Here is a 72,089-nt window from a genome sequence, read left to right as displayed (position 1 = left end):
TTCCGGCAGGCCTTCTTCGTCCACTCCCTATCCCCGATGCTCCTTGGGAAAGTGTGGCCATGGATTTTATCACAGACCTACCCCTCAGTGCAGGGTTTACCACTATCTGGGTGGTTATTGATCGATTTTCGAAGATGGCACATTTTATTCCTCTAACTGGACTGCCCACGGCCAGTCGTCTGGCAGATATCTTTATCAAGGAGATATTCAGACTACATGGTTGCCCGAAGGAGATCATTTCGGACCGCGGAGTCCAATTCACATCCCAGTTTTGGAGAACCTTTTGTAAGAGATTGAACATAGAATTGAAATTCTCTTCGGGATACCATCCGCAAACCAACGGACAGACGGAGCGAATCAATCAGGATCTCGAGACATTCCTCCGCTGTTTTACCTCCGACAACCAGAATAAATGGTCTCAATTCCTTCCTTGGGCGGAGTTCTCCCATAATCAACACATTCATGAGTCTACCGGATTCTCCCCTTTCTTTATTGTATACGGAAGTCATCCTGTGTTTCCGGATCCTTTTCCAGTGTCCTCTTCACCGGTTCCAGCCGTAGATACTCTTTATCGGGAGTTTTCTCTCATTTGGGCTAAGACTAAGACGGCTTTACTCAAGGCTACTCAGCATCACAAAATCTTTGCAGATCGTCATCGGAGGGCCACTCCTCTCTTAAAGGTGGGAGACCAAGTATGGCTATCCACCCGGGACCTAAGACTAAAGGTTCCTTCTATGAAGATGGCTCCTCGATTTATTGGCCCGTACACCATCATGCAAGTCATTAATCCTGTATGCTTTAAATTGAAACTTCCTCCTTCTCTGAGACGTCATAATACTTTTCATGTCTCATTACTACGACCAGTGGTACTCAATAAATTCTATCGACCTCCCGGTCGTCCCCCACCAATACAAACCTCTTCTGGAACTGAATTCGAAGTCAGTCGGATCTTGGCCTCTCGCATTCTTCGTGGCAAACAGCAATTTCTTGTCCATTGGAAAGGATTTGGCCCAGAGGAGAGATCATGGGTGGACAAGCAGGACCTTCACGCTCCTAGAATTCTCAAAAAGTTCCTTCAAACAGGAGGAAGAAGAGGAGGGTATACTGTCAGGCGCCGTCCGCACGGCCGCCTGACTGCCTGACCGCGCGTCTGGTTGCTATGCAACCAGACGCATCACTTCCGGATCCCCCCTGCCATCCATCTCCTAGCAGTATGACGCGCCCCGTTGCTGGGCAACGGGACGCTATGTGATTCCCGGCGGCAGGCATGACAGCGCTGCAGCGCTGATGCTGATTGGATCCCCACACTATTTAAACCTCTTCCTGTCCTCTAATCAGTGCAGGAGTATCAGGTCTTCCTGTCTCCAGCGTTTGTGTGTACCAGTTGCTGTATTGTTCCTGACATTCCTCGTGCTGCTTGTGACCCTTTGACCCGGACCGTTTGACCACCCCTATCTGGATTCTGCCTTTGTACTGCGCTCCCTGAAAGTTACCGACTCGGCTTGCCTCACCATTCTTCTGGATTTCCCTTTGTACCTCCTCTACCTGAACGTTGCTGAACCGGCCTGTCTGACACCCCCTTGTATCTCGCTGTGGACTCGAGGAAGGACCGCGACCTGCGTGTCCCTGCAGCGGAGTCCATACTTCCTTGCGGGGGTTCCTGGTGAATACCAGGGGCACGTTAGACTCCGCGCCTTCCTCTGAGTTGCGCCAACAACAGCAGGTACCCACTATCAGTCATACACCCACTATCAGTCGTGACAGATTGGTTGCTATAGGCAACATCCCCACTTTTTCAAACCCGCAGCTTAGTAAATCTTGATATTGGTGTTATTGTGTTATATGTAAATCTGTGTTCCAGGAGGTTTATATATGATGCTGACGGATCCTACATACACATTGACCAGCAGGACTCCCGATATCACTCCTAAAAACAGCATTTGACAAAGAGTCAAGGTTACAAAATTATAAATCTTACTCCCCGTTGATGCTTTCATTTAAAGTATTATATAACTCATTTGGATTTTGTTATGTGATAGGGGAGTGGTTTATATGTGCAAAACAGCCCCCCCCCCCAACAATCTATTCTTCAAATATAACATCTATCCTCTATAACATTGGTTAGATACATTTTCTAATGGAGTGTATCTAATAATTACCTTTGCTGAAGAGTCCTGATCACCTGGGGGCCAGGAGTTCTATCGGCGATGTCAACAGTTTGAACGGACTTGTGTGAAAAGCTGTTCATCTCAAACCGGATGATGGTGGGTACGTGAGTTAGTGACCATATGGGGCACCATACATCCATCGTTATCCACACAGTGCGGATTCAGTGATCATTCAGGACTGAATTTTATAGAAGGCTTTTGCCAATATTCTGGCTTCACAAACTATCAGATTATGTGGAGAGTCTACTAATTCATTGTTGCACATCTGGACGCTCTACTAGTATTAGAGGTGTCAACAGGATTACAATAGATATGAAGGAGTTTGTTTTATCAAATTTAATGCTGAATGTCACAATATAAACATTCTTTAATTTCATCCTGGCAACATCTTGGTGTATATCTGTATCAGAAGGAGTCTGATAACTAAAAACCAACGTGTTGGAAAACATTTGTCTGCAAAATAACAAAAAATATTCCAAATGTGCTTTGAAAAACAAAAAAACAAAACATTTTTCTTCAGTCACAATGACCGTAAAATATTGCAGCCGGATCCAACTTGGCAAAACAAGAAACCCTTAACCATCCACTGCAGAATGAAATATAAACACGCAAGGTCTATTTATACTGTAGGGGTTTTCCCATGTCGTCATGTGAAATTATCTGTGATTTACAATTTTATTAGTTATATTTTAACTACATTGTGGCAACAGAGTTTTGGGAGCTTCATCCACACCTACTCCCAGGTCTAAGAAGACCCGTATTACCTCTCAGTGTAATGAAATAATATAAAAAGTTACATATTTGTTTCTGCTCTAACCCCATCTGCTATTTCATCTCCAGGCAGGGCCGGACTGGGACTAAAAATCAGCCCTGGCATTTAAAGCACACAGGCCCACCTCTGTTGATTAGCAGGAAAAAAAATGTGTGCCGCAGTGCAGTGGCAGTGCCGCCAAAGGCGTAGCTACATTATGCTGGGGGCGTGGTCAAAATGGTGCGTTGATAGATTAAAATAAAACATTACATTTATCAGACCCTCCCCATCCACATTACGCCCACCCCCCAGATACATTATGACACCCCCAGCCCACTGTACTTATCTATGCTTCTGATGCTGCTGACATTCCTGTAGAGTGAGCAGGGAAGCTCTTAGTCTCATGAGATTAATAAATCTCGTGAGACTTAGAGCTCCTCGGCTTGCTCTGCAGTCTGTGCCCTGTCCGGGACGGAGCACAGATCCTCCTGCTGACCAACTGGATTAAGGCTCGGGGGGCTCGGGCACTTAAGTCAGGGGGGCTCCTATGATGTAATTTGGCTATTAGACAAATTTTTTACAAATACAAAGGCAATACTGTGTGCACTACTGTTAGGTGCATGCAGTTCTGCCTTAACAAGCAGTACAGTGTGAAGCAGGACATATCTCCCAACTGTCCTTGTAGTCAGACCAAATCCTGACTAAGTGGGACAGTCACCCACCAAATTCAGAACAGTTGGCAGACTGTCCTGGTCTCTCCTACCTGTCTTGTCATGGTCACCACTTGTGGCTGCTGGTGTCTTTAGATCAGTTGCTGCTTGTCTGGATCCTGGAATGTTGGATGCCCTATTTGGAGAAAAAAATGAGTAGATGAAATTTAGCCCTGGTGTTAAATCAATATAGCATCCATGTTTTAAAATTAGGCCTCACTGCAGCCACAACATTAAAATGCTAGTATTCACATTTGATAAATACATCTATTTCCCTCCAACTAGCCCTGACATTAAATAGTATTCCCATTTAATAAATAAAACTATTTCCCTCTCTCCAAAGCACCCCAGCATTAAATTAAAAATGCAATCACCCCATCTGAAATTGATAGGCCCCACTATTAAATTGCCCCCACCATCACCCCACAAATTGAATAGCACCCAATAATTAGCCCCCACCTGCAATTCCCTATTAGATTAACAGCCTACCTCCCATATTATATTAAGAGCTACCCATAGACACATCATTGTCATACACCGGCCCTCACACACACACACATTATGGTCATACGCCGGCCCACACACACATACTATAGTTATACTGTTACACACATACACACTATAATAAAGGTCATTCTTTGGATATTTTTTTTGGGGGTTATTTTTTTGGTTATTTGTATTCATTGTCATTCAGAGCTTGATTTATATATTTTTTAACTTTGTCGATCCCATTTTTATTGGCGCCTGTCAGTAAATTCTGTGTTATTTTTTGTTACACTATAATCATTCCCTGTCACACAAATAGCTCCCCTGTCACACAAATAGCTCCACTGTCACACAAATAGCTCCCCTGTCACACATATAGATCCCCTGTCACACATATAGATCCCCTGTCACTCATATAGATCCCCTGTCACTTATATAGATCCCCTGTCACACATATAGATCCCCTGTCACTCATATAGATCCCCTGTCACACAAATAGCTCCCCTGTCACACATATAGTTCCCCTGTCACACATATAGATCTCCTGTCACACATATAGATCCCCTGTCACTCATATAGATCCCCTGTCACACAAATAGCTCCCCTGTCACACATATATATATATTTCCTGTCACACATATAGATCCCCTGTCACTCATATAGATCCCCTGTCACACATATAGATCCCCTGTCACTCATATAGATCCCGTCACACATATAGATCCCCTGTCACACAAATAGCTCCACTGTCACACAAATAGCTCCCCTGTCACACAAATAGCTCCACTGTCACTCATATAGCTCCCCTGTCACACATATAGATCCCCTGTCACACATATAGATCCCCTGTCACTCATATAGATCCCCTGTCACTTATATAGATCCCCTGTCACACAAATAGCTCCCCTGTCACACAAATAGCTCCCCTGTCGCACAAATAGCTCCCCTGTCACACATATAGATCCCCTGTCACACATATAGATCCCCTGTCAGTGACAGGCCATCTTCTGGCAAATGCCAGAAGGGCCGATGGCCAGATGGGCCGGTTACTAGCTGGCCGGCCCCATCGCTCAGCACACAGACTGTCATGCCAGAATTCGGCATGACAGTCTGTGTGCTGGGCGGTGGGGTCGGCACTACACTTACTTCCTGGTGTGGCCGCGCCTCCCCTCCTCCCCTCTCTTCTATGAATGGCTCTGGAGATGTCACATGGGACGAGCACCATGTGTTAGGAGAGACTACATAGCGCGCCGCGGAGGGCACAAGGTAAGAGGGGGGGGTTAGTTTGTGTGACAGGCAGGGGCGGATTGGGAACTTAAAGTGGCCCTGGAAAAAAATCTTGAAGTGGCCTCATGTGGCCGGGTCCAAATTAACTGTGGGTGGGACCAACACAAAAGTAGGCGGGATTTAGAACTACTGGAATTCAGTTGTAGTAACATTTACGAAAACCTAGATGTGATGACTTAAGACACAGTGGGTCATTTCTAAAGCAAAGCAGGGAAAAAGCTGCCAATCTTGTGTTATAAAAATACATGAATCCTTTTACATTATCTGGTTTATGCCTCTGTTCTCAAACTTCTTTAGTTACCTACTAACACATTCTTCCAAAATTCCCTTCATAGAAACATATCTGACTTTGTTTAATAAGTTTAACTATTAGGAAACATGTTGGCAGAATCCTATTTGATCAGTCTGCCAGAGCAGCATATGTGCACCTCACCGCACTGATGCATCTTTCCCTGACATCATGAGCTGTAACTACCAGTCAAATCTCTCTCTTTAATATTTAAAAATGTGTACTGTGTGTATCACAAAATGCATTAATAATAATCCTTCTAATAAATGGCTATCCAGTGTGATCACCAGAAAGGTAAAATGCTTCAAGCATCTGCAAGAAAACACTTCTTTCATCATCATTTATTTATATAGCGCCACTGATTCCGCAGCGCTGTGCAGAGAACTCATTCACATCAGTCCCTGCTCCATTAGAGCTTACAGTCTAAATTCCCTAATGTACGTACACACACACAGACACACAGACTAGGGTCCATTTTTGATAGCAGACGATTAACCTACTAGTATCTTTTTGGAGTGTGGGAGGAAACCGGAGCACCCTGAGGAAACCCACGCAAACACAGGGAGAACCTACAAATGCCACACAGATAAGGCCATGGTTGGGAATTGAACTCATGACCCCAGTGCTGTGAGGCAGAAGTGCTAACCACTTCGCCACCACGCTGTCCTACTTCTTTGGTAACAATTGTGTATGAGCCCTAAATGTGCCCAGTGATTGGTGGTGGTTTGATTTAATAACAGTGCAGGGAGGGTTGGCAGACAATGGCATAAGCTATTCCAAGGGTTTGCTGGTGATATAGTAAGTTTAAAGGAGGCAGGTTTAATTATATTGTCAGTACAATAGGGGCTGGCCATATGTTCAACAAAGTGATCTGAGAATGGGACCAATGCAAGGTAGAAGGAGGCAATGGAATCAAGGCGAGAACCACTAAAGTATCGCTAGAGCTGGAATAAGGCTCCGGGGGGCCCGGGGCACGGGGCACTTAAGTCAGGGGGTGTTATCATATATGACAAATAAATAGGCAAAACTGTGTGCACTACTGTTAGGTACACGCAGCTCTGCTTTCACAAGTAGTACAGTGTAAAGTGGGACATACCTCACAACTGTCCTTTCAGTAGGACCAAATCCTAAGCGAGACAGTCACCGAAATTCTGGTCTGTCCCACCAGATTCAGGACAGTTGGCAGACTGTCCTCCTTTCTCCTACCTGTTCTTGTCACTGTCACTACCTGAGGCTGTTGGATCAGTTGCTGCTTGTCTGGATCCTGGAATGTTGGAGGCCCTATATGAAAAAAAAAAATAGGTAAATGAAAGTTAGAAAACTCCAACCATCCCTGGCATTTAATCAATAGCACCACATTTAATAATTAGGCCTATTTCCCTCCCTCCAAACAGCCCCAGCAATAAACTAATAGCATTTACATTTAATATAACCATTTTCCAAAAACATCACGGCATTAAATAATTAATATTCACATTTAATAAATAGCTCTCCTTCCCAAACTCAGCCCCACATTCCTTTAATAGCCCCAAACCATCCCAGCATTAAAGGTCCCTTCACTCCATATTAATGTAATAGGCCCCAGTATTAAATGAAATTGTCCCACCAATAAATTAAATTGCCCCACCATGACCCCACAAATATTAGTACACATTAAATAATTAGCCCCAACATAAATTCCACCATTAAATTAATACCCTACCTCCTACCCATGAACTATTAAGACAGCCCCCCTCCCTTCCCTCATACCACACAATATATTAAGACCCTCCCATTCCAACCTTTAGCAGCTCCTCTCCTATCCTACACACCCTTTAGTAGTCCCCCTCCTATCCTACACACCCTTTAGTAGCCCCCCTCCTATACTACACACCCTTTAGTAGTCCCCCTCCTATCCTACACACCCTTTAGTAGTGTTCCTCCTATCCTACACACTCTTTAGTAGCACCCCTCACACACACACTTTAGCAGAGACAGACACACACACACTTTAGCAGAGTGACAGACACACACACACACACACACACACACACACACACACACTTTAGCAGAGACACATACACACTTTAGCAGAGTGACACACACACACACACACACACTTTATAGCAAAGAGACACACACTTTAGCAGTGACACATCATCATCATCATTTATTTATATAGCGCCACTAATTCCGCAGCGCTGTACAGAGAACCCATTCACATCAGTCCCTGCCCCATTGGAGCTTACAGTCTAAATTCCCTAATATAGACACACACACACACACACACACACACTCTTTAGCAGAGAGAGTCACACACACACTATTTAGCAGAGGGAGTCACATACACACACACACTTTATAGCAAAGAGACACACACACACTTTAGCAGACATACACTTGCCTTGTTCCTTTTGCAGACTTCCCTCACTGCACACATGGGACAGCAGCTGTCATGTGACCTGTGTAGGAGACTGCAGCCACAGAGGGGGGAGAGACGATTATCCGTGGCCACATTAAGGTAGGTGGCTGGTCCCGGAGGAGGGGCCAGCCACCTAGTACCACACTGCCTTTCCCCCTCCCCTGCTACACATAATTTTTTTTTTAACCCCTAAAAAGACACTAGTCGGCCTACCGTGATTTTTCCCTGTAGGTTACATTGCCAATCCGCCCCTGCACTCGACTGTGGTCAGCGTTCTGTTTGGGTAAAGCTGAGTACATCACATAACCTGTAAGCCGTAGATTTCCAGGTTTCCTGGCAATGTTGCATTTAACTTCAAGGAGCCTGTCCCCTACAAATCCACTCTCCCTCCCCCCTCTTAGGCCATTCCTAGTAATAAATGGCAGCATGCACGTAATAATGTGCATATGAACTGTGGGCCATGACGCTTTTGGAAAGTTCAAACATTAACATTGTCAGCCATGAAAAAAGGAACTTGCCATAATAAAGTTGAAGTAGAGTGGTAGATACATGTTAAATATTTGACATTGTGGTTGAGCGTGTAGGACAAAGTTAAGACATAAAAGAATAGTTTGGGGCAAGTTCCTGAGGTATTTCTTAGATTAATGTCCACAATCTGTGCACAGATGCTATGGGCATTTGAACTCATGACGGCAGTTTTGTGAGTCCAAAGTGCTAACCACTAAGCTACCTGTGAGGTTCCTATTTTGTATGTATTTTGTATTAATAATGAATACTAATAACTAGCACTTTCCTCTGTAGCACACATGCTGTATTGTTGCTCTTCTCCCTGTTTTTTCAAATTGCAGTTTGTGTTAGTGGTTAGCTACTCCGCCTTCCAAAAAAGGCAATCATGAGTTTGAATCCAGACTCACACCCTTTATCTGTGTGGAGATTGTATGCACTCTACTATGTGTGTGTATTGCTTATGGAAGAAGAGTACGTTATGCCTTTTAATAACGATCCAGATGGAATTATAAAACTACATACATTTTTAGCGAATCTTTAGACATTTGTTTTTAATCGAGCGATGTACATACATTTTCCATACTATACGGCCACTTTAACTCCAAACTACACAAAGCCCTTATGCAATCTGTCTTTTAGGGAAAGTGTTGATTACCCTAATTAAAAGCAATCCAAAATCATTGTTTAAAGTGTACCAAGTATGTTAAACTTGATACGGAATAATTAGGTTACAGCTGTATTGTAAAAATACTCACAGGATTGTGTTTTGATATATGTAAACAAACTCGTCGGACCTCCCACATTGGCCGTGACGTATACATTGCTTAGCTTAACGTAGCTGAAGTGAACGTAGAGGAGCCAGTGAACTGAGTAAATTGCTTGGGATCCGTTGCTTATTGTTCTACGCTGCCTAAAGGACCGCAGGTGCGTGTGTTTTTCAACTTTAAGCTGCTTATTTGTATAGCGTATCTGTCTGCTTCACTACGCAACTTACAATTCGGAAAGATAAGGATCCGTAGCTAGATGAATCAGGCCCCTGGTCTTTTCCTGTTCTGAATCTGGATAAGGAGGAATTAACCTATTGTGTATGTAGTCATGGAGGAGGAAAAGGAGACTCCAATTATCCTGCATGAGGAATCAGGTTGGCAAAAACAACGTAAAATATAAATTTTATTATTTATTTATTTATTTTTTACAGTCATGCAGTCAATGGAGCTTTTGAAAAATTATTTCTACAGTAAAAAACAAACAAAAACCACAGCTTTTTTAAAGTAGAAGAGACCAGTGAATGATAACTCTACAAATGTATTGTCAGAATAGATCTTAATCCAGATTTCCTTATAAATGTAAAGTTGCTTTACTCAGAGTGCCTTTAACCAGTGAAGTCCCCTTGTGTTGTGTCCACACCATTGTCAGTAAGTAGCTGTCCCTTTGCTGAAAGAGCAGCGGGGAACAAACAAGTTGAAGATAGAGGAACAAATTTGACTGGAACAAAATTAGTAAGCAAAGCAAAAAATAAGGTTAAAGGACCTTAAACTTCAAATTTCCATTTGCAGATGAGCCCAAAGAAAAAGATAAAATACATTATTTGGCGTTAAATGGACTCTGCAGCTGCTAAGTACATTACTACAAATGAAGCCCCTCACACATCATGAGGGGGTGTCCCAATGAGACTTCCACAATACCATCTACAATGATGTCACCCTGCTCCCTCCATGTGTATTGCTACAGAGCAGGTCATTGCCTGTTCAGTTGAAAGGGCATGGTGGGCGTATTTAGCCCCATACAAACCCTTCAGTTATTTCTGTATTATTCAGTCAGTAATACACAGCCTTTAATATCAGTGGATGTGAAATGCTAGTTTTATTTCCCCTATACAGATTGTGGATACATAAAACAAAATCAATATTTTGAGAAAACAAGAGAAGAATTTCAAAAGCATGTGCTACAAGGTTTAATAAGTATTATAAAAGTAGGCAAGGTCCACAAGAAGATTTATTTTCTTTTCCTCAGGATCATTGCAGCTTGTAGGAGAAAGTGATAGTTAGGACATACTTGAAAACTCTCCCGGAATGTCCCGGGGAGAGCTGGCAATTCTCCCGCATCTGCCCACTTCAATAAAATTAGAGCCGGAATGTACGGGTGGAGGGGGCGGGGCTTCGCGATTCACGTCATTTTGGTCACGCCCCAGTGATGTAATGCTTGTTTGGGGTCTTTTACACTGTAAAAAGACCCAAAACAGGCATTAAATGGATTGGTGACCACGGCGAGGAGATCGTCCACAAAAGTGCTAATTTATATACCACCTTCCCTACTCGCACTCCTGAAATATAAGGGTTGGCTCTAATGGACCTGGCCAGGGCTTCCATACAGAGCACAAAAATAAGCTGGGAGACTGGACATTCCTGTCTGTGCCATTACCAATCAAAACTGCCTCCGAGAGTGTCGCATTAATTTTTATACGAGCTATAGGGTGCGGTAGAGAGCCAAATTGTGATGGAGACCCAACGGACCTAGGACTATATGGGATAGCATACAACGCAGAAATGACCAGTCAATACGGTCAAAGGCTTTTTCGGTATCGGTGGATAACAGCAAGGATGGGGTATTAGAACACAGCGTTGGGTATTAGAACACAGTGTTGAGTGGACCAGATCGATAACCCTAGTTGTATTATCCCTTGCCTCACGGCCTGAGATAAATCCCACTTGGTTGGACTGTATTACTCCCGGAAGCATGAATTTCAGTCAATTGGCAATGAGTTTTGCAGACAAATGTAATGTCCGCATTAAGCAAGAATATCGGCCGGTAAATCGGCACTGAGATAGGTCCTTGCTTTCTTTAGGTGTCACTGTGGTATGCTCTTCTATGGATTGCTTGGAGAAGGGGGTGTCCTCTGAAACAACGTTGGAGGCTGGCACCAGCAGGGGTATGAGCTTATGTTTAAATGCTTTATAATAAGAAATTGAAACACTGTCAATGCCAGGGCTTTTACCAGAAGGGGTAGATTTGATCGCATCCGCTAATTCACCATGGGTGAAGGGTTGTTTCAACAGGGTTATGTCTACATCTGAGACAGTGGAAAATCCGAACTCCTGCAAGTAGGTGAATATCAGGGGGCTCCTATCAGTTAAGTCTGCCCAGGGGGCCTTACCCGAGATATTGTAGAGTTGGGAATAATAGGAGTGGAATGCTGCCGCTATGTCAGAGGTGAGCTGGCATTCTTTGCCTTTGTCATTTGGTAACAATAGCTGTGAATGTTTTGGCTCATTGCGACCTTAAGGCCTTCGCGAACATGGAACCGGGTTTGTTACCCCACTGAAAGTACCGGTTGCAACATTTTCGAAAATCCAATTTTATTCTGTTGTATAGAAGTTTATTCAAAGCCATCTTAGATTCAGTCAACTCCACAAGTGCCTCGGGGGACAGAGAGGCTTTGTGTTTGGATTGTAGGTTAATTATTTTTTGGATAAGCTGATTTTTAAGGGCTTCCCTTTGTTTTTTCATGCAAGAGCCCAGTTGGATTAGTTTGCCACGGAGGACACAATTATGGGCCTCCCAATCTTGCAAAATAGTCCTGCCACTCCGTGAGCTGGACATTTTGAATGGCCCTCTAGGTTCACGGAATCACACATGTAAGGAGGCAAGAAAGAGATAATGATCCTTTCATTCACACAAGTGTTCACACAGAGTAAATGCAAAAACAGTGCTCCACAAAGGAGAAATACTCCTCCCACCAAATATACAAGAATGTTAGCTAATAACCAGTGGCAATAAATTACACAAACAGCACATAGGAGAGCAAGTCAGGCCATAAATGAGTCCCAAAGTTATTCCACAGGATGGCCAGTGGGCCGGTCTCAAGTAGTTGTCCTCCAATCTTGCTGATCTCGGCCACTCGGCCAACTCTCCACTAGCTTAATGGGACCCAGAGTACCAGTCTCCCTACACCAAGTAGGCTGACCAGTTTCCTCTGAATCACAGGTAACTCCCGATGGAGTATGGGTCCAACAAACTTTCTCACTGGGATAGAAATGTCCAACCAGTATTTGTCCCCTGGTAGAGGTCGATAACCTTCTCCCTGTCAGAGTTCCTTCATCTTGAAAAATCCTGGCTCACATACACCTCCCTTCTCCCGGGTCCCGTGTTTTTACTCCTCTGTCCCTTTGGCCCACCCCCCTCTTCAACAGTCCACAGTCATTGGTAATAACAGCATAGGGGTGGTGAGCGGGGTGTGGTATGGAGTGTGTTTTTAACAAAGGCCCCCCTGTGGTTTCCCTGACAGCAAGTCTGAGGGGTTAGGTGCCTCATGTCACATCCACAAACATCTTAAAATCCGCCCCTTGTATTTAGATGAGGGTCAGATCTTCCCTGTTTAACCTCCTGCACTACTTTGTGATGTCACAGTGGCTTTAGCTGATCCAAGCTTCCTGTGACAACCTCCTCCTCCTCCCTCCTGGGACACATGTACTACCAGATCTGTCCACTTGGTGAAATTTAATAACAGTACCACTGAACCGATATCCTCGGTCGGGCTCACTCATGACAGACCGGGTTGATCCGATTTTACCCCAATGGGACTCGGCCTCTTCCTACCTCCTTTTGCGTGTAATAATGGAGGCAACAGATAATGTCTCTCGGGCGATCGGACTGAGCTCCCAGTGGTTTTATGAACTTTGTCAAAGTGGATTAACTCAGATGGGCCATGGGCCAAAATTTCATTAAAGAGTTTGGAAAAAATGGGACCAGTTCATGGAGCGAGATGTCTTTGGGACTGCCGCAACCTCTATTACCTATGTCATCTACCCTGGTGTGGAACATTTGGAATTCCTGCGCCTGTCACTCCAGTTCTTCCTGGCAGTCCTCCGATTCCTCCCTGTGGGCTTCTAGTATGGACAATCTGGAGGCCAGATGAGTCTGATGGAGTCTAGTCTCCAGTACTTGAAAGTAATTTTTTGTTGGGAGCTCCTCCTTTGTTTGAGTTCATAAGCTGCAGAATAGCACCAAGGTTCTGGCCATTTTGAGATCAAAAGTCGCCATGTCGGCAGAGGAGGATATATCAGATGCTGGGGGGATAATATTCACATTGTATTTTTTAATTGCTGTTATCTTGATGTTATTACACTATATTACTTATTTTATGTTTATATGATCTGTTTTGGATGTTCACTATCAACATAGAAACTTAGAAGTATACATTAAATTTAAGTATAAAGTTTATTCAATTTATGTGTGTCAATCACATTCTTATGTGGGGAATATTTGGAGCGCGTGAATCACCTCATTATTTGTTTTTCATAGTCACAAAGGTAGTTAAGGGTTTTTATTTTTATAGAAGCTGCTGATTATTAAGCAGAGGATTTTTGTGTTGTGGAAATATGATTCATGTTTTATAGATTGCATGTGGTATCTGCCTTCATGTCTCTTGTGCAAAGTGTGCCTCGAGATGCACAAAGGGTGGAAGGAGACAGGAGACTCGCTGAAGGTAAATTAGGTCGACATACAGATATGCATCTCTCTGTAGAACATTGGAGTAAAATTTTTTGCCACAAGACTCGACACAAGTGAAACCCTTTAGAAAATGTAACATTTTCATGTTTTATTTTTTTATATAGTCAGAAAAACATGTACTGGATATTGTTATAATTGGCAAAGTGTTATAGAAGTGTTATAGAATATGACCCCTTTGCCCTCCTCACTTAGTCAAGTAGCTGAACTTGTGGGATTGAAAATGGCATGTGAATTGGGTAACTCGATTGATATACAATGGTTTTCAGTATTTTCCCAGGATAGGGGGCGACGTTGAGGTGACTGATGAACTTTTATGACAATGGCAATACATAAGTAGAACACTCACATTACATGAAGGACTTGTGACAGTGACACAGTTACCAACTGAAGTAGCTGTTATTTAAGTTAACACTTACACACATGAATGTACATGACTTTAACAAAAGGGCGGACATAGCTGTCAAATGGGCAGCAGGGTTTTACATGACAACCGACAAATCAATGTTTTGTTTTGTTTTTCTTTGTATTGTATTAAATTGTACACACACATAAATTAGTTAATATATGAGATTTGTATTACCCTTCTACAATTTCTGAGTCATATCAATGATAATCAATACGGTCTTCAATTTACTGCCAATCACAGCCAATCATCTGTAGAATTTCTTGATTTAGAAATTTTCATACAAAACAATTGCTTGGCAACCAAAACTTATAGGAAACAAGTAGATGTCAATAGTTACATTCTTTCGACCAGTCACCACCATCCGCAGTGGCTCAAGAGCATACCATTCAGCCAATTTACAAGGATTAGACGTAATTGCACTAACATACAGGATTACATCACTCAGGGGACTGAATTGAAATCTTATTTTCAGGAGAAACAATACGATCATCACACTATCAATACAGCATTTAACAAACTTCTTAGTACCGATCGGGATTAACTATTGAGGTACAAAACATCAATACCACCGACTCCTCCAGATAACACTAACACTGGTAATGACCAGGTATATTTTGTTTCAGATTACTCCAAAGAAGCCAATTCTTTAAAGCACATTATTTATAAACATTGGCACATCATACAAAAGGATGAAACTTTAGGTCCTCTAATTCATGCTAAACCTAAAATTGTCTTCAGGAAAGCTCCAGACTTGAAGAAAGTTCTGGTTAAAAATCATATTAAAGATAGTACCACACACACCAACTGGTTGACCCAGATTCAACAGAAATCAGGTTTTTATCACTGTGGCAAATGTGTCAATTGCCGTACCACCCAACAAATTAACACACATGGGATTACTGAGGTCTTTTCATCCCATGATAATAGGAAGTTTCTGATTAAGGACTTTATCACGTGTAGCACTAAGAACGTCATCTACCTCATTAATTGCCCGTGTGGAAAACAATACATCGGCCGCACAATAAGACCCCTGAAGGTCAGAATTAGTGAACACGTCAGGAATATACGTAATGGTTTTGAGAAGCATCACCTTTCTAGCCACTTTAAAACTACCCACAATTGTGACCCAAAAGGGTTGACTTTTTTCGGCATTAAGTGTGTACACAACAACTGGAGAGGGGGAGACCCAATCAAAAATATTAACAGGGAAGAAACCAGACTGATCTTTTATTTTAACACATTAACACCACGAGGACTTAATATGGAATATGATGTCTCATTATAATATGATGTCATATCATTAGGATATTGTGAATTATTGGTTATTAGTTGATGACTATCCAGTGCCTATGTCACCTTTGTCCCTTTGGGTATTGTGTCTCCATGTAGACTACGGTCATACCACCCTGGAAATGCCCAATCCCCACCGAACTTGGAAGCCAAGCAGAGTGGAGCTGGTCTAGTACCGGGTTGGGCGACCTCCCGGGAACATCCGGTACAGTAGAGTACATGTAGTAGAAACATCCCAATACGGTGATATTGAGTGTAAAGGCACGTCATCTCCTATGTACCAATACACAATATATATCTATATCTGTATCATTACGGTTTTATTATTGAAATGATGATTGATGAGAACAATTGCAAATTATAACTTTATTGCTGTATTTCAATTGCTGACATTCCATCATATATGCATTCCAACAGAGGTATATGTCAGTTACATAATAGTTTTTTTGTTGTATAGTTTAATATTGGTTCAATTAGGCATACTGTCCATCCTATTATCTGTATATACCCACAGTATTTATTGACATACCCAGAAGTAATATCATTTCCTCACCTGTAAAATGTATATTTTTATTAAGATTATTAGCGCTGTCATCCTTGTTTGTATTTTGCAAGCTTTATATATATATATGTTCACCTGTAATATTACATTATGTTCATTATATTGCAGCATGCTTGTTTAATCATACAAGCATTTGCTGGCAATGTTAACATTATGGTCGATTAACAGCTGACCAATTCAAGGGTATCCATTTACTCAATTATTGGCTACACTATATAAACGACTATACAATCTCAACCCATTACCTACATTCCCTGAAGAAATCTGCAGAGCAGATGAAACGCGTTGGACACACCCACATCCGCTAGACACAACAGGATATCCGGATTTTGCGTTCCACGCTGGAACGCACTCCGTTTTTCCCCGCTGTTCTGTTTCATTACCCACATGGTTTGCGAGCTTCACTGTCACAATTGCCGCTTGGATATCATCTGGACCGCGGTCCCCGGATCCTGATGTCTTTGGTCAGGTACCCTGCCACATATATTTTGTGATCTGGAAGTGTGAGTACCGGCTCTCTGATCCCCAAAAGTTTGTTTCCATCTATCGGATTTATCTCATTGTGACGTTTTGGATAGGAAGCTTATTTTCAATTTCATTGGGATTCCCTGTGAAAGGGTTCACGCTGGAACTTTGCTGGATTTTATGATTGACTTTTTTATTGGTATAATTTTACATATTTCTTATTATTTTTAATCTGTTTGGCACATGATGTTACAGAGCTATGTTATTTAGTTCACTATGTGTATGACCAATCACTGATTAAACCCTTGGTTTTTACTTTTCATATTGTTCATCATTTTCACTGTTTATTTGATTTTATTTTCAATGGTATTGTCTCATATTCATATAGCCTCCTTATACCATTCTCCCAATTTGAGTCATACACTTGACCACTTCAATCTCATTATATTCTGATGTATATTCACCAATAGTACAAGTTATATGCACCTACATCTATCATTCAATAACATCTGATCAGTGTATATCCACATATTTGGCAATTGAGCGCAGTACATTGTGTGTAAAAGAAGGTATGTGCAAGCTGGTACGAGCATACTGGTGTGCACTGTAACAATTATGTAGCAATGTAAGTAACGAATATGGAGTACTTGCCTTACTCTAGATTAGCGCTGGCCAGCCGGTGGTGCGGAGTCTAACGAACCCCCTGGTGTTCACCAAGAACCGCCGCAAGGCGGGATGGGCTTTGCTGCGGAGGATCGCAGGTCGCGGCCCACTGGTCTGCCTCTAGAGGTAAGGATGTAGGAGGTAGCCCACGATAACACTGGAACTGGAAGGTAGTATCAGGATAGCCGACGTCTGGTACACTTGGATTGGAGAGGAATACATAGTCAGCAAGCCGGGGTCTGGTACACTTGGAGTGGAGACAATACGTAGTCAGCAAGCCGGGGTCTGGTACACTTGGAATGGAGATAATACGTAGTCAGAAAGCCTGGGTCTGGTACACGAGGAGTGGAGATAATACGTAGTCAGCAAGCCTGGGTCTGGTAAATGAGGAGTTAATGTTGAAAAGCCTGTAAGGAGCTAGTACACGGGAGACACACGAGAAGCACCTAGTCAGGGTACATAGGAAGTTGCTCTGACGCTGTCCAGGCGTCAGAGCAGGACTTTAGTAGTTTGCAGATTTGAATTCCCCGCCCCGACTGTCATGTGACAGCGCCGCCCCGACCCGGAAGGAAGAGAGGATCGTGGCGCTGGAGCGAGGACAGGTGAGTTGTAACATGCACCAGACTGTTCTTCTCAAGCTGGTAGGAAGGCAATGTCCTGTCTTACTTGATTGAGAGAAAATGTCAGGAAGTCAATACCAATAGAACCATCCCATACCCATCCTACAGATGGACTTTCTCCAGGTAAAACAAATCCACTTCATCCAAGTGCCACCTTGCAGGATTCTCAAGTATGTACTGGTGTACCGATGAAATATATCTGGGTAAAGGTTTATTGAAATGTTTCTAAAATATTGCTGTTTCATACTCAGGGTTGTTGTTAGTAGATGTGGTATCCCTAGAGTTATAGAAAGTGATATGGGGTGTTCTTTTTATTGGTAATAACTTTATAATGTATGAACAGTGATAGTAAGTTACATACTTTTGATCGTCCACAAACCAGTGGGAATATAGAGTAAAATGGTACTAGTTAGAACAAATTGAATAGAATGATGGTTGAAACTAGATTGGAGTGGCTGAGAGCTTTGACTACTAGTCCTCCCCACTATCAAAATCACTCCTAAACTCCCTCTTAACCTGTCATCTTTTAAAATACTTTTGACTTTCCTTGTGATGAGTTTGTAATGGAGACTGTTCTAGACCTTGAGAGGAAACGCAAATAGTGAGACAGCAACAAAGAACGTTCGAAACACTGTCTCCTAAGGTGTTACACTAACTGTTTTGATGTTGAACTGGGAGAGTATGTTGTGGAACTGTAATTTCCTACGCTCAGGTTGTTTGACAGATAGGTACCAAGTGTTGACGACCAGCATCATGTCCTTAGGGGTAGCAGAGAGACACTGGTACCCATTCCATCCACTGCAGAGGAGGCAACCCCACGGAGACGGTTCCAATTACACTCGTGAATCTCTTCTGGGAGACCCCGATTGCAGTTAACAGCACCTGGGCCAAGGACTTGGCAAAGACTGTTGACCAGCATGAAGTAGCAGTTTTTCCTGTTTATCCCTGTCCAGTGTTTCTCTCATCTCATTCTCTTTTCAGGACATGCAATTCTTTAAATTGGGAACAGGTGACAGAGGCTGGTTCAGGTAGTGATATTGAGGAGTTGGGAATGAAAGAGAAGTTGTTAGCACAATCGGTCCAGCCAATTACTCTATTCAATTCAAGGGTAAAGGAAAATTTGCTAACCTTGGAGCTTGAAGACAGTTTTATTGTCTGAGGTATAAACTGCAGAGTGAAGAGTCCTAACCTCTGTTACCATGCTCCTATGACCCGTTTAACCAATCAACATACCTTATTAAATAAAGACACAGACAACTGTTAAATTTATTTTTCCAGCCGGGTAAGAAGAACTGAACCTGCTTGTGCCCGGCGTATACCTCTCCAGGGAGTCAACACCCACTCCCCTCCCATTGGCTGGATACTGGAGAGGAGTTAACCTTTAGGTTGCAGGTACCATTTGTTGTCCCTATCACCTGAGTTTAGGGACGTTTCGCTTAGGGCTGCACTTGTCATTGTGTCTGTAATTACGTTGACCCCATAGTTGAAGAGAGGTACATCCAGCGATGCCAGTCCAGTAATATTCGGACTTGAGCAGGCATCCTTGAGAATGATTATCTTTCTTGGGTGGGTAAGAGTTTAAACCAAACTAAGTGCTAGGTGTGCTCTCACGTACCTTCGAGATTATATCAAGTAGCACTAGTTCTCTTTCCACTAAATATTTCTGAGGTTCCCGAATTATGGGGTGGGAGGTCCCTAGGGGAAAGGTAATACAGCTAGGTCCCTTAGTTTGGAGTCTCCCAATATTCGGCAGGCCGATCACTGTTTCACGTTCAAAGAAACTTGAGTATTGGGAGACTGGGAAGAACAAACAGACAATAGCCTGCCCCACAACTGTTGAAGAAAAGAACTGTTGATATTATTAGAGTGTATATGCTAACTCAGGTTGAAGGAGATTGTAAATTACATTGTTGATAGACATAGGATGATATTTGTCAACATGCATTATTTAAATTTTGTCTCAGCTAAAAGACATGCTTTGGAAAGATGAACATGTTAGACATGAAGGACTGTAGTAGAATCTATAATATAAAAGCCTAGTGGCGTGTGGTAGTCTGTGTGTAAAAAAAAAAAAACCAAGCTGCAGCGCCACCTGCTGGGCGGAGTTATACACTGACCTACTAAATTCTTAGGTCATTTTACCTCATGAACACACATGTGTAGCGGCGTGTGTTAGTGTGTGTGTGTGTGTGTGTGTGTAAAAAACTATTTTCTCAGAAAGGGCTCATCCAATTGACCTGAAATTTGGTATACTGACATTATTTGACAAAAAAATTAGAATAGTGAAGTCAGTTAGCTTCCATCATCCCCCCTTCCCCCCGTGGGAGGGGTAGTAAAGGCTAAATTTACGAATTGAGGGGTCAAACTCATTTTCGTGAGGTAATTTTACCTCATGAACACACATTAAAAAGGGCGCTTGCATCGGGAAGTAACGCTCTTCCCCTGAGGAGGCCTGGGCTAGGCCCAAATGCATGACAAGTACCTTTTTAAGACCTTAAGTAGCTTGATTTGACTAGAATGTATGAGTATCATGCACGGGTTAACTTGTGTTCTATATTGTTGATACATGTTCTATCGCACCCTGCACCCTTCCAGATAATGTGTTACATGTGTGGGTGAAGGGCATACAAAAGGTTATCTCCGAGCTCCAGAGGTATATGTTCCATAGTAAAAGAAAATTGTTTCTAGGATTGTGACTCTCTTTTCCGGTAACCTGACTGATATCTACAGACAGTGTGGTCATATGCAAGGGGGGACATACATTACAGAACAATGAGACGTACTACTGAGATCCTGCAATAAAATCTTTAAGGTGATAGTTTTGTGCATTATCAAGGGGTGGTGCTGACAAAGTCAAATAATTGGATAAAAGAAAGCAGATTGATTAATATTGTTTTACCGTGCGATTGCATCAGTACGCCACGTGTCATAGCGCGATCGTACGATAAATAACACACGCATACACTTACACATTCACATGTACATAGTTAATTTTATAATAGTTCCAACCCACAGGTTTTTATGAACAGATGTTATTGAGTTTATAGTTAAATAGTATAAGGTTATATGTACTTCAGTGAGATCTAAGGTTCAGGTTTCAGGAAACATATCATGTTTGGTGTCATTCTAATCCCCTATTTATCCTCTGTGATCTGATTCCATCAGCTATAAGATCGCACTTTGTGTATGCTAGTTATGGAATATAGGGAATTAGTGATCAGAATGGTATTGTCTGTGTAATGTAAATAGACCACTTTGAACTAGTTCTTGGGGGGAAGATTAGTATGCATCTTCTGGAGAGCTGACCCTTGCATGATATCGTTTGAACTGGCCAATGACCTGCATTACACTGAACTGTCCTGGAGCCTTAACCTATGGAAACATACCAAGTCATCTATATTGTATTTACTGTGATGCCAAATGTATATATATTGCTCTCTGCAATCAGCTTGCAGTCACTTTGACCACAGACTTCAGGACTGAATGACTGTATAGCTGGATCCAGCAGTGTGCAGTGTATGTATCGGCTGTACTTATTTATTGAACTGTTGTTTTTTTTTCCTTTTGCTAATAAATTGCTTTGTGCTTTGAAACCACACAAATTGCATAGACAATGGTTATTGGTAAACGATAAAATAATTTTAATAACATAATGATAAAATTGCATAGAAATTGATGAAAAGAGAATGAATTAACATTTACGTGGAGAAATATGTTTGTATATGTTTAGCAAGGAAAAAAAGTTCAAAAGCCAAAACTAAGCTTTCAAGGCAATAAACTGTTCAGAAATGTTAATAATACAGTTTCAGGATAATAAAGGAGAAAATTAATTGCTGGTGGGTCAAGTGGTTTAGTCAACGATCTGTAATATATGGAGTGATACTAATGACTCGGAGAAGTAAGATTAGACACAAGGGGGTAAATTTAAATTTAGGGCTTATTTATTAAGGTGTGGGAATGCAAAAGTGGAGATGTTGCCTACAGCAACCAATCAGATTCTAGCTGTCATTGTACTAAATATTTATAGAATCTGATTGGTTACTATAGGCAACATCTACACTTTTTCAAACCCGCAGCTTGATAAATTTACCCCGAGATCCTGACTCTCATAGTGGATTCTCTGCTCACTGTCTGACATGTGCTTGGAAAACGTGATGATTCTGACGACACAAGTGGTGGGCGAGAGTATCCTCACTTATGCTATATGTGTTGTAGCATGAGCTTTTCCTACAAATATATTAAGTAAAGTTTACAGAAGGTACAGTACAAGCCAATACATTTTAGTTATCAGGAGATGGAAAAATCCTTTAAGCCCTTCAAAAGTCCTATTGATACAGATCCACAAGTGTGATTCTACCAAAATTATTTTGTGCTCCTACAGAGGGGCAAACCATGCTTTCAGCAGCCACAATATTATATCTAACTATCTATCTATATATGCTAATATGAAGTCTAGTATTACATATACTGTATTGTCATGGGAAAAGAGAGCCACTTATCATGTTGTATGATCAGAGAGTACTTTATTTTGATTTCAAGCACAAATTAATTTGTCATGAATCAATCTGTCACGTGCTCCCACGCAGTTTAGATGACTTCAGCCAGATACAATAGTACCAGTGGCGGATCCAGGGGGGGGCGATCGGGGCGATCGCCCACCCTAGCAGGGGCTTGCTGACGGCGGCTGCACACTGTGCATGTCCGTTCAGCAGTGACAGTGTGCTGCCCGGCTGCTCTGATTGTGTTTTAAACACAATCAGAGCAGCGGGGCAGCACACTGTCACTGCCGAGCGGACCTGCACATACTGTGCAGCCGCCGGCAGCCTTAGAAATTGGAAAGGGGGCGGGGCCTAAATCGCCCCTCCCTAAAATCGCCCGGGGTATAGCAATTGTCTGGATCCGCCCCTGAATAGTACACTTTATCTATCATTATCTTAGAGACATTTTGTACTTTTATCATATAGACGTAGAACTCACTTTGGTTAATTCCACCATCAAAATGAAGTCAACCCTTTTATGTAATTATCTCTTACCATATTAAACACCTACTATATTAAATTGACCATGGTAGACTCTGAGTTATAGTAGCACCAGTTACCGATATATATATTTCATCATAGATATTATACGGTATTATGTTAGATAATAGACAAAACAATGTTATTCTCTGAATTGCCTTACAAAAAGAAAGTTGTATACCGCCATCTAGAGGCCAGATACAGCATTACAACAATGAACACATTTCTAGATAATGTAAAAAGATTCTGGGTTAGAATTTCTCTTGCGTTAGTTCTTCTCACATGAGTGGAATCTCCACCGCCTGTCCCTAGAACACAAGACACAGTTTAAGTGTTAAACAATAAAACAGACTGAGATTAAACAGCTTTCCATATTCCAATAGTTATTTCAAATGCAAACACAACATATAGTGAGATGTAAAACAAGATTAAGTCTATTATTAAGACCTAAGATGCCTGTGTCGGTGAAGAGGGAAAAGGCTTGGTGGAGGACAGGGGTCTTTGGCAAGACTCCGAAAGCAGCCGCGGCTTGGTAAATTGCAGCGATAGGAAGCCCATCACTTTGAAGGGTGCTGGAACCAGTATAATGGTGGAGGGGGGGGGGGGGGGCTAGGGGTATGGGGAGGATAGCCCCTTCTTAAGGAGTGTGTGTGTGTGTGTGTGTGTGGGGGGGGGGGGGCGCCAGGCAACATTCCGGTTAGGATTTCCCATTCGCCCAAACTTTCAGTGATTTGTGCATATGTAGATTAATTACAAAAAATAATTCAAAAAAGGAAATGTGTTTGTTTACATGAAGATTACTTCATATATTATTTGCATGGATTGCGTTTTCCTGGATTTTGCACGCTTTATATTCTTTCTGTTATATTTTGGTTTGTCACAGACAGCGGGCATGAGAGCAAGGCATAGCAATTAGGGGGAATCCGCGAAGGGGCGTGCAGGATCACTGTGGTGAGACACAAGTGACAGGTTGTATATGTCAAGGAGCTGGGCCCTCGGGAGAGGGGAGTGTTGCCTCCATGATAGGTTGAACCTGCCCGGTGGTCGGTTTTGGTAAGTTGAAATTGGCCTTGGACACCGCTTCCTTTTCTATTGCAGTTTAATTGGTAAATAAAACTGTGACCACTTTTGTCCAATACCCGTCTTCAAGTAATTTCTTAAGTTAGCGTCTGGCTACGGGGTGCCAGCTGTTCCGTCTGTGCCCCTTATATCACACAGCTGGGACGTGAATGAGTAGTGAATAGTGAGACCTTGTTGTTGGTCTAAAGGGTATATTTACTAAACTGTAGGATTGAAAAAGTGGAGATGTTGCCTATGGCAACCAATCAGATTCTAGCAGTCATTTTGTAGAATGTACTAAATAAATAACAACTAGAAATATGACTAATCTAAACCTCCCAGGTCAAGTTTATCTGACAGTGGGGTAGAGAGGTGTTTATTTGTTCAGTGATGGTCCAGGCGTGATATTGGATATTTCACAATGCAATCTAACATTATCTGGAGGATTCTATGTATGTGTGAGACAGAGATAACCTATAGAAATAAACTAATGTGTTATATTTATTTCAACAGAATGCTTCTGCCGCCATCTGAGCCACAAAGAAAGGCCTACAGAGGATGCCAATGAGGAGGAGGTGGCCAATGAGTTGGAGGAGGTCCAAGATTCCCCCCCAGGATTAGGCCCAGGAGGGGGCAGACCTTTCCACACTCCCCCATCAATCCCTCTCCCCGAGGAACACTCCAGGGCTAAATTAATGGAGGGATCGCTGGAGGAGGAGGCAAGGCCATTCCAGGCCAGTGCAGAAGACTGTAAGTATCTTGATGTTATAATGTAGTATAATATTATTTTGTTTTGCAGTATAAAAGTGTAGTACTTAGGAGGCCTCCTAAAAAACTGGTGGCTGGTTTGTCATTATGGAGGGGGGACACCATGCTCAGAGATTCCCTGCTATAGTGCCACCAGCCCCGGCTGGCAAAGCCTAGTGCTGGTGATAGTAAAATTGGGGGGACCCCATGCTGAAACGTGAATTAGCTGGCAGGGGAAAGAAAGGGGCGGACCACGATGACGCATTTAGCCCCGCCTCCACCCTCTTCAACAACGGAGATGGCTGGATCCGGGATGTTTGCCTGCTTTCTTGGGAGTCTGGGAGAACTCCCGAATATTCAGGAGTTTCCCGGACATTCCGGGAGAGTAGGCAACTATGATCTTACGTCACATAATTGACTTTACTACTGTACTACAGTATTTTCAGATCGCTCTTTGATGAATAAAGGCGTACGTAGACCCGATTTACGTACGTTCTAAAACAACCGCACGTTGTGCTCAATATACGTCTCTTAGTAAATCAAAATCATAAATTTAAGTTAGAAGTCTGTAATGTTAAACATAGAGGGTATCATTCATGAATGTTAAAAAGTAAATTAGTCTATTCCTCACAGGTGTCGAATTTGGTTCTGCATTGCCTCCTGCTGGTGATACGTGATATTGCAGCAGCTGTAGTTTTATAAAACAGCAACTATATGCCACAAAATGTAAATCTTTCCTGAGGAATAAATAACAGCAGACCAAACACCAGTCTCAGAGGCAATAAGGCCTATGTAGAATATAAATATCTAATGTAAGGAAATATTTACATTTACTCTAACAAATGATGCAAAATGCTCTCTCTATGGGAGAAACTCCCACTATAAGCCTCCTGTAGAATACATACTCATAAGTGTTGTGATGGTAACTATGAGCCCCAGTCAGGTGATGATTAGTAGGTGCGTCCCATCTCAGGTAATGGTCAAAGTTATTGACGTAGCGACTCCACCTGCAGTTGCGCGTAAACAACGCTTCTCCTTTACAGCAATAAAACTTCCACCTAGAAAATAGCATATTGTGAATTCATGTTTTAAAATAACACTAGCAGCAAATTGTTATAATTAATCTTAATTATTAGTGCATTATCTAAAAAATTTTTTTTTTAAAATACATAAATAAATGAAAAGTAAACAAGTTTTCGTTTCAGGTATGGGCTGCAGTGCCTGTTTAATGCCAGCAGGTGGCACTGTTTCTATAGTGGTATTTGAAGAGACTTGGTTGACATTTTAGAGTTCCCTATAGATGTCAGTAGCAAAAGTATTGTTGAGCGGTTTGGATTCACAGATGTTCGACAAGATTCGGGATGTGAGTGGTTAACAGGGTCATGCCTCAGTTTCTTACGCCGAAATCGGATCTGTAAACAAGGCAAAACGTAATTTCCAGGAAAAACTCATATCTTGCGAGTTTTGAATCAAAATCTTTATATCAGATATATCCCTCCCTCGGGTTCTCATCTGCCATTTTAAAGAAGAGAATGTAGGGAGGAGGTTGTTTGCAAGGGTGTGCTCAGTAAATAAGTGTGTTTATACTACACACTACAGAGTTAGACAGGGTGAAAGAGGGACAGAGAAAACAATAGAACAGCTGCTATTATTTTGATGCAGTTTATTTCCATAGGGATCAGTCAACTAGCATAGTTTTTAGATCAATTGGGTTTCAGTCTGTTTAGACAGAGTACTAGCTACTGCTTGTTATTAATGCATATATACAGTACTATAGACAGGGCCGGATTAACATAAGGTCTAACTGGGCTACAGCCCAACCCTTAGCCCAGGGGCCTCCTTTCCTTTAATCCGGCCCTGACTATAGACCTCATTCTGAACTATTCTTTAGTGGAGTAAAACAGTGTACTTCTGCTGTATGACTTTTAGCAGCAGAACCCAAAAAACTATTTATTTCTTTTAAAATCTAAAGTGTTTCTAGTGAAAATAATCTTGTGCGGGCGATGACATCTTTATTAAGTAGGCAAAAAACAGCGTTGCTTGAGTGTGACTGGGCATTCCCCAATAAACCAATATATTTCTTTCTTTAAAAATCTAAAGTGTTTTCTAGTGAAATTAATATTTGTGAGAGTCATTCAGTGACATATTTATTAAGCGGTCCAAAAACAGGGTGTTTGCGTGTTTTACACCCCCCAAAAAAACTATATATTTCTTCTAAAATGCTTAACGGTTCATGTCATAACTATTACCACCTTATTCATGTCCTTAGCACTGTAAAATATTAAGAATGGACACAACACAAATTTGTGGCAAATGAAAGGTTTATTTAACCCAATAAACACACACTGAGTAGAGAACACTGTAAGTAGATTGGCAAAGGCCCCAAGCCAATCTAGAAGTCCAATCATGGGTCACTAACTCTCTGGACATCAGTAACATGTACCACTTTTACCTGAACACACCAATTATTTATCTTTAAATAGGCACAGTTATCCCAGGCAACCCACAACAAGGGCGGTACCTGCACCGAAACCTAAGCCGACTCTTTAAAGGGAAACAGGTTCCACACACCTCAATACAAGTAATGTTCACCCCACTAACCTTTTTGCGCCGACTGCACAGTATTCTCAAGCCACACCTGGTTCCTTGACGAATGTAGGACCATCGCCATACCTCAACCTGCAGTAACTAAACTCCCATAAATTTGCCTAATAAACAGACCCAGTCACTCATTGGCCAAATGAATCCCCTCTGAACCAAAAAGGCGAGCACAGTGGGAATTAAGTCGATGATGCTTGATCCGTCAACTCGGAAAAGTTGTGGGGGAACCCAAACTTGGCCACCTGAATTAATTGCCCACCGCACCTTTTATCAACCACCCATAATGGGAAAAACCTCCATATTCACCAGGAAACTTCATCAGACCAGCAGAGGACCAAATCAGGCCATAAAGAATGTATCCATCCTATGTCGGATCCAAACAGAGAGGTATTAAGGTATGATTGGTCTGGCGTTGTATTTGACTCCTACACCTGAGTGGCACAGGGTGGAGAGTGGCAGGAGACACGGTGCGAAAGGAACATCAAGGAGAAAACAAGGAGGGAAAGGAAAAAGAGGAGCAGAAAGAAACCAGAAAAGTTGAACAGGAGACACAAGCAAAGGTAAATACAAAAACAAAAACCTTGTGATGCCAACAGCCAATCAGGCCCACTTGTAGAGGAAAATTAGGCAAAATGCCTTTGCATCCTTGCTTCCAAAAGCAACAAGTGACCAAAACCCTGTGTCACCCAAAGGCAGAAAGGTCAGAAAAGGAAGAACAGGAGCTCAGAATAGCAGAAAAGTCAGACATACATAAATGCAATGGACTGCCATCTGCCCAACCATGGGATGCCTGAAATTGCCCTGCCATATACCACTGCGGACATGGTCGCACAAACCCAAAAAAATGCTTGCCAAACAGCACATTAACCATACCCCTTAAACCCAATGTTCGCAACCGTAAACAGGTATCCCACGAGGGTTGGGGAGGGGACCCTTCATAATTGAATAACCATGCTGTCGCTGTATGGGACACATAAAGGCAAACTCAGGGACCAATTTAAACCAGGCAAACCGAGCCATTCCTTTTAGGTAACAAAGGGACACCGCTGCCCCTGGCCTGGCGGACCAGGCGCAGGCATGGAGAAGGCGTAATTACGGGTGAAGTGGAAATAACTAAACACATAGTGAATATGATGGAAGATGGAGTCAACCTAAAGAGGCCATCGATTAGCTTGCCCGGATGGTGCCAACAACGTTATCTAAGCAGCGCTAATCATTGCAGTTAAATGCATCCTGCTCCACCTCTGCAGGTGCCTATAACAGGTCCCCCATCACAGTGGACTAATTGTCCTTCTCAGGTCAGGAAGGACTGGGGGCAGCGTGCCCAGCAGCAAGGCTGCATAGTAAGAAAAAATACGAGTCACATCCACCAGCCCATGAAGCCTAACAAAGAAGGCCAACCCTGGCCTGAAAGCTAAAATCCAAAATATAGGCACACCAAACCAGCTCGCCCAGCAAGCTAATGACCAGGGGGAAAGATGCACTCTGTTTAGCATTGGCCTACACAATGCCCAGGTTAACCTAGATGCCCACAAATTCAGACTGCCACACAATAGTGAAAAGGTCCAGCAGGACAAGAGCAACAGTTCAATCGGAACTAACCCACCAGACCCAGGTGGAGCGCACTAATCACCGTAAGCAGGCACCGACATGACCGCCCCCCGCTGCATCCACGATACTCAAACAGACGGCAATAGAAAAAGAAACCCACTGCGTTATAGGAGTGTAGACCGGCCAATGAGCAGTAGATACACTAGAATGGGATTTACAAAATTTAGGTATCTGATTGCTCTCCAAGGACTGTGCTGAGGAAAAATGCAATAAGAAGAAAGCACTACTGCAAAAGAGGTACTCCGTGGTGTAGCATTTAGCACCCTATAACAGGGGTCAGGTATGAATCCCCCCCGGAAACCAAAACAAAAGTATTATACAACGCCACTCCTATACGTGCCATCAAAAACAAATGAAAGAGAAAGGTAAGACGAAATATAAAATCACAAAATAGGAACAGCATATCAGGGATAGTCACGCTGAGACAAAGACCACATGCCTGACAGTTAAAGTATGGACGATCCCTCACAAGTACTAGTCGTTTGTAGGAAATACATATATACTACTTATATGTATATATATATATATATGGCTTAGTGGTAGCACTTCTGCCTCACAGCACTGGGGTCATGAGTTCAATTCCCGACCATGGTCTTATCTGTGTGGAGTTTGTATGTTCTCCCTGTGTTTGCGTGGGTTTCCTCCGGGTGCTCCGGTTTCCTCCCACACTCCAAAAAACATACTAGTAGGTTAATTGGCTGCTATCAAAATTGACCCTAGTCTCTACCTGTCTGTCTCCCTCTGTGTCTGTCTGTATGAGTCTGTCTGTGAGTGTGTGTCTATATTAGGGAATTTAGACTGTAAGCTCCAATGGGGCAGGGACAGATGTGAATGAGTTCTCTGTACAGCGCTGCGGAATCAGTGGCGCTATATAAATAAATGGTGATGATGATGATGATATCCATGTCACAATGTGCATATACAGGGGACTACTAGCAAAACACTCCTCCTTCTGGCAAACCAACTCACATCTTCTAAATTAATAAGATGTGTGTATAGAATAAAATCAGTTAAGCTCGTATCTGTTAGAACCGCGGCTATTGATAAGCCTTTAGAACCGGACTACTAGTGGTTCTAAAGCAGCCGCCTTTTCAGTGAAACTTTATATGTTTGTAGGTACTCAGATGCCCCCAGGACTTATCTCTATGGTAGTAGAGACTTATCAGGATAACCGCGACACAAGGTAGAGAAACTGGAAGACTGGAGGTGGAAGCCGGGGAGAGGCCTAGGTCGCGGGTCCGTAACCCATTGGAGGGTCAGGATACAGACCGGAGATCGGGGCTGGCAGCAAACAAGCGGGTCTTGTATTCAAGTAAAAGGTCAGGGTCACAAGCGAAATAGTGAAATCCAAAATCCAGGCAAAATGTCAGGGCAACAGGCAATCAGGTAAGGTCCAAAAGTTCAGGCTAGGTCACAACAGAAGGTCAATTAAAAATGTCAGAAGACAGAGTAGGTCAGTAACAACACAGGCAGTGAATGCTATAACTTGAAGGGAGGCTCAGTCCACCTTGCTTTACATACACAGAGCAGCCGATCACCAGATAGGAGGCACAGCATAAGATAACAAGCCCCAGGAGGCTGATAACTAATCACCCCCTCACTACGAATGTGCCCAGCTAATCCCCCATGCCGGACGTGGAAATCTGACAGCTCGGTGGAAGTGACGTCCTGGTCGTCAACGAGATGGCCAGAACACAGGCAGCCAAGGAGAGCAAGTCGCGGCGGCTAGGGGAACCACCACGGCTTGTAACAGTACCCAAATAAAAGGCATACCTTCCAACCACCGATTACAGTGGGTATCTTTTCCACATTTTTCGGAAGTAACTTCCTACGTCGATCACTGACAGGGTTCCCGGCTCTGCTGAATAGTCTTTCAGAGTACACACTGGAGGGTGGGCAGCTTAGGTATTGTAAAGCAAGTTTGTACATGGGTTTCCAAATGGCTTGTTTTTCTTCCCAGTAAGGAAAGGGACTGTCTGACATTTCCATATCAATTACCTCTTGAAAATAATCCTCCACCATGCTTTGCATGTTAATAGTAGGATTGGATGGAGTTAGGGGCAAAGTCACACATTTTTTGGTAAAATCTTTCAAAGCAGCCCAGATGTCAAATTGGTGTGGTCTGCCCCCTGCATCATCCCTGCTTCACTTTGAAAAGTTAAATTTTTTCCGAGCAGCAGCTGCTTGAGAGACTGAAGGAGGATACGTCGTCAAGCCAAGGCCCAGTTCAGCGGACAACTTGCTGACCAATAGCTCCTTGCAAAGATTCACATTTCGGTAATTTTAAAGCAAAGAATCAATGTGGGTCTTCAACCTAGGATCAAGCACAGTCGCCAAAACGTAGTGATCCGACTTCAAGATTTTAATAACTCTTGGATCATGGCGAAGCAAATTAAGTACTTGATCTACAAGGCCAACATACTTTGCAGAATTGCTTTCTTTCATCTCCTTCTTCAGTTTGTCAAGCTGCTTTTCCAATAGTCGAATTAAGGGAATGACTTGGCTCAAGCTAGCAGAGTCTGAACTCACTTCACACGTCACAACTTCAAATGGTTTCAGCACCTTGCACAGCACAGAAAGGACTGTGCAAGAGTGAAATACATTCCCTCTCCTTTCCCAATTTCATGGCTTGTGCAATATGCTTGGATAGCTTTGCACTGTAACTCCCTCCTCTGAAGCATGTACAGGGTGGAATTCCCCCTTGTTAACACCTCTTGCTTAAGTTGGTGGCAGGGCAAGTTAAACTGTTCTTGGAGCTGCTGCAATCTCCTACATGCTGTCGCAGAATGCCTGAAATGTCCCGAAATTTTACGGGCCACCGAAAGCATCTCCTGCACCTCACAGTTTTTTCTTAGAAAGCTCTGCACCACCAAGTTTATTGTGTGAGCAAAACAGGGAATGTCATGGAATTCACCCAGCTGTAATGCTCGCACAATATTGTTGGCGTTATCAGAAATGACATATCCAGGGGAGAGTCCAAGTGGTATAAGCCATGTATCAAACCTTACTTTTCGTAACAAATTATCAGCTTTATGCATGTTAGTGAAGCCGGTGATACAAAGAGTAGCCTGCCTGTGACAAATGTTACGTAGTGGTGTACATGCTGCTGCTGTTCCTGCTAGTGAAGGCGAATGACCAACCCAGTGGGCTGTCACAGTCATATAATCTTTCGTTTGCCCACTTCCACTTGGCCACATATCTGTGGTTAAGTGTACAGTGGGCAGAATGTCATTTTTGAGCGCAATTACTACATTTTTACAAACTTTTTGGTATAGTTGTGGAATAGTTTTACGGGAAAAATGGTGTCGCAATGGAATTTTAAAATGGGGACACAAAACATCAATTAACTGTGAAAAACCAGCTGCTTTTATTGTGGATATTGGATGCAGATCTAACACTAGCATAGTAGCCATGGCGTCTGTAATCCGCTTGGCGACTGGGTGACTGCTGTCTTATTTGCTTCCTCTAGCAAAAGATTGTTTCACAGTTAATTGTTTTAAAGTAGTAGTGCTCTTCTTCTTGTGCTTCTTATGGGAGTTAGATTCACCCCCAGCAGCAGCAACAGCAGCAGCAGTGGGACTAACGCTTAAACATTCTTCAGAGGAATCAATTATAGTGCAGGAGTCATCGAGCCTTACCAAGTGGGATGCAGGGCTAACTCCCATCGCTACTGAGGATATTGATGAGGACGGTGTTGTGGGTGTAGATTGCAGCTGTCGGAATGTAGGTGACAGAAGGGTCCTAGCTGATGATGGAGTGCTTGTTATTTTCTTGCCATAACGTTCAGCTTTTCTCAAAACCTTGCCATGAACTCTCGTCAAATGGCGTAACATGGATGAGGTTCCAAGATGGTTAAGGTCCCTCCCTCGACTGACTGTGGCTTGACATACACTACAAATGGCTATGCAACTGTTGTCAGGATTTGTGTAGAAATAATTCCACATATAAGAAGTGGCTTTTTTTGTTTTATGCCCAGGCATGACAATGGCCTTTTTTGTCACGTGCCAGAACTGCTGCCACTGGTGCAGGACTTACACAAACAACCTAATCCTCATCAAAATCCTCAACATTTTTGCAGTATCTTGTGTGAGAAATGTGTGTATTCTGGAAATGTTTTTTAGATGTATGTGACATGCTTTAGATATAGAGTTGATGTGGGGAATAATGGATAGTTGTGAGTCAAGGATTACACCTAGGCAGCGAGCATGAGGGGTGAGGTTTAAGGTCATGTTGTCAACAGTAGTAGAAATGTCAGGTAGGTAACTTCTGTTGGTGGGTGGGAATATTATTAACACTGTTTTAGAAAGATTGAGATTGAGTTGGCGAGAGGACATCCAAGATTAAATGAACCTCCCACCCAAATGTATCACATCTGGGTGGGAGGGGCCAAAGACAATTCCATCTTGCTCAAAATTTTAGACCAGATGTTTTTGGCAGCCAAATCTGCATCAATGTGAGTATTATACATACTTGTGTGGAAAGAGCAACTATTGCCCTATCTGAACAGTCTGTTTTACATATTTTTGTAATGCTGATGCCATTACCCATTTTATAAAATTAATGCAGAACACAGTTGTTCCAAGCATGCCCTATACCACAAGCTATACCATCTAGAACAAATTTTGTGATATTTAGACATGGCATTTCTGCAGGTATACATATATCTATCACGTTGCATTGTGTCGTTGACTAGCGCCCCCCATTTGTGGAAATCAGGTGGGTCAGAAACAAGCCAGCCTCTGGCTATAATAACTTTAGCTAATGTTGTAAGATTAAATATATATTTATAGACAAATTTGTCAGTGATATCTTACGGAGAGATACCATAAAGACACCATTTACCATCCAAAGGTGGGGCAGCCGGTACAGTATGAAGGACACAATCCCAAATAGTGGACCCGAAACGGTGGACCATCCGACACTCCCACAATATATGCCAAAAGCCACTGTCACTTGAGACACATTTTGGGCAGGGGTAACCAGCTCTCCTACCCATGCAAAGCAACCCTTTTAGCATTTTTATTCTGAGAGCAGTCCACCTTGGTCTATCTACTTGTTGAAATGTCTACTGATACCTCTGTCCATCTAGTGACTTATTCTTATTATTGCTGGTGTCAATCTGTTGGAAAAATTCAGCAATGTAATTTGCAGCATTCAGCGACCACATGTAGATACTTTATGCACACTGCTGTGCCACTAGGGATTGTATCTTTTATTAAACTGCAATGTATTTTTGCCGCTACACTGTCACTAATTTTAGCCTAAATTGGTGAAAATTTGGACCATTGTGAATAGATCATTAGAAAATAGACTGTAAATTACTGGAAATTAATGTTAATGCTATAAATACTAATGTAGGAGCAAAAGCAACTCAAAATCACATAATTGTATCAGTTTTTCACAATTTTAATTAAATCCAGATCCAAAACAAAAAAACTTTCAGAATTTTTGGGCAAAACCAGAACCAAAACCAAAACACAAAGAAGTTTTAGAACCATAGCCAAAACACGGGGTCTGCACACATCTCTAGTTTTAAGCTTATTGTTGTTTATTAGCTTTATGAATGTGTTATTACTAGACTGATTTACCTTCTGTCCTCTGCCGTATTGTCATGATAGCTCTCCATGCCGCTCAGAATAGTTCCAAATGGACAGACAAAGGTAAACTCTTGGTCAAAGTCATTGACGTAGCTTGTCCAGTAACAAGACTCTGCTTTGTTAAAGGTGTTCTGACACCCAAAGTCCCAGGTGCGATCCTCAAATATATCGTCGTGGATGCTGGAGAAAGGTAAAGATAAGATAAGATCAATATATTTTTAGATATACCCCTTTTGCATTGTACATACATCAATAAATTGTTTAAATGGCTGGCAAAGTTTTCCCTTTTGGCCCGGTCATGTGATGGGTAATCGCAGAATTTTGATAGGTAAAATCAAATTTGTTAAATATTTCTTTACAGCCAGTAGGTGGCGGTGTTTCCATTGCTGTATGTAAATGGACACATGCTTTCTATAGATAGCAAATGGACATCTGAGGGCTATAATAAGTTTCTATGTTATAATAAAAATCAGACACAAGACAATAAATATAATCAAGATCTGAGACAACAGTATTGTGACGATTATGTCTAACAATTGATTGTTATTTCCACCTGAATTTTCATGTATGACAATGTCTATATTGTATGTAACCTTTCCAAAGTCTGTTTTGCTAAATGACATTAGTCTGACCTAGGCAAGTGTCAATGGTCTTTTGAATGTAGCCAGGCTCAGGGACAGATAAAATCTCTGAGGAGTTGTGTTTACAGAGGATGAGGACCTGGCCAGCCAGGGAAAATGAGCAGAGATGAGAAATCCTGTCCTTTGAAGTCCCAAACCTTCGGACATCGATAACTCACTTCCAAAAGCCCTGTGTCATTCTGACAATCAGTCTGCTCTGACAGTGGGAAAATTTAATGTCCAAAGGCGGGGTGAAAAGCCACGTGAGAAAGAGAATTTAGGCTGTAAGGTTTTAAACCTAACACACACACAGACAGAGAGAGAGACTAGGGTCAATTTTGATAGCAGCCAATTAACCTATCAGTATGTTTTTGGAGTGTGGGAGGAAACCGGAGCATCCAGAGCACCCGGAGGAAACCCACGCAAACACAGGAATAACATACAAACTCCACACAGATAAGACTCTGGTTGGAAAATGAACTCATGACCCCAGTGCTTTGAGGCAAAAGTGCTAACCACTGAGCCACCATGCTGCCCAATATATGTTGATTGAAATGTGGCATTGCTCCCAAAGTGTACTCCTCACATGCCAAATCTAGTAAGTAGTGTCTCTCATTTTATTTCCTATTTTATTTCTGAAACTTATTTGTGCAACTTATCTTGTATGTCTTGTTATTAACTGTTTTGTAATTAAGCCTTGGAAATATTTTTTGGATTAAATAAATTTAATCTAGCATATTCTCCATGATTCTTACTAAGCCAAGTGAGGCTCATGCTACATGTATATGTGATTTAAGTGTGAAACATTAATAAGTGATTTTGGTGAACGCAAGGACGCCATAGTAAATCCTTTGTGGTGGCAGAAAAGATGTATTCATTGGTAAGTGACTAAGGTGATGCCAGTCACGGCCAGCTGTTCAGATTACTGTATCTGAAACAGGCTGAGTGGTCATGACAAGTATGTTTATATGTATATATATTGAATCTGTGGAAATCTAGAAAGATTACATCTGTGATTTAGTCTGAAAAGGCTGCACTCTACAAAAAAATTAATGATAAAGTAGTGACGAGATGGGGGTGTCAGGACATTGAATCTATTGGACTAGCCTTCTGGACACCTCTTTGTGCAGAAACTGTGTTTATTATTGACTGTATTGTATTGTTTTAACCATGTATGCATATATTTTATGTCCTGGTCCTGTCTCCCAATTTCTTGATCACTTTGCCACTTGGCTCCCTAACTTTCTCTCCTCTGACCTTCCCTCCTTCATCTTGGGGGACTTTAATATCCCTAGAGACAATCCCTCAGACACTGCTGCCTCCAAACTTCTCTCCCTCTCCTCCTCCCTTGACCTCTCTCAGTGGACCTCATCTCCCTCCCACCGCAGTGACCACTCCCTATATCTGTTTTTATCACAGCTCGGTACTGTCTCTGACCTCATTAATTCACCTTTTCCTCTCTCGGACTACCATCTCCTCTCTTTTAGCATCTCTCCACCCCTCTCACCGTCCCCGTCCCCCAAGGTTACTCTCATCAGGCGCAATCTTGACACAGTTGATCCTACCAGTTTCTCCTCCTCCCTGGGCTCGCTCCTCTCCCCCATCACCACTCTTTCTTGCCCCGATAAGGCTATCTCCTTTTACAATCGCACTCTTACCGCTGCACTTGACTCTGCCGCCCCGGCTGTCACCGTCAAGCTTCGTCGGTCCCCGCCGCAACCGTGGCACACTAAACTTACCCGCTATCTTCAAAAATGCTCCCGCAGTGCAGAATGGCTCTGGAGAAAGTCACGCACTCATGCTGACTTCCTCCACTTCAAGTTCATACTTGCCTCTTACAGTTCGTCCCTATCGCTCTCTAAACAATCTTTTTTTAAAGCTATCATTTCTTCTCAATCCTCCAACCCTTGTCGGCTTTTTGCCACCTTGAAACTCCCTCCTCTCCCCTCCCCCTCTTCCTTCACTTTGGTATCTGCAGATGAAGTCCATACCCTTCTCTCTTCCTCTCCCCCCTCCACTTGCACACAGGACCTAATCCCCTCCCACCTTCTCCGCTCCCTCTCTCTTGAAGACTGCTCCCACCTTGCACACCCCCTCAACCTATCCCTCTCCTCTGGAATCTTCTCCTCTTTTAAACATGCTCTTGTCTTCCCCATACTCAAGAAACCATCCCTTGATCCTGCCAATCTCTCTAATTACCGCCCTACTTCGCTTCTTCCAATCTCCTTGACTGGGTCTACAACCGTCTCACCTCCTTCTCTCCTCTCACTAACTCCTTGACCCGCTCCAATCTGGTTTTCGCCCCGTCCACTCCACCGAAACTGCCCTCACTAAGGTCACTAATGACCTTCTCCTTGCTAAATCCAATAGACACTACTCCGTTCTTATCCTTTTTGACCTCTCTGCTGTTGTCGATACCGTTGACCAGGCACTCCTTTTGCAAACTCTCAAATCTATAGGCCTATGTAACACTGTCCTCTCCTGGTTTTCCTCTTACCTCACCAACTGCTCCTTCTCAGTCTCTACTCATGATTCTACATCACCCCCTCTTCCGCTACCTGTTGGCGTTCCTCAAGGCTCCGTTCTTGGCCCCCTGCTTTTCTCCCTCTACACCTCCTCCCTTGGTGTCCTCATCCGCTCCTTTGGCCTCCAGTACCACCTCTATGCTAATGATACCCAAATTTATCTTTCATCCCCTGACCTCTCCCCTTCACTTCTGTCTCATGTATCCTCCTGCCTCTCGGCCATCTCATCTTGGATGTCCCAATGCTTCCTTAAACTAATTATTTCCAAGACCGAGCTTATAGTCTTCCCCCCTTCCAGGACTCTCCCACCTACCCCCCTCTCTATTTCTGTCCCTCTCAAAATCCTGCTACTTCCACCTTCGGAATATATCTAAGATACGTCCCTTTCTCACCACGGAAGCTACAAAAACCCTTGTTCGCTTGCTTGTTATCGCTCGCCTTGACTACTGTAACCTCCTTCTCTCTGGCCTACCTGATTCTCACCTTGACCCTCTTTAGTCAATCTTCAATGCTGCTGCCCGCCTCATTTTTCTCTCCCACCGCTCTGTCTCTGCAGTCTCCCTCCAACAGTCACTACATTGGCTCCCCATACCCTACAGAATTAAATTTAAACTCCTCACCCTCACCTTTAAAGCTCTTAGTCAATCTCCCCCTCCCTACGTCTCCAATCTCATCTCTACCTACACTCCTACCCGCCCCCTCCGCTTTGCCTTTGACCGCCACCTCACTACTTCACTGATCACCTCCTCTCACTCTCGTATTCAGGACTTTGCCCGGGCTGCTACCCAGCTGTGGAACGATCTTCCACATTCCATCAGGTTAGCATCTACTCTCAAAGGCTTCAAGCGTGCCCTTAAGACTCATTTCTTTATTCAAGTCTATCAGTTCTCCTCCTAACTACCTTGTCCTGGCTCTCTCCCCCAGTTAGTACCACCCTATTTGTGTCTCCCCCTTCCCTTTAGGATGTAAGCTCTCATGAGCTCCTTGTACTATTACATCACCCTCTGTACCTCTTGGCCTGCTTCGCTAACCCTGTTTTCCCTGTTTTTTAAGCTTCAGCCTACTTCTTGCTGATTTCTACCATCCCTTTCACTATCTGTCCCAGAAATAATCTGATTTACATTATCCCTGGTATTATTATATTGTAATGCAGTAATTGTACTGAGATAGTGGCAGTTTTGAAGAAAGAATCTACACACAGAGAAATCCCATTTTAATTAGCCTATGTCTTACATAACAGATAATGTTATCTTTATTAGCACTTTCTTAAGGTGGGGGCTGCTGTAAGTGAACCAACCAAGTCCAGATGTAGTGAAATGAGAGCAAAAGGAGATTTAATTGTTAGAATAGGAGAGGCACTGATGCAGAGTGAGATCTGTCTTAATCCTAGTCACAGGACGGAGTAAGATTGGTCACATGCATGTTCTGAAGCCTCTGCAGACTTGGTTGCTTTTTTAACCCCCCCCCCCAAAGCGGGATGACATTGAACCTTGTCCTAACCACCTGGGTAGAGATGAGTACTGGACACAGTTGCACGGAGGACACATACTGTTACTGATTGTGTATACCTATCTTGTAAATGTGTCATATATATAAATAATAAAAAGGGGGCATATTTAACCCATTATTTGCATAGGTGATTTATTTAACCCACTTCAAGGTTCCATTGCCCTGGTAGCCTAACCGAGGTTTTGTTCCATATGTTACAATTTCTAGAAGAGAAAAATGCATTATAACCACTGGATTCAACCTTCAAAGTAAAAGTTATATCATAAAACAGTGGTCTGGGAAAACGGTATGTCAAAGTACCAACCTCAAGACTGGTTAATAAGGAAACAATACTGTCATTTAATGTGTATCTATTGTCTGCCCATAGTGGAGGCAGCCACATTGCAGGCTGAACCAATCACTTTGATTCATGTCTTAGTGATGTCACTAGCTCTTATGCAGTGATTGGCTGCATGCTGACAGATATTGGTTCACCCCATAGAATGGCTGCCTCCATTGGCTGTAGATGAGGATAGAGTTTAATATCTGGAATACATATTTATTACCTGATAATGAAGCTAATGCTCTGGTGGTTTTGGCACTGGTATTTGAGAACTTGATCATAATTATTGACCCATCTTCCTAAAGGAAAGAAAACATAAATATATATTATTAACATGATGTGACACAGAATACACACAAGTCTCTATGTTTTGATGATTATGGGGTACTACAGAAATCTGGAGGATAGTAGTGAAGGTCATACTGCAATATAAATTCTTACTGATATGTGTGTGACCAAGAGATAAATGATCAGAGCTCAGGGTGAGAAGTTGTGTAATAGAACAATGCCGGAAGGTGCAGTACAGAAGTGTGGACTATAGGATTTTCCATGTGGATGGCGTCTACTATGACAGATGTAGAGGAAAGAGAAGCTGTCTCCAAATATACAGAGTAGGTATGAAACTTAATGGAGAAATAATATTATTTATATAATCGTGGATAAGGACATAAAAGGTTTCATTTGTTTTTATTCTCTTTTCTACTATTGTTCCCTCCACCTCCGATACTGCCATGGAGACGCCAGGACACCACGTCCCGGAGGCAGAAGATAAATTTTGCCCACGGGTCAGTGTAAGTAATCTGATTGATTACAAATCATAAAACTCTGAACTATGACCTTTAAAATAAACAAAGCCCCAAAGACCCCCTTATTTTCAAGCAGCTCCAGAATTCCAATATTGGCTAAATAAGGACTAACGGGCAGTAATGTAGAAATCAGGAAATGTCCAGTTTAATAAGGGGATGGGACGTGAGCAGTATTGGACTGGGATAAGAACAGGCGTGGGCTGCCAAACTTCAGCCCGGGGGGCGCACAGGCGGCTGCATCACATGACACGCGATGCCGCATCACATGACATGCGATGCGGCCGCGTCATTGATGACTCGGCCGCATCGCGTGTCGTGTGATGCGGCTGCCTGTGCGCTGCTGCCAATATTAAGGTAATATTGCATGCACGGGGGGGGGGGGGGGCGGCTTCCCAAAAGCGGTTAGACCGAGCGGCCCGATGCCACCCTGCCACCCGGCCCAGCCCGCCCCTGGATAAGAAGGGCCCACCGGGGAATGCAATGTTAGGGGCCCCCTGAAATAGCGCTGTTGAAGGGGAGTGGCTAGCAGCAAAAGTTTCTTAGAAAAGTAGAAACAGGAGCAAATTGGACATGACTGATTTTAAACATGTCTGTATGGATATTCTTGAACATAGGTGTAATTGGAGTATGCCGATTTTTAAAAATGACACATATTAAACTTCATGTCATCTATTTATGTCCACGGTAGTATGATGGCATTATTTCATTTAATTAGTTTGCTGGTGGTACATAAAGTTGTAGTTCAATAGCGTGGCATCTATTTTATATATAAATAACTGATGATGATGATGATGATGACGATATCTCGGAGTTAGATCAACGCATTGATGTCGCTCACTTTTCATTGGAAACAAGTCAGGAATAATATAGCCGTATTGTAGATTATAAGGGTATTTGAAGTCATCTTAGAGTTCTGTGCTCTGTACATAGGAGCCATGTTTTTTAAATGATTGTGATTCTCACATGGACCCTCTTCCATATGATTGAAAAATCTTCCATTGGGCACAATGGGCAGGTGCCCGGGGGCCCTGCAGGCAAGGGGGCCCGTCCGAGGCAGCGCTGTAAAAAAAAATATCCTAAAGAATAAAATAAAAATGAAAATACTTACCTACGGTCATGTCAGCGACGATCCACCTCCCTCCCTTATATATATAATCACTTTTTATTTTACATACATATATATTTTTTTTACACACACACGCACACTATTTATATATAATTATTTTTTTTAGGGGCCCCGTGCACTGCATTGCCCGGGGGCCCATATAGTAGTTAAGGTGGCCCTGCTATTCAGCTCTCTCATGTAATACTCATGATTCAGTACCTCAAGCTACCACAGGTGGTGCTGCAGTGCTCAAACATTGTCTGGGACTCTAAAGAGCTGATCACTGAATTATATTGTCATAAGACATTCTCCTGGCTCAAGTAGTTTAATAGTTCATCTAGTTCATGTGGCTCATTTGAGTCATTTGAATCATGTAGTTCACAAGTCACAGGATACCTTCTCTGTCAGCTCAAGACACAGTGCTGAGTGCTGTATGCTATATACTGTAGTTATATTTACTCCACCATATACAGGGAGATGTATTAAACCTTTAAGAGACATAAAGTGGAAAAGTTAAGATTTTTTTCTAATGACTGTATTTTAAAAGCAAAAAAGTGACACTTTATAATACTCTGAATTTGGGTATTTTATGGAAGTAAAAAATAATAATGAAAATTGTAATAACTTTGAAGAGCTCAACGTGTCACTACTAGTTTTTGTAGAAGTGATTTCCCCTTTTAAAATATTAAACATGATCAAACATATTAAACTAATCTGATCATTTTAACAGGACTATAACTCATCCAATGAGGTAATAGCAGACATGCCTACTGTATGTGTAATAGACTAGATCTATGTCTCCAATCACTTCTCTCAGCGGTGTTTTGGAGCCAGTGAAATAACTCAACTAAATGAACTAACTGAACTAATCTTTTCAACTAATCTTTTGAGTGAACTAGATTAGAATGAACTAATCCCCAAAATGAACTAGATTTCCCATCAGTTACTGTGACAGTTCTCTGATTTGAGCTCCGCATAGTGAGAACTGACTGCCTGAGCTGTCTGCAGCAATGCTCGCAAGAGAGATCTTCCCCTGAGGCAGTAACTCACTGAGACTTAAGACTGTATCTTGCTGGCATTGCTGCAGACAGCTCTGGCAGTCAGTTCTCAATCCTAAAGGAGGAAGCCCCCTACCAATGAGTAGAGAGGACAGGCAAGAAAGTCATGAACTGAGGACACAAGTCCTGCAGCACAGTGACAACTTACATTTTGACAGTATTGTGACGCCACCCCTTGTTGGGAAGGAGGCGGAGCTATCGGGCATCTAGGCCCTCCAGGGAATTTCTCGGTCCCCCGCTTGGCCAGTCCGATTCTGGAAGTGAGTCCAAATCTAGAATTGGGCAGAGCGGGTACCTGACTTTTGTGCCTTTGCACCTTATATATGGATTACTGCAAGTTGAGGATTGAATCTACATGTGCGCAGAGCATGAAATCAACATAAATAGCACTAAATGAGATGTGCAAGTGTGTGATAATGGGTCTGGTAATAAACAGCCCTAATGACTTGTGGTCAATGCAACACTTACATAAAGTAAATTGCTGTGCTTGTCATACTAAGGGGGGTATTCAATTGTCCGCGGGTTCGAGTGCAGAAAAACTAATACCGTTAATACGGTAATCTCTTTTTTTCCACGCACGATTACCGTAATAGAGTAATCGTGCGCGGACCGCGGGATTTTCGGCAATCCCGCCTACAATTGAATATGCCCCTATGACTGAGGTGCTCAAACTCAGTCCTCAAGGGCTACCAACAGGTCATGTTTTCATAGATTCTGTCTGTAGGAACAGGTGGGACAATTACTGACCCAGATAAATACATTAACTCACCTGCGCATGATTAAAGAAATCATGAAAACATGACCTGTTGGTAACCCTTGAGAACTTAGTTTGGGCACCATTGTAGTTATGAGTCACTTTTACCTTTGCAGTCTGGCTGGACCGAAATGCAAAATGTAGACTTAACCTCATCATATCAAACTCCCATTGTCCCATAGATTGTAAGCCTGCGAGCAGGGCCCTCTCACCTCTTTGTCTGTTTTACCCAGTTTGTTTATTAGTTTACTATGTTTGTCCCCAATTGTAAAGCGCTACGGAATATGTTGGCGCTATATAAATAAATGTTGTTGATGATGATGATGATTGCACTAAGGTATCTCAGGGTACTGTATATGTGTATCATGCACCATTAAAAAAAGTAATGTGACAATGTGTGCTTGGCAGAAAGAGGGTTTAATTTTGCTCCCTGGAGTACCAAAAGAAAACCCCCCAAAATGGCAGTTTATTTGTTGTTGTTCATTCTGGTGTTATAAGATAAGTAAACCAATATGACATTGAAGGTGATACTTTGAGATAGTATATATCCATCCAACAGATGCTAATATCTGTATAAAGAGTGAGTTGTGATGTCATCACTTATAATCAGTGAGTTGTGATGTCATCACTTATAATCAGTGAGGTGTGATGTCAGCACTCATGTGCATTAAGAAAATTTGTGAATTATAAGGAAAAATGTATCCACTATTGTAATAAAATGTGAATATTAGATGGATTTTTATTTACATTATACACTAGCCCATATATATATATTAGTAGAAGTCATCGTTACCTTTACGTGCTGCATACGCTGCAGTGATCATCATTATCAGAGGTAGTATCACCTGCATGACGAGAGGGTCCCAGCGGTCTCGATCTGAATGTATTGTAGACTCTGTCTTGGTGCTATTGGGTTATGTGACAGTCTGTGTTCCATGTGATTTTATACAGGATGATGACGGAGTCATATTACACATTAACCAGCCATATAACTGCCAATAACGACATCAGGCAAAGAATCAAGGTTACAAATGTAACCATTACTAAACTTGTGCTCTGTTTATGCTTTCCGGTAAAACTATACGACCATTGACACTTTTTTCGTGTTGCAAGAGGGTTTACAATGTGCCAGTCAGTTCTAAATAATATATTTTGCAACTATTAAGGTGTGGGTGGAACTCGTAGAAATAACTTATTGTAGATATTTATTTTCATTAGGAGTGCAATGCACTTCTGTATATCACTGTAAATGTACTTATATTCTTTTATTAGTATGTGTTTTATATGGAAATGTATGGACTTCTAAGGCAGTATGACATGTTTGGGTTTTGCAACTGTCTAGAAACAGGTAATCTCATATTAATTAGACCTTTTCATCGCTCAGTGACCAAAACATCTGTTGAGTTTGAAAGACAGGAGGAGGTAATTATACTTGCTGGTAGACTCCCTATGCAAGTGGTCACAGATGAATGTGAATTTTGTAAGTTAAATTGAGTTCCAAGTAAGATAATACAAATGTTGATAGTAAACATTCAATAGAAAGCCTGAGATGTAGTGGCACCGCTAGTAGCAATGTAAAAAGGTGATAAACCCCTCCAGGTTGATTTATGTGCAGGTTACATGAAGCACCTGGATTGGTTAAATGGGCAGGTGGTTGGATTACTTCCTGCCAAGATAGTGTCCAAAATTATATTTAAAGAGCCCTGTTTTACACTGAAATGTATTATACCATCTGTGTTTCTAGATATCACTAGTACCTTAAACTAGTGAGTGTGTAACTGTCCTTATTAGGACACTTGAGCTAATAAAACATCACTGCTTTAAGAACCTCCATTGACGACTACTTACCTGCTGTAATTCCTGTGACCACAGATTAGACCCAAATCTAATCCCTCTCGATGGGATCCAGCATCCTGTACCAATGCCGTGCCCGCTACCCTGCAGCTCTGGCCAGTGTAATAGGCCAAGGGGGAACAATCCACAGCCACCCTGATCTGAAGGCAAGAGGTCAGGTGTACCAGCAAGGGGGTACTCTAGGAGCGAGAGTTACCCAGAAGGACACGGTTCAAGGCGCTGGTGTAGTAGCATAGTGGTGGCAGCTGGCTCCTCCTACTGCGACAGTAGGGGCGCATTTGGGATAAAGAAAGGGGATGGTGGCAAGGCAAGCCCAGCCGGTCCCCAGCAACACAACAGACAGGGTGGCATAGGAGGTCCATCCTCTCGCAAAAGGGGTTTGCGTATTTCTCAATTGTGCATGTACCCCAAAAATGAGTGAGCATATGTCCATATACAGATTTTAGCCACTTCTGATTGGCTGACTGTGTCTTGATACTGATACTAAAAGTACTTCATTCATTAGTGTGGCTGCTATATTTCATGAAACCACGGCTGTCAGTTCACATGACTGAAATTATATTTCAATTTGGACTGCGGCAGAAAAGAAGATTCTCATTTAATTTTTTTAAAGGGAAAAATACCAGATGGTTGTATTTAATTATACTTTATATGGTACCGATAGGCTAAGAGCGAGGTGGTCGCAGCACTGCGATCCCAGCCAGTAACTTGGAGCTGTGACATCATGTGATTAGATGCAGACAGTGACTCCTCTACCTGCCGCTTCTACTGTGTAAGGTAAGAGAAGCAGCAGAGAAGAAGAACAGTGCGCTCGTACACTCCCCCTTCTCCTCTGTCCACCAATGATGAGTAAGGGGGCGTGTCACTATAATATGCAAACTCACAGCTGAGATACAGATTGGTGCTGATGGAGCGTCCAATAGGGTAATTGCTACCCAAAGCACATTTTCCGGCTGTTATGCCTCTGCCCGCCACCTACCTAAACAGGGGATAACAAAAGTAGTCGGGGAGTAGTTCAAGGTAAGGTCAGCATGGAGGAAATAGTGTGTGACACTTTCATCATCATCATCATTTATTTATATAGCGCCACTAATTCCGCAGCGCTGTACAGAGAACTCATTCATATCAGTCCCTGCCCCATTGGAGCTTACAGTCTAAATTCCCTAATATAGACACACACACAGACAGACACAGACAGACAGAGACTAGGGTCAATTTTGATAGCAGCCAATTAACCTACCACATACTTACCAACTTTCTGTTGGTGAAATCCGGGAGCCTGCAGAGGAGGTGGGCGTGACGGGGGGGGGGGGCTCCAAGTGACGTCATTTTGGACCTGCCCCCATGACGTGATGACGCAAAATGCGTCATTTGACAGCGGGGGCGGGGCCAAACGCCGCGATTCACCGGGAATCGCGGCATTTGGGACTTAATTCTGCCCACTTCACTAGGAAGTGGGCAGAATTATCCAGATGCGGGGGATTGCCACACTCGCCCGGGAGCCCGGGAGACTCTCGCAAAATGCGGGAGTCTCCCGGATATTTCGGGAGAGTTGGCAAGTCTGACCTACCAGTATGTTTTGGAGTGTGGGAGGAAACCGGAGCACCCGGAGGAAACCCACGCAAACACAGGGAGAACATACAAACTCCACACAGATAAGGCCATGGTCGGGAATCAAACTCATGACCCCAGCACTGTGAGGCAGAAATGCTAACCACTAAGCCATTTGGGGGGGAGTGAGGGGCAAGGTCACCGTGTGAAATACCGTGTTCTAGTCCATAGAAAGTTAAGGAGAGCAAAGGTCAGAAAGAGGCCTTATCTAAGTAAATACTGCACCTGGCCAGTACAGAGGCCACTAAATCGAGACAACCCTAACAAAAACCTAACATTCTAAGCAGAGAGAACTCATTGCAATACTATAACATAACTGTCTAAATCAGCATTTCTAGTTTGTATGTAGAATACTGCATTGCACAAGGCATTCATTCATAAAATTCCCCTTTTAAAATAAATGAATACATCTAGCATGGCCCACCCCACTAAATAATTAGCAGGGCTGGTTACTGCTGATACAGATTTGTCCCCCTGTTTTTAGCATGTGGCTGAATTCACTAGGTTACTGGGGCCCGCAGAAAATATGTGTAAAGCATAGTTAAACATTACTTAAGTGTGGGGAACTACAGGTCCCAACATGCTCTGGCAGTGATTAGCTGTGTGGCCATGCTCAAGCAGTTAATGGCAGTCAGTGCCTGCTGTAACATGTAGTTTCACAAACCTAAATACAGAAGTGAATGATGACAGATCCATGGCATGGACTAAGATTACAAAACTGGAGTTTCATGTTAGGAAATGTTCTGCTATATTTACATAATTGAAACGTATTTTCCGTGTGAGTATTGGGGTGGAAAACAAATTGGAAAATTTAAGCAGGTTGTTTCTGCATTTTTTCACCCCTATTAAAAGCAACAAGCCTGTCTATGTCTATGTTTGGGAAATTTAAAATATACCTTTAGGAAAGTAATATATGTAATAAAATCAGCAAATATTTAGTTACTATAAAGCACATTACTTACCGTAAATACTATAAAAAATAAAACAGATGTTACTATATGTAATATATTTTGTAAATAAGATCTGTACAGAGAGAGCTCTAATGTCATTACTTACTGTGAGCTATAATATCTGTTCATTAGGAACATTTGTGTATTATTAAGAATATTGCGCTCCTACTTTATCAGGATACTTCTAGTCATTTCAGACATCTGTTATCTGTAGAGAAACAATCCTACAGAATTGTGCTTTTATACAGTCATAGAAGGCCCTAGTTGTTTCTAATATACCTATAATTTACAGTGCATTATTAAATATTTCTCTTAAGGCATGTGAAAGTTTTTAAAGTGGTGCAATACATAGTAATTAATAGTGTCCTGTTTCTTTTAGATAATTTGAGTAATTCTAATTATTTGTCTTTCTAAGAAATTATGATGGGAAGCGTTGTGTTTATTTTTTTTTTTTATTTAAAACATGAATGAAAATCAAAGCACCTTTTATGTTTGCACAACTGAAACAAACAGTTTGTAACACCGGTTAAACTAAAAGATAACATTAAAAATTAACAACACCTATTGATCTTCTGTACTGGGACATTATCAGGGGCTGGGCTGGGGGGCAGGACAGGGAGGGCACAGTGTGGCTGGTGGGAGGACAGGGTCTGGCTGGTGGGAGGACAGGGTGTGGCTTGGGAGGGCAGGGTGTGGCTGGTGGGAGGGCAGGGTGTGGCTGAGAAGGACAGGGTGTGGCTGGTGGGAGTTCAGGGTGTGGCTTGGGAGGGCAGGGCGTGGCTGGTGGGAGCACAGGGTGTGGCTGGTGGGAGGACAGGGTGTGGCTGTTGGAGGTCACTGTCTGATTGGGAAGAGCACGTTGTGGCTGGGGAGGGCATAATCTCCATCTTGTGTGTCACAAGAATGCTCTCTGTATTTTGTAGTGATCACAAGGGTGCTGAATACTACTACGATGAAGCTGGTAAATGTTTTAATTAATTATATCTGTATGACATAACACTTTTTCAAGTAGTATATTGGATATTTATATATATAGAGAGAGAGAGAGAGTGAGAACCACACCCATATTAGACAAACCATATCCGCATGGTTTTCAAGGCCCAGTTTTCTGTTGCTAGTGCATTGGAAGAAGAGTCTGGGCCTTATCCATGTGTGCCCCCCCCCCCCCCCTCCCCACTCCCACCCCATTTTCTATTCATGCTGTCTGTCCACAAAAATTTTAGATTGGCTCTAAATTCTATAAAATGATAGAAGCCTAAATATACAGAATATAGTGTATCTGTATATATATATATATATATATATATATATATATATATGTACAGCACAGTGACTGCAGAGGCAGCTGGTGAAGCCTGAACACATGTTTGCAGAAACTCAAATTGTTTTTGAAGGACCTTTATGGAACTCAGGTTAGGATATTACTTGATAAGGTAGTTACTTTGCTTAGTGGCTCATTTATAGATCTGATCCCACCCATAACACTTTGGTTTTTGTATATTTGTTTTATACCACACAGAGTGCTAGAAATAGGGCTCACCTGAGCCAGCGTAACGTGTGTGTGTGACAACGTGTTAATCACAGCGAACCCCTCCAGTCTGTCTACCAATTATTACAATCCCCTTTTATACGTCACTCGCTTACTAATAATTCCACAACTGCCACCACCATGATTTGGTTTCACAGATCATACTGAGCCTCATTTATCAAGAAACGCAAAACACACGGACATCGGGCACACGCACGTCTGTATTCAACAAGGAGCGGATGTAAAGATACGTCTGTTGATCCGCTGGGCTCTGACAGACAATATACACATCCAATACATATGGGGAATTGTGACTGGATCACTATTAAATAACTTTTGGTAAAATTCATTTAAAGTAAATAGTGCAGGCCGCATATTTAAATAATTGCATAGGCACTTATTTTCTTGTATTGTATATATTCTGTGATATAGGAAATCGTTATCTCTGAGACCAGGGTAGAAAAGCTGGTCTTTCCTGTTTTCACCTTACTAAAGGATATGCCTTATTTCTGATGCATATATCTGACACAATAGGCATTTGTGGATGGAGGTCTGGTGTGTATTGGGATGTATTAATATGGAAGTGTCATTGTTTAGGATTTGTAGGGTTGCTAGTGGAAACCTGCAATTAGGACATGTGCAAGGAAGTCTGATAGGAGAAAGTGCTAACGAAGTTTTGTGATGAAGTGTCATGCCTGCTTTGGCCAAAGGCCCAGCAGTGGGGTCGTTACTGTGTGTCCTTTTACCAGAGTGAATTTCATAGATAAGTGTAAATTTTGTTAGCCTTGAAATGCATGTAATTTCATGTTTGTGTCAATAGAGTATATCCTGTTTCTAAAAATAGACTATTTCTGAACTGTGTAAAAGATGACCTCTGTGAGCATGTAAGTGTTCTTCTGATTTTTCATCTGACCTGTTCATACTGGTATCTTCCACCAGTGTGTGTGAGCAAATAAACCCTCTTGCTTCAAAGACCTGCTTGGAAACATCTTCAATATCGTTGTATTCCTGTGATCTACAGATTAGACCCTGAGGTTTTGGACCCAAGCGTTTCCAGTACTACAACTCTGTCTGCCAGGGGGAATCCATTCACAGCATCCCTGATCCATAGTAAGAGGTCAGGAAGACCCAGCACAGGTACACCAGCAACGAGACACGCTAGAAGCGTCATTTACCCAGAAGAAACCTGGTTCTGGATGCCGGTAAGGAGTCCAGTGGTGGCAGCCTTTGTAAGCCCCTCCTACTGCGGCAAGAGGACCATTTTTGGATAACGAAAGGGAAAGGTGGCAAAGTAAGACCAGCCGGTTCCCAGTAACAACAGATAGGGTGGCATAGGCGGTCCATCCTGTCACAGGAATATCAAGTCACAAAGTTACGCACAGGAAATAAAAATCTATTCAATTAATGTCACCTGTTAATAATATAGTCATTAATGACAAAACATTAAAAAATAAAAAATATATGCTCGAAGATTATTTAGACGAAGATGATTTGGATGTTGGCGTATAGTCTGATTCTAGGCATGCGCTCTGCATTTTTACGCACAACATGGCACGTATCGGCATTTACGTTCCCTGATGATTCATGTCCACTTTGAGGAAGTCTAAGGTTACACCTCTTACTGAGAATACCAACACAATTTATATCCCACTTCAACTAAACTTTAAATCAACCAGGTTTATCATTAGAACAAACAATACCATGTATTTCAGTTATGTAGTACTCATAAATGACCAAGCCTTACTAGCACATGAATTTAAGTACACTAAGGCTGAACATTATTAAACAGAATACATCAGACTAGCCACAATGCTTAAGGTGACAAAAAGAATTATAATAATAATATAATGTATGGAATAAAAAGGCGAGAACTTTTTAAAATAAAAAAGGAGAATGCAGAAATAAAATAATCACGTAATTTCTTGTTTCTGTGCTGGGGAGAGCAGAAGGTTGGACAAAACTTTAGTAACCAAGTTACCCCTTTGTCTAAGAATGTGACCACTCCCCCTCTGGTGGTGTAACTGCACACAAGGTCTATCCTAAACATCTATGAAAGGGACACCAAAATTCCTTTAATTGAATAATTATCAAGGATTTGGCCACCCCTGACCAAATGTCTGTCCAAGTGCAAGACCTCAACGAAATCAAATTCCTACTTGAATTTGTGCGGGTCTTTGGAGTTGGTTTGATATACACGTAAAGTGTTGTGTACATTTAAAATTAGGCTCTGGGGAGGAAAGTGAGGCGGCTTCACCCATAGAGGGATAAAGGTCTAGCTGAGAGGAGGTCACTCATTCAGTGGATAAAAAAAAGTTAAATTTGCAGTTTTTAGTGGAGCTGTGCCATGCAGCACCCCAGGCCAAAATGTGCCACCACTTCCCTCCCAGTCATCTAGCAACCAAATATCTACCATGTAACCTGATACAGATGTGTGTATACGTTATATTATAATAAATTATATAATGTGTGATTTGTGTTATGTACTGTCGGTTATGTCTTATTGCTGCTTATTGTGTGCTATGAATCATATAGGGTGTGATATCTGATAAAAACTTCTAATTTGTGTTAAGGTATTCTAATTAATAGCAAATATGGTTTGGCACAAGTGTTCTTGCTTTATTTTTATAAACTGCACTCTGAGGTTACAGCACATGTGCAGATTGCATGATATTAAATAAGCCCAGTAGTGCGATATATTTGTTATATGCTGCAAGTATGGTCATAATACACAGGATAGTTGTGATGCGATAAAGTGAACACACAAAATGTTGCACATTGGTCAGTACCGCTTTACACTGTGTCACTGGAACGGAGTGTACATGATCTGTTACTTCCAGGTCTGTAGTAAATGTGCTAATAATTTAGTGCCAGGGCTCACTATGGGATATAAACCTATTTATTAAATGTGAATGCTGTTTGTTTAATGTTGGGGGGAGTGAGACCTGGAGTGTTCACTTATTGCTCGGCTTTCCATATTCCACGTAATTATTCATTTTCCAAGCAGGCCCCAACATCTCAGGATCCAGACAAGAAACCAGCAGCATGTTGTGAAATCTGCAATAACAGGTAGCAGAAAACTACCCAGTCCACCAAAAGCTTCGTCCATTAGTCCTCCAAATTTTATGTCCTAAAAGGACAGGAGCCCTTTCTTCTATTAAGGGGCATCATGGTGGCTCAGTGGTTAGCACTTCTGTCTCACATCACTGGGATTACTAGATCAATACTCAGCCATGGCCTTATCTGGAGTTTGTATGTTCTCCCCGTGTTTGCATGGGCTTCCTCCAAGTGCTCAGGTTTCATTCCACACTCCAAAAACATACTAGTAGGTTAATTGGCTGCTATTAAATTAACTTTAGTCTCTCTCAGGGTGTGTGTATATTAGGGAATTTAGACAGTAAGCTCCGATGGGGCAGGGACTGATGTGAATGAGTTCTCTGTACAGCGCTGCGGAATTAGTGGCGCTATATAAGTAGCTGGTGATATTATGTCGCATAATGGAGAAGGGGGCAGCCATAGTTTGGCTTTCCATGAGATGACATTTCTGGAGAGCAGAGCAGTGAATAAATTGGTAATTAGCAGAGTTTTTTTTCCAGGGACTTTTACATTCCCAATCTACTCCTGACCACAATATGAACTATGGGTGTGCATCGGCCACTTTTCGTGTTTTGGGTTTTGGGTTTTGGTTTCTGATTAGCTTGAGGTTTTGGGTTCTGATTTGTTTTGCCAAAACACCCCACGAAAGGTTTTGGTTCTGATTTTGGGTTTTGGGTTCTGATTTTTGTTAAAAAAAGCATAAAAAGTGCTAAAATCCATTTTTTTTCCCTTTTTTTTTTTTCACTCCTACACTATTATTAACCTCAATAGCATTCATTTCCACTCATTTCCAGTCTATTCTGAACACCTCACACCTCATAATATTGTTTTTAGGCCAAAAGGTTGCACCGAGGTAGCTGGATGACTAAGCTAAGCGACACAAGTGGGAGGCACAAACACGTGGCAGGATCAGTGGACTTAAACAGCAGTACCACTGGACTTATAGGGCAGGATCAGTGCCTTGCTTGCAGTCTCCTAGGTAATGCAAATAATCTGTACAAATATGCACACAGGGGCATGGCCAATAAAATATGGAACACATACTTTATGGATAAACAATGTCACTACACTTGCCGAAGAAGCTAACCAAATAGTTTTCTCCATACAAGATACTCCCAACTATTCACTGAAATACCTAGCTTTTATCACCACGTAAATGAACTCAGCAGTCAGATCCATAATAAAGTGTGTCCTCACACAAGTCAGGTTCGGGATAAACTCATCACAGTTCAGGTAAATTTAACATGTCCAAACAGTATCTGTAGTTCTGTCTTGTTTTTAACGTGATTTTTGTGTTTATTAAGCCATGAATTGAACATGACAAGTGTATATGTGCGAATGAGCCCTAAAATCACATATAAAGAGATTACAGATCTGTGTTTAAAGCTTCCCTACAATCTTACATTACAAGAGCAGTGTTATGGTTAGGATTTGGATCTCACAAATGCTTTCCTTTTAGTACATTTACCTCCTTTAAATGTAGTGCTAAAATGACATTGCTTTTATAACCTGTTTGTGTAAAATGTTGTTTTAAGAAAATAAAAAAGGGTTTCTAACCTTCTCGTAGCTTCACATTTATATAATTTGTTTGGTCATTGAACCATCCTGGGATCTCCACCCGGCAGCAGTACGTTCCTTCATCCTCCTTAGTCACCCCAGTGATGGTCAGGGACACGTCCCCCTGTGATATGTTCCCCAATAACAGGTATCTGTCAGATGTCCTCCAGGTCACCCTGCTGCCGTCTGTCCAGATGATCACATTGCTACACTTAGAGGATGGACAGCTGCCCCGTCCCCAGCACATTGTGGTTGTACCACCACTGAGAGAATATGTGCAGTGTAATGTCAGGTTACCATTCACTTATCCTGTCACATGTTCAGCTGCTGCCAGACCCGAGCGGGGAATTTATGTGATCCAAGTCTCGCGAGATCCGACGCGAGACTTGGATGTCAGAGCCTCATTTTGAGTTTGTCTTTCCGCCGGAAATACCCGAACAGTGCTCGGATCCCGTCGGATCCGCAATGTTCGGGTGGGCTCGGATTAGCGCAATCCGAGCCCGCTCACCTCTAATATGAACTGATGAAAAGAGAATGAGTTTAGAATTATACTAGATAGAATGTATCATGGCAAACCATGGCAAACCATGCTTTCTGCAGCCACCGTTATGTAGATACTAAGAAGACTGCAGTAAAATACATTGTACATTAAACACATTATGCACATGACATAATATATTGGTCACAGTAGACCCTATAGTAGCTCCGGCTACCAATATAATTCATCATATAATATGGAATTAGATTAAATAACCAACAAAACAATAATTTTTTATTGTATTATATTTATAAGAAGATTGTGGCATTAGAAGCCAGATACATTGTTACACCCGTGAACACATTTCTAGATGATGTAATGGATTCTGGCTCTGTCTGAGAACTTCTCTTGCGTTAGGCGTTCTTCTGACAATAGTGGTAACTCCACCGTCTGTCCCTAGAACACAAAATATAGTTTCATAATGTTAAATAGTAAAACAGACTGAGATTATCCAGCTTTCCTTAGTCCAATAGGTATTTAAATGCTCACACAACAGATGATGAACTGGATTCCAGTTCATGATCTGTCCAGGAGAAGAAAAAGTGGATACAAGAGGTTTTAATTGTTATTAGTTGACTCAAGTTAATGTCAGGTATTAGTGTAATCAATGGTGCAGAGTAAGACTAAATGGCAGTGAAAGGTGTCGCAATGGCGCCAGAGCTGAGTAAGTGGAATGGTCGCTGGGCGGCCTGTGAGCCAGCAGAGGACAGGGAAGCCCATCCCGTTCTCACCTTGAAGGGCATGAGTAGTATAGTCCGTTCTAAAGGAGTGGGGAGGGAGTCAGGCAGCATTGTGGTTAGGATTTACCACCCGCCCAACCCTTCAGAGTTTGGATGGGTCAGAGATTTTGGGTATAGGTTGATCAATTGTAAATTTAAAACAGGAAATGTGTTTGCTTACATGAAGGGGACTGGCGAGAGGTCAAGTTTGCTTTATACATTGTATTATCGTATTTTAGCATCCATTGTGTTTCCCTGGATTTTGCACACATTAAGTCATATTTCGGATTGTTACACACAGCGGGCTGGAAAATCAAAGTTTGCTAACTCAGTGAAGAGTTTGTTTAAATACATTTTTCAAGAAGCTCCATTTGTGTCTGTTATTAATTGATTAAAACGTCATTGAAAATTTAAATCACTGTCAGTAATACCTCTGGGCATTGACAGCGTACCATCCGCTAGTATTCTTAATGTACATAGTATATTTTCCTCATTGTCTCAAATTTCTTCCTTGTAAAGTAGTTTAAATTGTTATATGCTTCGCTTTTACAGAGTGCTAGACTGAGCTGTATTCACTGTGCAGCTAGATTGTAGCCAGGTTGTCATTGATTATGTTCAGCAAATACTGAACTTCCATATCTAGATCCCCTGGTAAGATCTTCTGGATATAAGACGACTCAGATTAGTTTATAACCCTGTACAGGTCAATATAAGGTACTTAAAAATAAATAAACAAGTTTAAAATAATAATGTTTTAAAAATGTAAACAATAAAACTATTTTATTTAAATATAATCCCACTTTTAGCTCCTAGAACCTTCATAAACTGGAGTAAACTGTATAAATTAGGTATCAAGATAAATGGGAAAATTATGGTAACACATTTATATGATTCGTTCCTCTGGGCTCACTAATTATTTGAAAATAATGGTGAGAAGAATCATATAAAAGTGCATTATTTTTTAATAATTTTGCTTAATTTAAGTTATATATTCCTGCAAAATATTTAATTAAAATTATACCAAATGAAAGCGCTTTCAGAAATAAAACAACAACATTATAAAATTTAACGGGATACCATAAAAAATAAAAGAGTTATCATTTAACTAGCACAATTGTTATTTTTTTTTAAATGTATGGTAGCACAACATACCCTTAGTCTTTAGCGGGTAAAATACACTGTATTCATTGAAGAAACATAAAGGAAATTTAAAGGAAAAACTAATAATTTTATAATTTTTGAGAATGCTCACAGGTGTCTACCAAGGTATATAATTTGGTTCTGCATTGCCTCCTGCTGGTGATAAGTGATATTGCAGCAGCTGTAGTTTTACAACAAAGCAGCTGTATGACACAAAAGTGGAAGAAGTAAGAGCAGCGCCAACACCAGTCTCAGAGACAATTTCTAAGCAGAGTATCAATATCTAACGTAAGGAAATATTTACATATACTCAAAAATTCATGCAAAATGCTCTCTCTTTGGGAGAAATTGTCACTATTAGCCTGCTGTAGAATACATACTCTTTGCTGTTGTCATGGTAACTATGAGCCCCAGTCAGGTGATAATTAGTAGGTGCGTCCCATCTCAGGTACTGATCAAAGTCATTGACGTAGCCGCTCCACTTGCAGTTGCGTGTAACCGACACCTCTCCTTGACAGCAATAAAACTTCCACCTAGAAAATAGCATATTTTAAATAGTACTATCCACTGATTGCTATAATTAATCTTTGTTATTTGAGCAATTTCTCAGAATTATCATTTTAAAAAGTAAGGCTTATTTGGTGGGCAGCACAGTGGCCTAGTGGTTAGCACTTCTACCTCACAGCACTGGGGTCATGAGTTTGATTCCCAACCATGACCTTATCTGTGTGGAGTTTGTATGTTCTCCCTGTGTTTGCGTGGGTTTCCTCCGGGTGCTCCGGTTTCCTCCCACACTCCAAAAACATACTGGTAGGTTAATTGGCTGCTATCAAAAAATTGACCCTAGTCTGTGCGTCTGTCTGTCTGTGTGTGAGTGAGTGTGTGTCTATGTTAGGGAATTTAGACTGTAAGCCCCTATGGGGCAGGGACTGATGTGAATGAGTTCTCTGTACAGTGCTGCGGAATTTGTGGCGCTATATAACTAAATGATGATGATGATGATGATTTCTAGGTATGGGCTGCAGTGCCAAGTAACAGCCGGTAGATGGCACTGTTACTATGGTGGTATTTGAAGAGACTTGGTTGATATCTTATAGTTTTCTATAGATATCAGTAGCAAATATCTGCAGTTTGTAACTATCTCAGCTATGGAAGATGATTATGCAATTTAAATGGTCATTGCAGCTTTAAATAGTATCTGTAACAACGTTCATATTTTTCCAAAAATTGTACCATTATTATTATTATTATTATTATTATGGCCCCAAAAATACATTGTTGTATGAGCTTCTGTGAATCACAGTGACTTTTCTGGCTTTGTTTCTTTTCAAAATGTGGTTTTTACTGGTTACAATGCTGTAGATGTAGTTTTCTGTCGTAATTTCTACATTCTCGTCTCGTCTCCTGGTATGGCAGTACAACGTTTTCACCAAACCCTAGCAACAGCCCTTCATTAAGTGGCTCCAGCTAATCTTCATATGCCGTGTCACTTCAATGTCAGACTTAGCAAACTAAAGCACCACAACATTTTCACAAACTTTCTCGCAAAGAATAAATTGTCAAATTGTAATTGGCCTAAACATCTAATGATTTCTTGATATATACCGCTATCTACCACTCATAACGAAATGCTCTGGACACTGCTAAACAAACATACTTCCATTCCATTTTTATCACATTTAAATCTCTCTCAACCCTCCCACTTAAGCCCTCCGACTACTATCAGTGCCCAGAATCTTGCTTCCTACTTCAAGGAAGATATTGATAAGATCCGACTTGAAATTAATTCTTCTTCCTCGACTAGCAATCCGCTCAACTCTTTCCTAGCACCCTCTGACACCCTCTTGTCGAAGTTAGCAAATTGGATAAAGTCATTTCAATTAAGATCGAGCAGATTTGGTTGTCTTTGTTTGAAATTATACGTAGAGCACGCTACGACGTATAAGGGCGTATCCAGCCGCAACACGTGGCAATAAAAGGTTTTACACTTTTACACACATTCACGTGAACATACACATTTGTAATTAGTACACATTAATTGTAGTTGCAACACAAAGTTATTTATGTCGAAATATAGCAGTATTTATGTTTAATATTATAAGTTATATGCATATTAGTGAAATCAAAGGTTCAGGTTGCAGGAACTATGTCATGTTTAGTATCATTTTAATCCCCTATTAATCAGTAGTTGTCCGGTTAATTCGCTGAAGAGATCGCACATTGCATACACTAGTTAGCGATGTTAGGGAATAAATGTTTAAAGTGATACAGACTGTAAAATGTAAATAGACTAGTTGAAACTGGATTCTTGGCGCGAAAGTCGGAGCACATCCCCTGGAGAATTGACCCCCACCTTTTGATATTTTGGTTTGAACTGGCCTATGACCTGCAGTACACTGGACCTTCCTGAAGCCTGGACCAATAGAAGCAAGCCACATCATCTGCATTGTTTTACTGTATTCACTGACTGTATATAAGCAGGGGCTTTGAACCTAGTGACCAGTCTTGTTTGACCACAGCCTTCAGACCTGAATGACTGTTCACTGGATCCAGAGGGCCTGCGATAAGTAACGGCTGTACTTGTTTTATTTCGCATTGTTATTCTGCTACTTTTGGATATTAAATTACTTTGTGCTTTGGAACCACAAATCGGGATTCGACAACAGTTATTGGATAGCGACAAAACGTGCATAACACTCTCTTCTTTTGATCCCACAAATAAAGATGAATTATCTACTCTCTTTTTATCTTCCTACTCTACCTCCTGTCCTCTTGATCACATTGCCTCACAGTAGATCTCTGTCTACTGTGCTCATCCCAACCTAAACTAAAATTTGTAATCTTTCTCTCTCTGTAATGGTATCTTTCAGTCACTATTGAAGCATGCAGTGATTACTCCTATTCTGAGAAAACTAAATTTTTATCCAAACTTTCTCTCAAATTACCGCCCCATCTCTGAGGTCCCATGCCATGCCAAGCTTCTCGAAATAATTGCCTACATGTTTCATTTCCACAAACAACCTATTGGTGTCACACGCCAGGCTCTCAGGCTCTGTCACTTACCTCTCCGCTGCCTTTCCAAGTTGTCCCTGCAGTCCTCAGTCTCTGCTGGTTTCAGACCTCTCTTTAAGATGGTGTCCAGTCTGTCTCCTCTCCAGAGATCCCTCCAGAATCCAGATTATGAGCGTGGTCATCTTGGATTTGGTCACATGATTCCTCTCAGCCAATCAGATGATAACACCCTCCATTTCAGATTCCCTCCAAAACCAGTTCATGGGAGCCGCCATTTTGGATACAGTCACCTGATTCATCTCAGCATCTCAGAGTGCTGCTTTAGTCCAGCAGACCAGAGCAGTTTCCAATCAGGATTCAACAACAACAACTATAAAAGGACTTCCTGGAGCCCTTACCTGTTTCCAGTGCAACGTTGTATTTCAGATGCCGACCTGGTTCCCAGCAGTTTGCAGTCTTGCTTTTAATCCAGCTCAGATAGTGCAGTCTGCATTCTGGCTCCAGTCCGGTTTCAGCACTCTGGTTCCATTTCAGCATTCTGTTTACAGCCCGGTTCCAGCAATCCTCTTCCAGCATTTCTTTTACAGTCCGATTACAGCATTCCGGATCAAGTCCGGATAGCAATCCAGTTCCTGTTTGCTCACCTCTGCTAGTGTAATCACCATCTGCACCAGTCCATTCACTACATGCAGAGGAACATTATCAGGCCACCCAGCTTTGTCTATGTAGTCACTAGTCCAGCTCCAGAGACAGAACCCAGTCTAGGTACAGACAGATCCTCAGGCGTGCAATTGGATCCTCTTCAGTCAGGCTTTCATTCCCAACACTCCACAGAGACTGCACTGACAAAGGTTGTCAATGAGTTGCTCACTGCTAAATGTAAAGGCCAATACTCTCTTTTAAATCTTCTGGATCTCTCTGCTGCATTTGACACTGCTGACCACTCTCTTCTCATACAAACGCTACAATAACTAGGTCTGCAATACACCGTCTTATCCTGGTTCTCATCCTACCTATCTAATCGCACTTTCAGTTTTAGTCTCTCTGGATCCACCTCCTCTCCCCTTCCTTTATCAGTTGGAGTACCACAAGGCTCAGTCCTAGGTCCTCTGCTATTCTCTATTTACACCACTCCTCTTGAAAAACTAATAAGCTCCTTTGGATTTCAGTATCATCTCTATGCGGATGATACCCAAATTTATCTATCTTCTTCTGATTTCTCACCCTCTGTGTTGTTCTAAGTTACTGACTGTCTTTCTGCCATTTCTTCTTGGATGTCCTCTCGCCAACTCAAACTCAATCTTTCAAAAACAGAATTAATAATATTCCCAACAGCCAACAGAAGTTACCGACCTAACATTTCTGTTTCTGTTGACAACATGACCATATCCCACCCAGCAAGCTCGTTGCCTAGGTGTAATCCTTGACTCACAACTATCCTTTGTTCCCCACATCGACTCTATATCTAAATCATGTTACATACATCTAATAAATATTTTCAAAATACGCACATATCTTACATAAGACACTACAAAAACTTCAATTCATACACTCATTATCTCCCGCATCGACTATTGCAATTCCCTCCATACTGGTCTACTCCAATTCAGACTCTCACCCCTACAATATATTTTGCACGCAGCAGCTAGATTGATTTTCCTTGCAAATCGTCTCCTCTGCTGAGTCACTCAGCTCTCAGTCTAGTTGCCTGTTATTCAACGAATCCAATATAAAATTCTTCTACTAACATACAAGGCCATCAACAAAACTGCACCAACATACATCTCCTCACTTGTCTCAAAATATCTCCCAAATTAACACCTCCGTTCTGCACAAGATCTGCGTCTCTCATCTACTCTCATCACATCCTCCCATTCCTGGTTACAGGACTTTTTTCGGGCTGCACCCACTTTATGGAATTCACTCCCTCGCACAATAAGACTTTCCTCTAGTCTACAAACTTTCAAGCGGTCTCTGAAAACCCACCTCTTCAGACAAGCTTATAATATTCCTCAACCACACCCTTAACCTCACTAGGTTACCTTATAACCACCCTCTACACAGCTAACACAAGACAACAACTCTCTGACCCCCTGGCCAACCTTGCTGTATGACTGTATGATCTCTAGTATTGTTTATTACTGTGTTTGCTCCCAATTGTAAAGCACTATGAAATACGCTGGCGCTATATAAATAAATGATGATGATCTTTGTCTCCACTGTGACATCATTATCATGCCGCCTCAATGGACAAGTTTGTGCTTAAATCCTGCACAGGGCTAACAGTTGCAGTAAACATAACACAGAATGAGGTTTGAAGTAGGCATACTTGACAACTTTAAAAATCGACCCCCCCACCCCTTCCCGAGAAATCCCATAGGGGAGGTCAAGTGGCAAGCACAGGAGGGAGAAGGGGTTGTGGCACGTAAAATTGCTTAATTTTTGCCCACTTCTTTTGTAAAATGCAGCAATCGCATTATTGCACCTAAGGGGCCAAATTGATCTGATTTGCAGTGTATCACATCATTGAGACCCCAGGCCATTTTCAGGAGAAAAGTCTGCACTTCTGGGGTTCTGGGAGAACTGCATGATATTTGGGAGTCTTGCCGACATTTAGGGAGAGTAGACAAGTATGGAAGTAGGTGGGAAAGGGCCAGCCAATCTTAAGACTGCAGAGCAGTATCTGTTATCCAGAGCAAATAAACTGAACAATATTATTACACATGATCAGAGTTAATGGAAGTCATTTGTTTGAAAGCAGACATGTCATTTAATTGTTTGTTTGTTTTATGAATGTATTATTACTAGACTGATTTACCTTCTGTCCTCTTTCTTATTGTCATGGTAGCTCTCCATGCCGCTCAGAACAGATCCAAATGGACAGACAAAGGTAAACTCTTGGTCAAAGTCATTGACGTAGCCTGTCCAGGTACAAGACACTGGATTGCTATAAGTGTTCTGGCAGCCAAAGTCCCAGACACGATCCTCCCGGTTATTGTCATGGATGCTGCAGAAAGGCAAAGAATGAGATCAGTACATGTTTAGATATTTCCCTTTTGCATTGTTCATACATCAATAAATAATTTAAATGGCTGGCAAAATATTCCATTTGGCCCAGTCATGTGACAGGAATAATCCCAGTCTATTGACAGGTAACACAATATTTGTAAAATATTTCTTTACAGCCAGTAGGTGGCGGTGTTTCCATTGCTGTAAGTAGACAGAACTAACTGTTAGTCAAATGGTTTCTGTAAATAGCAACTGGACATCTGAGGACTCAAATAAGGTTCTGCATTACAATGAAACAGACACAAGACATTAAATATAATTAGGATGTGAAGACGCAGTATGTACATAAGATATAGATGTATTTGAATCTGTAGAGAAAAAGGATTTAGTCTGCAAAATATGAAAGTCGAGGTTTGAATTCCATATGTTGCAGTAAGAGGAAAAATGTATATTAACCTCATAAAACAGTGAGCAGGAAATGGTTATGTCAAAATACCAACCTCAAGACTGGATAATAAGGAAATGTCATGTAATGTAGACCTTGGGCCTACTCACAGTGGAGGCAGCCATATTGCAGGCTTAACCAATCACTTTGTTTCATACCTTAGTGATGTCACTAGTTCTTAGTGCAGTGATTGGCTGCATTCTGACAGATATTGGTTCACCCCATAGAATGGCTGCCATTAGCTGTAGATGGAGGATACAGTTTGATATCTGGAATATATTATTTATTACCTGATAATTAAGTTAATGCTCTGGTGGTTGCGGCACTGGTAGTTGAGGGGTTGATCATAACCATTGACCCATCTTTCTAAAGAAAACAAAACAATAATATATATTAATTACCATTATGCGACACACAAAACACACAAGCCTCTCTCTTTTAATGTTTATGGGGTATTACAGAAGACTGGAGGATAGTAGTGGAAGTCATACTGCAATATAGATCCTTATGAATAATATTAGTGACTAGGACAGAAATTAGCAGAGCTGAGGATGAGAATTTGTGTATTATGGTAGATTTGTAAGGCTCCACAGTGCTCCGCAGCACCGTACAGTGGAGAAAACAGGACATACATATGTGGTACCCCAAAGCCCTGTTGAACAGCACAGAGGAGTGCATAAACGCTTTTAAAACGCAGGGCTACAAGGGGTTAATTGTGCTCCTGAAAACTTGTGCCCAGGAGTGATTGACAGGAGGAGGATGAAGGCCCTGATTGGCTGGGGGAGTAACAGGAAGAGGATGTGCAGGAAGGAGGAGAGAGAGAGAGAGCAGCATGGTAGAAGGAACAAGGGGGAGGACGTGCAGCCGAGCAGAGACAAGAGTGAGCTGCTGCCAGAACTGTGACATTGCCAGCAAAGCGGACGGAGAACAGCTGGGGACACGCAGCGGGGCGCCAAAGACAGTCTCCACTAACTGCAGAACCGTCTCAAGGTAAAATCCTAGCCTGCAGTGTACTGCACACACCCCAGTGTCAGAGGGAAGAGTGATGAGAGAATCTATCCAAAACTGACATTGCATTCTTGTACAAGGAAGGATTGTGAGAGCTTTTCCCCAGATCATACCTTTACACAGGCTGCAGGGAACAATTAAGACGGTCGTTTCAGCTATATCCTGTGTGTGTGCCGATATCTGGACATTATACCCTGTTGCAGAGCACATGTGCTGATAGAGATTCATTGACTATTGGGAGAACAGCGCCATCTTGTGGCCGAAATGAGCAACAGCCCTGCTTTCTACTATAATACTTAACCCTTGATGGAAACCTCTGCAGGACATTGGAACACTACCAAATTCCTGTGCACAGGTCAGCCCAGGACTGAGTGGAAAATATGGTAACATTACCAGGGATAATATTGGTGCACCAAATGTTGAGATTGATGTTAATGTTATGTGATTTACCTAAGAATTGATTTTTTAATATTGAAGGTGTGACATTCAGTGTTAGTGGTACCGCTGCAATTCAAGTTAACTCAGCAGTAGATGCTAAAAGTGGGGCGCCTGACCCATAGGGAATAGCACGGTACCCCAAACACCTGAATAAGAAGTAGCCCTCTAGTGGGCGCGGTAGTGACCGTAAGAGTCTTGATGGGTTATTATTGATGGTTTTTGCATCATCATCAGTCAGATATTGTTAACGTGAAAGTAGTAACTGTGATTACCAGTGTGCCTTATTAGACAATGTGCATTGAAGATGTTATCGTTATTCTGCCTTATACTCACCAGGTGTATGTCATATGTTAAATGCTATTGTGCTCTATGCTGATCAGACGCATTATTTTGTCATTACTATTGAGCTGAAGGGGTCAGTGGCGCGGTGTCTTACCGAAACTATCCTTACCGCATTCTTAATAAACCCAAGTTGTTTGACCAATCCTTGTCCCTTTCATTGAAGTATTTATCTCCTGACCACCGGATATCCGAACAGAAAAGAACCTGACTCGTGTCTGGAGGACAAGGTAAGGGAAGGATTCCCATCAGTACTCGACCACCACACATAAAACAGGAACATACAAAGTAGACAAAATAAATGCAGACATGAAAACAAAGGGTATGGAGGACCATGTTCATTATAGAGCTTACATTCTAAGTGGAAGAGGGCACAACTGACGCAAGAGGAGCGAGTGTGGCTAAGAGTGGAGATTGGGACAGTTGTGAGGGCACATCAGTGCGAGTAATATCATCAGCGATAAGGTAAACTCTAAAAGAGTTTTCAAAGAGCATCTAAAGATTTGAAGGCCGTGGGAAAGTCTGATAGAGCGTGGTAGGGAATTCCATAAGCGGGGAGCAGCACGGGAGAAGTCTTGTAGGCGGGAGTGAGAGGTGGTTACCAGAAACGAGACAAGGCGCAGGTCAGAGGAAGATCTAAGAGGGCGGGAGGGGGAGTATTTTAATGTGAGATTTGAGATGTATGCAGGGGTGGTGCTGTTGAGGGCTTTATAGGTAAGGTGAGTAATTTTAATTGGATTCTGGAGGACACAGGGAGCCAGTGTAGGGATTTGCAAAGTGGTGAAACAGATGTGGAGCGGTGAGAGAGGAAAATCAGTCTTACAGCAGCATTTAGGATGGAGTGAAGTGTGGATATGGGTGTCAGGGATGCCAGATAGCAGGAGGTTACAGTAGTCAAGACACAGTAGTAGAACAATGCCCGGAGGTGCAGCACAGAAGTGTGGACTATAGGATTATACATGTGGTTGGCGTCTACTGCGTCCTTACAGCAGCCAGAAATTCAGTTTACAGATTGTGAAGAAAGGGAAGACGTTACCTCCAAATGTACTTAATAGAATAGCTGTGGGGCTGGATAAAGAAATAACATTATTTACAAACGTGGATGAGGAGATGAGGAGACCCTATACGCTTACTATACATAGTCCAGCTCTCTGTCCAGATCAGCCAGCTAGCCCAGCGTTGATCCCCCTGAACAATGAAACAAGCAGGGTTTTATACCTGACACTCCTCCCACAGGCCTAGCTTGATGGGCAGGTGATACACCCACCTTCCCTTTAAAAGGAAACGCCCATCCCTGGCTCTGTTTAGACTAAGACACACCCTGTCTGTTTGCTGAGAGGAAGCAGCTTTTAAATCATGTAAGTTAACACACTCCAAACTACACATATGTTTTTACCTGGTTTAATCTCCACCTAGGTGCATAACTGTGCTGATGTTTTATTCTGTTTGTACACTTTATCTGCCTCTTGTCAGAAAAATGCTTCCCTTTGTTACAATGTATCACACATATGATGCTGATACATGTATATCTACAAACAGTGAGTTTGGATGTCATTGTAATGCTCATTAGGAAAACGTGTATTATGTGGAATAATGCAGCCCAGGACAGAATTTGATCCGTCAGCATTTCCTTGGGAAACCGTACCCAAGAAAATACAGTCAACAGGGCATGTGCCACTTTATCAGCCCTAATGGAGGAGAACACTATGGCTTGTGGGTACTGGGTAGCGTAATCTACCACCGTTAGGGTGAAACACTTCCCTGAGCTGCAGGGTATAGGCAAAGGCCCGATAATATCCACATTGACTCTCTGTAATCGTTCATCAATTACAGACAAAGGTATTAATAAAGTTTTGTGAATATATCCAGGTTTCCACCCTTTAACGCATTAGAAAAGAACGGCAGTAGTTAGCTATGTCGGCCCCCATGTGCGGCCATAAAAAGTTGTGTGCTAACCTGGCTTTGGTTTTTAATAACCCTCGACTATCATGTCTTTATAATGTACAGTAAAGGGTACAATATTCCCTATATATTTAATGTTATATTAACGTTACCTTCAGGTGCTGCACACGCTGCAGCGATACTCAGTAGGAGAAGCACTATCACCTGCATGACTACAGAGCCGAAGCAGTCTGGATCCAGATGAAGTCTTGGTTGTTATTGTGTTATATGTAAATATGTGTTCCAGGCGGTTTATATATGATGCTGATGGAGTCTACATACACATTAACCAGCTGGGCTCCAGATATCACTCCTAAAAACAGAATTTGGCAAAGAGTCAAGGTTACAAATTACACAATTACTAATCTTACTCCCTGTATATACTGTCCTTTAAAGTATTATATAACAGTTGTTGATTTTGTTATGTGGTTGGAGAGTGGTTTACATGGGAAAAACAGTCCTCCCCGATAATTTATTGTTCAAATATAACATCTATCATCATCATCATCAACATTTATTTATATAGCGCCAGCAAATTCTGTAGCGCTTTACAATTGTAAAACAATACTGGGTAATACATACATACAGAGAGGTAAGAGAACTCTGCTCCCAAGCTTACAATCTATGGGAGGGAATTCCACAAAGTGGGTGCAGCCCAAAAAAAGTCCTGTAACCGAGAATGGGAGGAAGTGATGAGAGTGGATGAGAGACGCAGGTCTTGTGCTAAACGGAGGTGTCGAGTGGGGAGATATTTTGAGACAAGTGAGGAGATTTATGTCGGTGCAATTTTGTTACGGCCTTGTATGTTAGTAGAAGAATTTTATATTGGATTCATTGAAATACAGGCAACCAATGTAGAGACTGACAGAGTGGCTCAGCAGAGGAAGAACGGTTTGCAAGGAAAATCAATCTAGCCGCTGCATGCAAAATAGATTGTAGGGGTTCAAGTCTAACTTTACAAAGACCAGTAAGAAGGGAATTGCAATAGTCGATGCGGAAGATGATGAGTGCATGAATTAAGGTTTTTGCAGTGTCTTGTGTGAGATATGTGCATATTCTGGAAATGTTCTTTAGATGTTTGTAAAATGATTTAGATATAGAGTCAATGTGGGGAATAAATGATAGTTGTGAGTCAAGGATTACACCTAGGCAGCGAACTTGCGGGGTGGGATTTATGGTCATGTTATCGACAGAAATAGAAATGTCAGGCAGGAATCTTCTGTTTTAGGGTGGGAATATTATTAATTCTGTTTTTGAAAGATTTAGTTTAAATTGGCGAAAAGACATCCAAAATGAAATGGCAGAAAGGCAGTCAGTAACGCGAGACAACACAGGTAGCGAAAGATCAGGCGAGGATAGATAGATTTGTGTATCATCCGCATAGAGATGATACTGAAATTTAAAAGAGCTTATTAGTTTTCCAAGAGAAGTGGTAGATAGAGAATAGCAGAGGACCTAGGACTGAGCCTTGTGGTACTCCAACTGATAAAGGAAGCGGACCAGAGGTGGATCCAGAGAAATTAACACTGAAAGAGCGATTAGATAGGTAGGATGAGAATCAGGGTAGGACAGTACCTTCAAGACCTAGGGATTGTAGCGTTTGTATGAGGAGAGAGTGGTCAACAGTGTCAAATTCAGCAGAGAGATCCAGGAGAATTAGAATAGAGTAATGCCCTTCACTTTTTGCTGTGATCAAATCATTGACAACCTTGGTCAGTGCAGTCTCTGTGGAGTGTTGAGAGCGAAATCGTGACTGAAGAGAATCCAGTAGGTTGTTTGCTGTAAGAAAGTGTGTGAGGTAATTCTCTCAAGAAGCTTGGAGGGGCATGGGAGCTGAGAGATGGGGCAGTAATTTGAGAGTTTGGGTCAGAATTTTTTTTTTTTTTAAATGGGAGTAATCACCGTATGCTTGAATAGTGATGGAAAAATACCACTAGGAAGAGATAGATTACAGATTTTAGCTAGAGGGGGAATGAGCCACGGATACAGGGACCTACTAATTTGTGAGGGAATGGGATCAAAAGAACACCTCTCATCCGAGATCTCAGAGGGGGGAGGAAATTATTTTTGTTTAGTATGGACTAATTGTGCCTAGGACAGGGGGATGTATAGACGAGACATAGTTTTATGTTGGTCCTCTGTGAAGACTGAGCAAACTCAGGAGGCTGTACCTGCCACCTCTATCTGGTTTCTGCGATTTTAGGACCTTTCCATATCTGGACTCATCCACAATAAGAACATGCCACATATCTCTTGCCAATCGGTCACACCTCCAAGCTCTTGTATTGTGAAAGGATTATCACTCCTCAATTAGATTGTCAGGTTAGTTCTCGGAGAAGGTAAAGGAATTATGGGGAACAGAACTCAATAGCTGAACTGTAGGCTATTCCAATGTTTTGAGAGAATGACTGGATGTAACCAGGATACAAAAAGTAGGAGGCCCAGGTGCACAGTTTCAACAGAGGATAAGTACATCGGAGTTCGGCTTCCTTAAATAGTACACACCAAATACCAATGTTATCTGCAGCAGTAGAAAGATGACTCCAGGATGCTGGCATTATAGGCAGCGTTACAAAGATAAAACCATATTTGAAATTGGCAAATTGAAAAAAGGGCACGGTGTGGCTGGGGAGGGCAAGGTGTGGCTGGGTAGGGCATGGTGTGGCTGGGGAGGGCAAGGTGTGGCTGGGTAGGGCAGGGTGTGGCTGAGGGAGAGCACGGTTTGGCTGGGGAGTGAAAGGTGTGACTGCGAGAGGATACGGTGTGGCTTGGGAGGGCAAGATGTAGCTGGAAGGACAAGGTGTGGCTGTACAGGGCATGGTGTGGCTTGGCAGCACAAGGTGTAGCTGCAAGGACAAGGTGTGGCTGGGGAGGGTAAGGTGTGACTGGGGGAGGGCAAAGGTGTGACTGAGGGAAGAAGTGGTGTGGCTGGGGTGTGCAAGGTGTGGCTGGAAATTGCACAGTGTTGCTGGGGAGGGCACGGTGTGGTTGCGGAGGGTACGGTGTGGCTGATGAGTGCAAGGCAAGGCTGGGGAGGGCAAGGTGTGGCGGGGGAGGGCATGATCTCTGTCTTGTATGGGGTCACAAGAATGCTCTATGTATTTTGTAGTGATCACAAGGATGCTGAATACTACTCAGATGAGGTTGGTAGAAGTTTTAGTTAATTATATCTTTATGACATATATTACATTGGATATATATATATACATATATATATAAAATATATATATATATATAGTCAGGGTTAAATTTTCCCTGGGATCCTCTTTCAGCACATGCACCCACAGGTGTTCCACATGGGTGTAATTGGTTTGTAGTGCTTGGGTGGAGGATAAAAACACTGTTGGTATTTGTGCATGGGTCCTGCTGTAACCAATGCTGAAATTGTTTAAGCCATCCTGACAACTGCTAATAAACAGTGAAATGGTTCATCGGAGAGAGGGAGAGAGAGAGGGAGAGAGAGAGGGAGAGAGAGAGGGAGAGAGAGAGGGAGAGAGAGAGGGAGAGAGGGAGAGAGGGAGAGAGAGAGAGAGAGAGAGAGAGAGAGAGGGAGAGAGAGAGGGAGAGAGGGAGAGAGGGAGAGAGAGAGAGAGAGAGGGAGAGAGAGGGAGAGAGGGAGAGAGGGAGAGAGGGAGAGAGAGAGGGAGAGAGAGAGGGAGAGAGAGAGGGAGAGAGAGAGGGAGAGAGAGAGGGAGAGAGGGAGAGAGGGAGAGAGAGAGAGAGAGAGAGAGAGAGGGAGGGAGAGAGGGAGGGAGAGAGGGAGAGAGGGAGGGAGAGAGGGAGGGAGAGAGGGAGAGAGAGAGGGAGAGAGAGGGAGAGAGAGAGGGAGAGAGGGAGAGAGAGAGAGAGAGAGAGAGAGAGGGGGAGAGAGAGAGAGAGAGAGAGAGAGAGAGAGAGAGAGAGAGAGACCGACCCATATTGGACAAAACATATCCGCATGGTTTTCAAGGCCTAGTTTTTTGTTGCTAGTGCACAGTGCAATGACTACAGAGGCAGCTGGTGAAGCCTGAACACACATTTGCAGCAGAAACTCAATTTATTTTTAAAGGATCTTTATGAAACTCAGGTTAAGATGTTGAACTATTACTTGATAAGGTAGTTGCTTTGCTTAGTGGTTCATTTAGAGATCTGATCCCACCCATAACACGTTGGTTTTAGCACATTTTTGTATGTTTTAGGTTAGCAAATACCATACAGAATGCTAGAAATAGGGCTCACCTGAGCCAGCGTAACGTGTGTGTGACAACATGTTAATCACAGCGAACCCCTCCGATCTGTCTACCAATGATTACAATCCCCTTTTATACGTCACTCGCTTACTATTAATTTCACAACTGCCACCACCATGATTTGGTTTCACAGATCATACTAAGCCTCATTTATCAAGAAACGCAAAACACATGTACATCGAGCACACGCACGGATGTAAAGATCATGGGGTATGATAGTCCGATTTCTGCAAGTCGCCGGAAATCGGCGACTTTGCAGTCAAAATTTAAAGTGGCAATGGCTTGTAAAGGCAAACTTGCCTTTACAAGTCATTGCCGCTTTAAATTTTAGCTGTATATTTTTTGATGGACCTTTTACATTCTCAATCTACTCCTCACCACAATATGAATTGATAAGAGAATGAGTTCAGAATTATACTAGATAGAATGTATCATGGTAAACCATGCTTTCCGCAGCCACCTTTATCTAGATACTAAGAAGACTAATGTAAAATGTATTTTACTGCAAACACGTTATACACATGCCATATTATATCAATTGGAGTAGACCCTATAACAGCACCGGTTACTAATATATTTCATAAAATAATAGATTAAATAAACCACAAAACAATACTTTATTGTATCATAAGAAGAATGTGGCATTAGAGGCCAGATACATTGTTACATCCATGAACACATTTCTAGATGATGTAATGGATTCTGGCTCTGGGTGAGAACTTCTCTTGCGTTATTTCATCTGACATATGTGGAAACTCCACTGTCTGTCCCTAGAACACAAGACACAGTTTCATAATGTTAAACAATAGAACAGACAGAGATTATCCAACTTTCCTTAGTCCAATAGGCATTTATATGGTCACACAACATATAGGGAGGTGTGAAACAAGGTTAAATCTGGATTCCAGTTTATCATCTGTCCAGGGGAAGAAAAAGTGGATGCGAAAGGTTTTAATTGCTATTAGTTGACTCACATTAATGTCAGGTATTAGTGTAATCAATGGTGCAGAGTAAGACTAAATCGCAGCGAAAGTTTCTGCAATGACGCCAGAGCTGAGTAAGTGGAATGGTCGCAGGGCGGCCTGCGGGCCAGTAGCAGACAGGGAAGCCCATCCCATTCCCACCTTGAAGGGCATGAGTAGTATAGCCTGTTCTAAAGGAGTGGGGAGGGAGTCAGGCAGCATTGTGGTTAGGATTTACCATCCGCCCAACCCATCAGAGTTTGGACGG

General features: G+C 42.1%; 2 protein-coding genes, 1 non-coding gene and 1 pseudogene across 4 annotated transcripts; 1 reads left to right on the top strand and 3 right to left on the bottom strand.

Moving 5' to 3' along the window:
* Positions 1-15,904: 15,904 nt before the first annotated feature.
* Positions 15,905-16,023, top strand: LOC142155430 (5S ribosomal RNA; annotated as a pseudogene).
* Positions 16,024-21,733: 5,710 nt separating this feature from the next.
* LOC142153093 (hemagglutinin/amebocyte aggregation factor-like) lies at positions 21,734-66,816 on the bottom strand. 2 transcript variants are annotated; one of them, XM_075210367.1, is made up of 5 exons: positions 66,744-66,816; positions 39,949-40,024; positions 34,741-34,929; positions 25,846-25,998; positions 21,734-23,442 (listed from the first exon to the last, which is right to left on the bottom strand). In XM_075210367.1, exons 1-5 carry the CDS (start codon positions 66,799-66,801, stop codon positions 23,403-23,405), a joined length of 516 nt encoding a protein of 171 aa, XP_075066468.1. In that variant the 5' UTR covers positions 66,802-66,816; the 3' UTR covers positions 21,734-23,402. The 2 variants fall into 2 exon arrangements, with proteins under 2 accessions (XP_075066468.1, XP_075066467.1); XM_075210366.1 differs by lacking the exon at positions 66,744-66,816 and adding an exon at positions 44,242-44,372.
* On the bottom strand, positions 53,644-53,715 carry LOC142156266 (small nucleolar RNA SNORD50). Its single transcript, XR_012692332.1, has one exon. It is a non-coding gene; the product is annotated as a small nucleolar RNA SNORD50 (small nucleolar RNA).
* On the bottom strand, positions 54,847-63,280 carry LOC142153094 (hemagglutinin/amebocyte aggregation factor-like; the record flags this gene model as incomplete). Its single annotated transcript, XM_075210368.1, has 4 exons — positions 54,847-54,975; positions 56,819-56,971; positions 62,269-62,457; positions 63,195-63,280. Coding segments are annotated over 4 exons (471 nt in total), but the record flags the coding sequence as incomplete, so codon positions are not given.
* Positions 66,817-72,089: the final 5,273 nt, after the last annotated feature.

Source organism: Mixophyes fleayi, chromosome 4, assembly GCF_038048845.1.
Source record: "Mixophyes fleayi isolate aMixFle1 chromosome 4, aMixFle1.hap1, whole genome shotgun sequence".
NCBI classification, from domain to species: Eukaryota; Metazoa; Chordata; class Amphibia; order Anura; family Limnodynastidae; genus Mixophyes; species Mixophyes fleayi.
Note: the sequence above shows the minus strand (reverse complement) of the source record. Positions and strands in the feature narration are given on the sequence as shown.

What these genes read in the sequence shown, in the direction of transcription:
- LOC142153093 (XM_075210367.1), bottom strand. Translation starts at nt 66,801, where the DNA reads ATGCAGGTGATAGTGCTTCTCCTACTGAGTATCGCTGCAGCGTGTGCA. An exon ending in AGCATTAGCTTCATTATCAG is followed by an intron (nt 34,930 to 39,948) that starts GTAATAAATATG and finishes ACCTTTCTCCAG; the next exon opens with CATCCACGACGATATATTTG. An exon ending in TACCATCACAACACTTATGA is followed by an intron (nt 23,443 to 25,845) that starts GTATGTATTCTA and finishes CTTGTGTTCTAG; the next exon opens with GGACAGGCGGTGGAGATTCC.